The 72089-nt window shown below is 37.2% G+C and overlaps 1 protein-coding gene across 1 annotated transcript; it reads right to left on the reverse strand.

Moving 5' to 3' along the window:
• Positions 1-33612: 33612 nt before the first annotated feature.
• Positions 33613-51391, reverse strand: CLDN1 (claudin 1). The gene is made up of 4 exons (XM_056121623.1): positions 51110-51391; positions 41177-41341; positions 38238-38322; positions 33613-36295 (listed from the first exon to the last, which is right to left on the reverse strand). The coding sequence occupies exons 1-4, from the start codon at positions 51330-51332 to the stop codon at positions 36133-36135; spliced, it is 636 nt and encodes a 211-aa protein (XP_055977598.1). The 5' UTR covers positions 51333-51391; the 3' UTR covers positions 33613-36132.
• Positions 51392-72089: the final 20698 nt, after the last annotated feature.

Raw genomic sequence — 72089 nt, forward strand, 5'->3', positions numbered from 1 at the left:
GTCCCCAGAACTAACACAAATTTTCTTATTGGCTATCAAATCTATGTTAATTGTCCATTATGATTCCCCAAACACTTGGCAGATCTGTCCAGACACTTTTCTCACTACAAGAATCTAGTACAAATATACTAGCCTATGTTCTCCATAAATATAAGTGATGCCTTCTTTGATATCTTTGTTCATGCTACTCTTTTTCTTTCATAATTATCTTTATAATCTCTTCCACAGTATTTTTCTGTGTCCTCCCAGCTAGAGGTCATTTCTTACTGTCCTTTGCAACTCATAGCATATTTTATTGCTTTCTTTTTTTAATTATTGGACTTTATTTTAAGTTCTTTTTAAAAAATTAATTTTAATTTTATAAGGTTGTTCATAACGATTTATAACATTCAACATTCCTACACCAATACCATCCACATTACATCTTCCCACAACCATTTCCAGTTTTACCAACCACCCAAGTCTGCCCAAATTATAGGCCCTCAATAATTTATTTTGCATTGTTCATTATGAATAATTTGCTACAAGTGATAAAAAAATATTTTCTTGGAAGGAAGTTAAGCTTTGTATGTTAATCTTTTCTTAATCAAGAATGGTTGCCTTCTACTTTATATCTCATTCAATGTAGTGTACTACTCCTGGTACCATATCAGTAGTGTAGAGTATGAGATGCCACTAGGGTTCAGGAATTCTAAAATTTTAAATAGAGTGATAGAGGTTAATTTAAATTTCTAACTGCATTGTGACTTTTGGGTTCTGAAGCATCTCTGCAGCTTGCTGATCTCTTGATATGTATTTATGAATCTCTGATCACTGCCAGCTAACAAGCTTATATGGAGCCAGAGGCAATTTGTAGGTGAGACTGCAGGCTTCTGAAAGAATAGGGGAAGTGGGGGGGGGGGGGTTTGCCTATCCCCAAATCCATTAGAGCCTGGGGATTTCAGTCACAAAACCCCCATACCTGAGTTTTTCAACAGATTTATTCCTGGATGAGGCTTGTCCCAAGCCTATGAAATCGGCCGTGAGCATGGTTGAGATAGGGTTATGGAGGTTTTCGGCTGCTGGTGCTCTGTTTGGTCAAATGGTAGGCTTATCAGCCCCTCTCCAGGGTACCCTCAATGAGACTCAGCCTGGTGTGAGGTCTGGAGCCATCTATCATTTCTTTCTTGTGTAATGTTTATTAAGCAGTTGGACATCAATATTTGTGGAGATTTCTAATTTCCATCTTCTTAGGACTGTATGAGATCTTCAAAAATAGTAAGTTTTCTATTCTGATTTAAATTTATTGAAATTTCTGGAACTCAAGAGACGACATAAAAAGAATTGAAGATGAACTCTGGTTTAAGCTACCTATTACTAAACCTTGATTCTCACACAAATTTTCTTCACATTCTATTCAAAAGTAGAATGTTTATACAAAACCTTTCATATACCGAAATGGTGGGCCAGACTGATAGCATAGTGGTTAGGGCGTTTGCCTTGCACACCACCAACCTGGGATCAATTCTTCCTCCCCTTTCAGAGTGCCCAGCAAGCTACCGAAAGTATCCCGCCTGCGCGGCAAAGCCTGGCAAACTACCCATGACGTATTCAATATGTCAAAAACAGTAATATGTCTTAACAATGGAGATGTTACTGGTGCCCACTCGAGCAAATCGATGAACAATAGGAGGACAGTGACAGTGACAGATACTGAAATGGTATGCAATGAAGATGTGATAATAATTTGTATGGAAATAAAATCTGAACATTGTAATCTTTCAAATACTTTACCTAATCATGCCAAATAACAATTGGACATACCAATAATTCTAACATCTGCTAAAAGAATTATGTGATAAATGCACATATAGAAAGTTCCCCTAGAAAGTAGGCTGAAGGTGTTCAGTCTCTGTTGACAGTAGGGAAAAACAGATGCTGACTGTTGTTTGTACTTTTGCTCTTTGTAGTTACAAATTTCATAACAATTCATAAAGGTGAAATAGCCTCACATGAACTTTTAAAGAAATGAATACTTATATTTGTAAAATGAGGAGAATTAGTTAATTCCTACAGGAATTTTTATTTTTATTGTATAAAGAAGAAATTTATTTGCTATGGGGATAGATCTTTCTTACCATAATTACTAAAAATAAGAGACTTACTAAGAATAAAAGTAATTATGCAGCAAAAGATTCTATCACATTTTTTGGTTCAAATATTGTTTAAATATTTCATATAAATGTGCTATCAATTTCACAATAATTTTACTAGTCTTTGAAAGAGGATTTTCCAACAGTGTTCATGGGTTCATTTAGTCATTCCTAGTGATTCTCAACCAGTCAGCCAGTGGTTCAACTCAAGCACCTAGGCATGCAATGCTCTTCATCTCTGTGGTAGAGGACTCCAGGGTTACTTTCAGCAATGCCTGTCATGCCATTTGGTTCTAGAAATTGTCCTGGGCTCATGCTCATGCAAAATACATACTTTAATTTCTTTTTTATTTCCCCAGCCTATCATTATTTCTGCAGATGAGGAAATCAAGGCACTTTACTTTTAATTTACCAGAGTTTTCACAGCTAATTAGGACATATTGGAGCCAGGAATCAAATCCAGGTCCCTCACATAGAGCTCATGTTCTAAATCATTATGCCATTTCCATGCTAGTTTCATGCTGGAGACAACTAAGATTAATTTTTTTTTTTGGCTGAGGGAGTTTGGAATATACTGAGGATGCTCAGAGCTTACTCCTGGCAATAGTCTGAGGACCATATGAAGTGCTGAGAATTTATACCTGGGTCAACTGCATGCAAGGCAAGTGCTTTAGTTTTGGACTATCCCTCCAGCCAGGATTAATTAATTTTTACCCAGGAAAGTCATGATAACAGTACCTCTTAGAAAATCATTTTCTCTGGGAAAAGCTTCCTTTAAAATGTACTCTATAGTAAATGTAGTAATCTGAAAAGTGAAGAGTAAGTGTAGTTCTTAAGAAATTCAAAATGAGAAAAATGCAGAATGTTGATGTTTTGTTGTCTTAAAAAGTCTATACAGGAAAAACAATTAAAAATCACAGTGCTTTCCTCTAATAACCATAAAATTATAGACATTATGTGTAATTTATTTAAATACTGTTTGGAGTCTTGTTGCTTCTTTTGTGTTGGGCTGTACTGAATTTGCTGCAAAAAATAAAATATTTGCAGAGAAAAGACTTTAGGTTACCCAGAGTATTATTTTCAATCATACTTTTAATATAAATATTAAAAGTAGTGTGTTTTAAAAGTACCCATTGGTATTAAAGGGTTTGAACCCTACAGGGATTTTTGACCACCAGCATTGTGGAGAAACTGCCAAGACAGCAGAAGGGAAATTGTACTGCAGAGCAATCTGGCAATTAAAGATGAAGCCGGCAGTAACACTCCTTGCTCAGGAATTGTACAAACAATAGAACATAAAAGACTCTTCTCACTGGAGATTTTAGCAGCAGTTTGTATTGCTGCATCCGCATCTATCTTTATGCACTCTGTCTAGCCAGATGAGCATGTTACTAGCAATCATCATACTGAAAAAGAAAAAGTTAAGAAGTCAAAGGAAGTCCACATGATAAGCAATTGTTAGTGGTCTATGAGGCAGGTGAAAAATAGACTATTATCTTAGAGATTTTTGCTTCTAAATTATATCCTTATTTAGTTTCAGGCTGTGCTTCACAGTCTTAGCTATTGAAAAGAATTCTCATCAGTTAAGATATCCTAATACTTTGTAGATCATACCACTGAATTAGCCTCAGGCTTAAGAAATAGGCCGACTGTCTGGTTTCTAAAATTTCTTTTATAGCTGTCTAACTTCGTTCACTGACAGTTGCATTTTGGGGACTAGTGAAATGACAGATGACAGTTAATGAAGTGATTTTAATGCAACAGGTAAGGCCAATGTAACCCAGAGTTAGCAAGAGCTTATATAGATCAAGAAAGGAGGCAGAAAACAAGTCTCTGAAATTCAGTCTCTTCCAGCCAGGTTTGGAAACATGTCAAATGAGAGGTAGGGAAGATACTGAAAGAGTCAGAGATGCTTCCTTCCGGAACGAGGTAGTGGCTGATTTCTCCATCCTATATTCTCCAATTTCTTGCCAGTCTCTGGCAGAAAAAGCAGATAGATAACAGTTCGCAATTCCCAGGCTATAGGCTCAGGGTCCCTAAGAGGTAGCACATGGGGAGAGGGAAGGACTTGTCTGAGAGTAATAGATCAGGATTGGTAAAGGAAATGGAGATTGTCAAAGGGAAAAGTTTTCTAGCTTTGATCTTCTTTGACGTTGGTTTTCCTTCATTCAATCATGTAAAAAAACTAAGGCAACTGATCTGTTCTGAAGCTTTCTCAAGACAGACAATGGGTTAAAAAAATAATAAAGGTAGACAATGGGAGAATGACAGAAGAAAATACGTAGAGCATGAAGTAGGAAAGGAACTGAAAATAACTGCATTCTTTTTAAAAAATCATTGTTTGCAAAAATTGCAGCCCCTTAATTCCTCTATTTACGTTAAAATTTGAAATTGACTGATTATAAAGTTTTTAAAAAGTTTTTCTAAAGTTTTGTCTACTTTGTATTGATTTTTAAATACTTTTATAGTTAATGTAACTTTGGTTAATAACAAAATCAAAGAGAGATACAGAACTTTCCATAAACCTTGCTGACTTCAAATAAGCTCAGCTTTCCCCATTGTGAACAGAACTCACCAATTGTTTTTAAACAGGTTTTGCCTTTCCATATATATAAATATATAAAACAGTTGAAATGATAATGCCATCTTCTGAAAATATTTTCTTCACTTAATGAAATACATTTAATTTACATCCATACATTTTTATGGCTAGATTGTTATTTTCTTTTTAGTACTAAATAACATCCTACTCTTTGGATGCATCAAATTTATCCAATCACTTTCTGAAGGTTGTCGCAGAAATAGTGCATAAAGTTGCTATAAACATTTTTGTACAGGTTTTTATGTTGATAGAAGTTTTCAGCTCCTTCTGATAAACAGAAGGTAAATGACTGTTGAATCAATCAAACATGGAAAAGTATATTTGAGATGCTAGGAAATCACCAATTTGTACCATTTTGTTGTCTTGCATTATTTTGTGCCATCTTTCCTTTGGAAATCTATGAGTCTCTGTTGCTCCAAATTTTCACTGGCATTGTCAACATTTCTGCCTTTGATAATAATACTGGGTGTTTAGAGACATAAAAAAATTTAAATTACCATATTTTGTGGTACCACTCCACATATGCTTATTTACCAGACATATATTCTTCTTTGAAGAAATGTCTAAGGCTTTTTATTTTGTAATTAATTTTTTACTTGGTTTTAATTTAAGAGATATTTGCTAATTTTGGATTATAATTCTTTAATCATATTTATCTTTCATACATATTTCTCCCAGATTGTGACTTTGCATTATATTCTCTAGATATTATCCTTAATAAATATTTTATCATAGCTATATTTATATTACCAATTATCTTTTTGGATGACCATGTCTTGGATTTGTATGTCCCAAATAAGCATTGCTATGCCCACTTTTTCTTTGCTAACTTCTAGGAATTGTACATTTGTGTTTCACATTTAAGTTTACAATATCTCTTGTGTTAGTTTTGTGAAGAATATTAAAGCCTGTGTCTAGATTCTCTCTTTTTCTCCACCCTGCAACCCATCAGATGTTTAGTTACCTCAGTAGCATTTGTTGAAGAAATTATCTTTGTTTTCATTGTATTGCCTTTGTTCTTATTTAACAGAGCTCATAATTGTATATATAGGGGTCTATTTCTGGACTCTCTGTTCCATTGTTCTATTTATTGCCCGTTCTCTTCCTTACAACAAACTTTATAGATTACTCTAACTTTGTAGTGAGTAAGTCATAAAGTCAGATAACATTAGATATTTCATTATTTTCTCCTTAATATTTAGTTGACTATTCTGGGTCTTTTCTTTCCCTCTGAACTATATACTCACCTTTTTATAAACATAAATAACCCTGGAACATTGACTAGGAAAAGGTGACTTTTTGAAGAATATTGCAGAGGTTTCTATACTCAGAAATAAATTGAAATAGCAAGTGATGAAGGATGTAATGTGCCCAGAAAGGCATGAGAATGAAACAGAAAAAATTATGATGGTCATATAATCATTATGGATGCCAGTATGATTTCCCTCCTTACTAGAATCAAATGTCCCTGTTTCCTACAATGTAGATTTTCTTTTATATGAAATAGTCATGGGTCAGAGCAACAGCACATCATGTTGGGTGTTTGTCTTCCTTGCAGCCAACTAGGGTTTGGTTCCTGGTACTCCCAAGCATGGTCAGGAGTAATTTCTGAGCGCAGAGCCAGAATAACCCTTGAGCATCTCTGGGTGTGGTCCAAAAACATAAAAGAATAGAAAAGAAAAGAAAAGAAAAGAAAAGAAAAGAAAAGAAAAGAAGGAAGGAAGGAAGGAAGGAAGGAAGGAAGGAAGGAAGGAAGGAAGGAAGGAAGGAAGGAAGGAAGGAAGAGTGAAAACATTAATTAATACATAAAATGTCAGAATTCTCAAGGTAGTATGTTACTAGTTTGTAAGCTTAGAACTTAGAGCTTATTTCCCAAAATAAGATTCCTGAAATAAATACATTACATTTGGAAACAAAGAATAGTTTTTGAGATAAGGCATTAATTAAAGAGTTTTTAATGTGTGATTTTGGCGCCAGGATTTGGTCCCTGGCATTCCATAAGGTCCCAAAAGTACTGCTAGGAATAATTCCTGAAGGGTAGAGCCAGGAGTAACCCCTCAGTCTCTTTGGGTGTGAGCCAAAAAGTAAGATTATAAATATAATAGAATAAAATGGTTGTCTTTATTTTGTGGGTTGGAGTGAGGGAGTATTGGTCACATATGAAGTTGCTTGGGTCTCTGTCAAATATGTAATGTGCAAGGCAACTAACTTACTTTAAAATTTCTCTAGACATAAAAACATGTTTTTTTTTGGTAAGATATTATAGGTGATCAATAAAGTTTACCCCAGAGAATACTGGCTTTAAGATCATTATTGTGGCAGTGAAGCTGTGTATCATTCTTTGGTTAGGAGTTTGGCAATATAGATATTGCTGTATGATACTAAATAATCTTGTTTATTAAAATAAAAGAAAAATTAAAGAATAAACATCATGAAGACCATAATCGGGACTCCGCACCAGGCTGTTCTCATTTGGGGCATCCCAAAGCGGGGTAGGCGAGAGTCTTTCCCTCCCCAAAAGACCCAGCCCCTGCAGCTGACCTCCACTAACTAAATGTTGCCACGTTCCAGGTCTTTCCGGGCACATCATAAGACACTTCCTATCCATTTTCCATAATTACCACACCATATTTGATGAAGTTCAGACAGAAGGCAACAATATATATATATATATATATATATATATATATATATATATATATCTCAGAGAGCCCGCCAAGCTACTAAGAGTATTCTGCTCACACAGCAGAGCCTGGCAAGCTCCCCATGGCATATTCAATATACCAAAACCAGTAACTATAACAGGTCTCATTCCCCTGACCCTAAAAGAGCCTCCAGTCATTGGGAAAGACGAATAAGGAGAAGCTGCTAAAATCTCAGGGCTGGGATGAATAGAAACATTACTGGCACCCACTCGAGTAAATCGACATACAAAAGGATGACAGTGATACAGTGACAGTGAAGATCATCATCAATTGAAAATAAAAACAAGAAGAATGCATTATGTTGGGGAATAACTAAAATATGCCTTAGCTATGAGATAAAATCATGAGGTAATACAGTAATAAGTATAGAGATCAGATAGAACCATGGACAATATTAACACAAAAATGCTAAATGAGATCAATAAAACACTAAATTAACTAATACTAGCTTTTAATAATCAAAAACTTATTTCTTTGATCAAATACTGAAGGAAAATATGGAAAATATCTTATTTTTTGTTGGCTTTCTTTCTGCAAGAGTACTATGATCTTGCAATCTGGAGATGGGGCAATCCACCATTTATCTATCTCCTTAAATATTTCCTACCCATTAGAGGAGAAAATCAATACTTGATTGGTATGTATGGGAGAAAATATAGCCATTACTCTTTTGTATACCCTGGTGAGAGTTTTGGTTATAGGCATACATTTATTTGCTTAAATATCCTCCATTGAATATTGAGTACTTGTCACAAGACTTGCCCCTTCGGAGAACTATTATTTTTTGAATACTATACATATTGTACATACATAAATCCTATAAAGTAGGAATAGAATATTCTTTGGGGCTCAGATATTGATGATTTGTTGTTTTCTAAAAAAAATAGAATAAATTGTAAATAGAATAATTGTTACTTTTATTTATGCATGACGACTAAAGATATTATTACTCAATTTTTTTCCTGGGCAGAGTGAAAGTATTATTGTCACTTTCAACAAAAGCCCCACAAAATGAAATTAACATACAAGAAAAAAAATCTTTAGATAAATGCTAGGAAAACCATTTTAAAATCATGTTTCAATAATCATATACATTAACCAAGAGAATTATCCATGGCATGCAAAGAGGACATAATATAAACAAATGTGTTCAGTAACTTCTTTATAACTGTGTTAACCATATTAAAAGTATTAATTAAAAAAACTTACCACCATTTTAATAGAAGCAAAATAATAATTTGAAAAAAAGTTGCCTTATGATAAAAATTAACAACCTATATATGGAATGTACCTTTAGATAATAACTACCACATGTAACAATCTAAGCAATAAATTTATAATCAACTGTGAAATGTTAAAAACTTTCCCTAAGAAACAAGATGAGTACGACAACTCTTATTTTTTAAATTTTTTTATTGAGCCACTATGAGATACAGTTACAAAGTTTTCATGTTTGATATTCAGCTGTACAATGATTGGTTGCCCATCCCTCCACCAGTGCAAACTTTCCACTGCCAATATCCCCATTCTCTTCACTTCCATCCCAGTCCTTACCCTGCCTCTACATCAGACAATTGCTCAGATACTCTCTCTCTAGTTGTGGGCGTTATATTTTGCTTGGATATTCTGACCACCATTCAAGCAGGCCTACCAGGGGCAGATGCTAGATCAGTTATTTTTCATTGCTCACTTTGCATATCAGGAAAGGTCACATGGCTGCACACTTCAAAGAAATAATCCTGAATCCCACATACCGGAGCCATGTTTGTAGAAGCTCATGGTTGCTGGGATTCCATCTGGAGAAGGTGCGGCGAGAGGATGCCAACTCTTACCCTTACTGAGCAGACTACTATTCCCATGCAAAGAAATTATGCAAATAAAAGGCAACAAAAAAAAGCATTCAAAATAGAAAGGAGGAAGCAAAAGTGTCTCTTTTACCAGTCACAAAAACAAACTAAAAATAAATTCAAAACTTACATATAAAATATAAGCTCCAAAAACTTGGAAAAAAAACAGGTGGTAAAGTTTCTCAACAATGAACTTGGAAATGATGTATGGGGGGCAGGGTTATGACATCAAATACAAAGGCAAAATAAATATGTGAGATTGCATAAGACCAAAATCATCTGCAAAACAAAAGTAACAACAAATTTTTTAAAGAACCTTAGGAAATGGGAGAAAATATTTTTAAACGTTATATTTGATGTTAATACTAAAAATGCAAGAAACATCTATAGCCCAAAGGGAAAAAATCAAAGTCCAGTTATAAATTAGGGAATCTGAACAGGAATTTCTTCAAGGGGAAAAATGGGCAGTGGTCAGATGAAAAATCAGGATTAGAAAAGACAATTCTGCACAATTTACATGGTAGAGTGTTTATAATCACAATACAAGTAATAATATCTGCTGATAAAAAGTGTCAAAAATAAAGCTGTTAGTAGGAATAGTAAATTGGCAAAACATTTAAAAAATACCCTGGAGTTTGATCAAAAATATCAAAAAACAGCTATTTAAGGAATTAAAATCAGAATCTCAAAGAGATGGCTACACTATTACATCTAATGTCTCATCACTCATAATAGGAACAATTTACATGTCCATCAATAGAAAAAGTCATAGGTTATGAATGGAAATCTTGCACTTTAAATGTATTTTACCATCTGTGATTTTATAACATTATGCATTGATACTTTGTAAAATATTACTTCACTCACTGAGTTATGTATCACTTCCAAATGGATGGTACATACTCTATATTATTAACAAATCACTTTTATTATCACCAAAACCATAAAAAAATTTTAAATATTAGGAAAACTGTCAAGATCTTGGTAGCAGATACATAATTTACAAACTACAAATGATTGAACATTTTCACTGGAGAGTGTACATTTTACTTTTGGCAACTAATATTCTGGATTATTTTTCTTAAAGCAACAGACTCATTTTACTTACGTTCAAAAAATGTTTGACTGGTACCTAAGTTTGAAAATTCATTACTTGTCTTTTCTACATTCTTTCAAGTGATCATGTTTTTTTCATGAAAAAGCAACTGTTCCTTTCACAACTCAAATAATCATACCAGTATTTTTCATTGAGATGCTTATCACATTTCAAAAAAGCTTTATACATACTTTTAATTTTATCATACAAAAGGCAAAAAGTCAACAGTCAGGATTTTAAAAACTCATCAAAAACAACCCTCTATTTTATAAAGTACATACTTTGATGAATGAAATAAGGGTGGGTCAGTGAAGAATATTGAGACTGAATATAGTTTAATGTCAGTACCTTAATATGTGTTTAGATAACAGCAGTTTTGCCTGACCACTGCTTTATATGGTAGGTTGAAAAGTCACGTAATACCTGAATATGATTATTAAAAAACTTTGCATTCAAAATACCTCTGAACAAGTCTGAATCCTCTACATAATGAACATTAATCATTGAAAATAACTGTATTTTAGTAATTATGATGAAGAATTAGAAAAAAATGTTAAAATTTTTATGGTGTCATTTGTCACATTGTCAAAAGCCCAATCTCATTATATCTCATTATAGCTGATGGACTCAGAATTACCTTAGAGGGGAATGTTGATAACAGTACTAAATAAATGAATATCAATGGTAGTGATCAATTCATGTAGATAGAAAAATTTAAAATGATTGATTTATTATGATATAATTATTTTTAATTAGAAATTTTAACTCTTTATAACTGGGGTAATAAATTTGCTTCTGATTTTATAAAAATTCTATCTTAATTATCAATAGTTCAAAAAAATTACAATTCTGACAAATTTTATCTTTTAATTACATTTAAGTAAAAACTCAATGCAAATAATCTAGAAGATAAACCTATATTTCATTTTTTCTCAAATCACATCAAGAAAAGAATAACTAATAAGAATGTTTACAGAATGAGTTCTATGACCAGGAAGTATAATTATTTCTTTAGTAGTGACAACAACCCAATGAATTAGGTACTTAGCTCTAATTAAAGCTGAGGAAATTGAGGCTTAGTGAAGATTAATGATTTCATCAAGGTCCCAGAAGTAGTAAGTGGGATAAAACTTAATCATCAAACTAGTTAAGTGTGCGTGGAAATTCCAGTACTGGTTATAGAAAAAAATCAAAAAAGCTCATGACAAAGCCGGGGGTTTTCCATTCTTAGATTCCTTCGCACACACTAACAAACCACTCATAATCTAGCTTGGCTCTGGGAAAAGACAAAAGCGTCTCTCTTGGAAGGTTTTCAGATACTAGAGTGTGCTGAAGTCTGAACTAAACTATGGTTACAGACTGACAAAGCTGTCTCAAGATCTTGATGATGGGTGGAGACAGTATGTCTGATACTGTGATGAAGAAACTATGGCAGGGTGTATACCTGACCGGAATCAAGACGAATAGAAGCTCTGGGGGACTTGACAGAAAAAAATCTCTAGAGTGGAGAATTGTGTAATATGCTGAAGGTACTATAGAGAGTCAACTGCACTGCTAAATTTTTTTCTGACATCCAATCTGAAACCCTGCATTTTAGTGAGTTTCTTGTTTTTGGAGGAAAAGGGGATGACACTTGTCCAGGATGCCAGCCACAAAACAGCCTTGCCAACAGTGTAGCATTAGACCTCAAGGATTTATTTCTCATTCTTAGATAGAAGAGAATTTAGAAGAAAAAGACACTGCCTGCATCCTTACCATTTTTGTTTTCAACAGTCCTCTTCCTAATAATAAGTTTATTACTAGATTTCCAGAAATACGTAAATAAGTATGGTTCACCTTTTATTGTACTCCTCTGTTCCTTCACAATGAGACCTTCACAGAGCAGGAATACTACCAAAGACAGTGATATTACTGCCCTTTACAAAAGGTGTAGGAGGAAATAGAGATAAAGAATCCTTACCATCCTCCAAGGATGACTCAAAGACATGCCTTGTGAACATAAAATTTGAATTTCCATTTCTGGTGATGCTGACATGTGTTCGGTGTTGTACCAGAAACTGTGTTGAGTGGGTCACTGGTATGGTGACAGTATATGATTCCTGACATACCAAAGTCAGGCGTGTGCAAACACTGCAACTTTTGATCCTCTTGGCAAGCATCACACTAGAGACATGTGAATACTGTGGTTAGTTGTGTGACTCCCGATGAACATATGTGTGAGCACCACAGCTAAAAGTATGGGATCTACAGAGAGCAAAACAAGCAGGATGTGTGTGAGCACCATAAGAATGAGATGCCTAATGAGCACCAGAGTTAAGTATGAGAGCATCATAATCAGGCATGCATGTATCCTTACGTCTTCATGATTATGGCAGCAAGGGGGAAAATAACAAAATCATAATGTTCAAAATACATAAAAATATTTGCCACAGACCTTCTTTGATATAAGTAGATAAACAAACTATGTGACAGAATTTATGGAAAGCAAGAAAAGTTTGTCACTGTCCTCCCGTTGTTCATCGATTTGCTCGAGCAGGCAGCAGTAACATCTCACAACAAATTGTGAGACTTGTTGTTACTGTGTTTGGCATATTGAATACATAACGGGTAGCTTGCCAGGCTTTGCCTTGCGGGCGAGATACTCTCGGTAGCTTGCCGAGCTCTCTGAGAGGGCTGGAGGAATCGAACTCGGGTCGGCCGTGTTGGCCGCTTGCAAGGCAAACGCCCTACCTACTGTGCTATCGCTCCAGTTCAAAGTTATTTACTGATTAAATCAAAAAATTATTGAGTGCCTGTTCAGGGTCACATACAGCTGTGGCAATTCAAATGCAGATAACAGGAAGAACATAAAAGTGTCTTCTTTCATAGATTTTACCTGTAGAGGTGTCTATTAAATGACATAGACTAACAGATGTATAGTATTTTATGTATTTTAATTAAGTAAATAATTTTCTTTAATAAGTAAATAATAAATTATTTACTTATTAAATTATTTAATAATTAATAATTATTTACTTAATTTATTATTTTCTTAATAATAAAACTTAAAACATATTATGTAAATAATAAATTATGCACAATGCATAATTTAAAACTTTTTAAAATGTATTCAAAGTCATTAATAGTGAAAACAAGCTTTGATACACCATTTTTTTTTCTTTTTTTATTAGTGAAACACCATGAGGTACAGTTATAGGCTTACAAATTTTGTGCTTGGGTTTCAGTTATACAATGATCAAGTGCCCATCCCTCCACCAGTTCCTGTCATCCATCACCACGGGTCCCAGCATCCCCCCAACCCCCCATCCTCCCCGTCCCATCCTGCCTCTGTGGCAGGGTATTCCCCCTTGTTCTCTCTCTCTTCTTTTGGGTACTGTGTTTTGCAAGAGAGGCTTTGAGTGGCAATCATGTTTGACACACCATTTTAAAACAATTTTTGAACTAAAAAAGTAAATTTAAATTTAATGAATATCAGTTTCGTTTAGAGATCTTTTGTTTGGGGCCACACCCAATGATACTCAGGGCTTACCCCCGACTCTGTGCTCAGGTATGAGTCTGGAAGAGGTCAGGGGACCAAATGCTATTCCAGGGATAAAATCACGGTCAGCTATGTGCAGGAAAAATATCCTATCTGCTGCACTATCTCTCAGCCTCTTATCTTTAATTTTAATAGTCTCAAAAATCAATGTGAAGAATAACATTAGTTCATCTAGCTCTGCCCCCCCCACAAAAAACTGTTCATTCTGACATATTCAGGATTTCTTACATTATGTCTGCCATATTAAATAGATTAATAAAACCATAAGTCTTATTATAATTAAATATTAGAGTAGATATTTTTTGAACTCTTTAAATTTAATAAGAAAGTAACCATTTAAACAACTGAAGCATAAAATTGTGAGGAAGTTTCATATTTTCTCTTTTTTGTTTAGTAAAATAAAAATGTCGTGTATAGGCTTAAGTATTCTAATCAACTAATACATTAATAATACAAAACTCTAATAGAAGGTTTTATCTAAGACTCATAATTATAACAAGACACTCTTTTTAGCTTTATTTTAATGATCTTCAATACATTAAAAACATTAGTGCAATAAAAAGTGATTTCTCTGACTTTAAAAATTATAAAATCTAAGAAAAGTCCCTATAAACAGATATAATTGTGTACCAGACACACTTATGTTCATATTTAAGGACTAGAAAGTAGCCAATTCCTACTGTGCGCCAGTACTGGCATAGATACCTACTTCTAATTCTCTGACAATCTCCCGGTTGAGTTTGTGAGGGTTGTCGTGTCCACACGGACACAGAAACAATGGCTGAGTTACAATCAGCACAGTGTAGGGAATTAAAAGATTTATGACGTGCAACATCCCCAGGAGAAAACTCATGAATGTTACAAGTTTCCGAGGAAAATAAGTCTTTAAAAAATTCAATTTTCCTTCCTCTAGAAGGCCTATAATTAGACTGAGAGGATTAACTCTGTTATGTTCTTCAGAGATTTTGTTTCCTCTTTTCTTTCTGAGTTAGAAGATCACTCAGTGAGGTAGCAGTTTATATTTAAAATGATTAAAGAAGTCAAGGACTTAATTTCCTAGGAGTCCTGACCCAAGTGCTAGAATATTCTGTAAATGTGTAACACCTTGAGATCACTGAGCCAGAGAGTGGGGAAAGTCCTGGATTTGGACTTTCTCCAAAAGACTTGATCTTATTATAAATCTGAGTTTGATCAGTTTGTCCTCGTTTCTGGATCACGTTTTATTTATTTCATATAATGAGATTATATTCATCAAGACCTTCAAAAAGCAATGGAAATTGAAGCAAAAATGCTTTAAGGAGTCAAAAATTTTGCACAAAGCTAAAAGAATAGTGTTAACAAATTCAACTATAACTGGATCAACATACTCAGATAGCTGTTGAACTCAACTATCTGTAGTTCTGCCTTCCTGAGAATTAGATTTATCTTTGTGCTCGAGTGTGTGTATTTATGTTATTTTTTTTGTTTATCTTTATTTAGTAGCTTCTATGTAAAGATAATTTACTTCAGAATAAAATGAAGCCTCTCTGGTTCAATTTGTTTCGTATGATCTTCTTAAATGTCAAGTCTTCATTATTTAATCGTTTTTGAACTCCATTATGTAATTCAAATTACCATCGTAACAATTTTGGTGAAATAAAGAACACAAACAAATGTAAATCTTTTGCTTCATTGAGTACTCAATGAAATGGTCAGGCAATATAGTAGCAAAAATGTAAATATAGAATTGTTTGTCTTTCTCATCATGTTATAAGGAATGATCAAACAGCAAAAAATAGTGAGGAGGTTTTATTTTTAGATAAGGTTATCGGTAAAGTTATTTTTGATATGATTATGTTTGTAGTTATTCTGGGGGGAAAGGTGATACTGGAATTGTTATTATTATTTGTTTCTTAATTTGTTTTGGTGTCAAACTCAGTGATACCCAGGACTTATTCCTTGCTCTATTCTCAGGGATCACTCCTGGCCAGATAGGGGCCCATATTGTGTGCCAGGGATCTAACAGTTAGGTCATGTGCAAGTCATATACTTTAGCACTTTCATTTCATCACCCAATTTTGTGATGGGGTTAGATGTTTTCTTCTTGTGGAGGTCAACCAGTGCTATGTACATCCTTGATATCAATCCCTTATCAGATTGGTATTGGCTGAATATACTTTACCATTCTGTAGATTGTCTTTGTATTATGGTCACTGTATCTTTTGAGGTGCAAAAGCTTCTAAATTTAAGGTAGTCCCATTTGTTTATCTCTGTTTCCGCTTGGTTGGTCAATGGAGTGTCATCTATAAAGATTCTGTTAGCCTCAATATCATGGAGGGTTTTGCCGACCTTGACTTCAATGTACCTTATGGATTTTGGCGTGATGTTGAGATCTTTAATCCATTTCGATCTGACATTTGTGCGTGGTGTTAGGTTGAGGTCTAAGCCCATTTTCTTGCATGTGGTTGTCTAGTAATGCCAGCACCATTTGTTGAAGAGGCTTTCCTTGTTCCACTTCACATTTCTTACTCCCTTATTAAAGATTAGATGTTCATACATTTGGGGGGGTGTGTACGGATATTCCACCCTATTCCATTGGTCTGCAGCCCTACCTTTGTTCCAGTACCATGCTGTTTTAATTATTACCACTTTGTAGTAGAGTTTGAGGTTGGGGAGGGTAATGCCTCCCCATGTCTTTTTCCCAAGAATTGCTTTAGCTATTCATGGGCATTTGTTGTCCCACATAAATTTCAGGAGTGCTTGATCGATTAATTTGAAGAATTTCATGGGTATCCTTCTAGGAATAACATTGAATATGTATAATGCTTTGGGGAGTATTGCCATTTTAATCACTTCACTTAATCACTTAATCCCCCTTATTCATCGATTTACTCAAGCGGGTGCCAGTAACGTCTCCATTCATCCCGGTTGCGTGCTAGCGTAGCCCAATGGTATCTGTTCGTTCTAGGAATTTTTTGAAAAATGAAAAATGAAAAAATTGCCATTTTGACAATGTTAATTCATCCCATCCATGAGCAGGGAGCATAGAAGAAATCCGAATGACTAAAAGGCACATGAGAAAATGCTCTACATCACTGATCACCAGGGAAATGCAGATCAAAACAACAATGAGATATCATCTCACACCACAGAGACTGACTCACATCCAAAAGAAAAAAAGCAACCAGTGTTGGCGTGGATGTGGTGAGAAAGGGATTCTCCTTCACTGCTGGTGGGAATGCCTACTGGTTAAGCCCTTTTGGAAAACAGTATGAACGAGTCTCAAAAAATTAGAAATTGAGCTCCCATTTGACCCAGCAATACCACTCCTGGGAATATATCCCGGAGAGGCAAAAAAGTACAGTTGAAATGACAACTGCACTACTACTTTCATTGCTGCACTGTTCACAATAGCCAAAATCTGGAAAAAACCCAAGTGTCCGAGAACAGATGACTGGTTAAAGAAACTTTGGTATATCTACAAATGGAGTACTATGCAGCTGTTAGAAAAGATGAAGTGATGAAATTTACATACAAGTGGTACTACATGGAAAGTATCATGTTAAGTGAAATGAGTCAGAAAGAGAGGGACAGACATAGAAATATTGCATGCATCTGGGGCCCCTCTCGGAGAGCCCGGCAAGCTACCGAGAGTATCTCACCCGCACGGCAGAGCCTGGCAAGCTCCCCATGATGTATTCGATATGCCAAACACAGTAACAACAAAGTCTCCCATGGAGACGTTACTGGGCCCGCTCGAGCAAATCGATGATCAACGGGAGGGCCTTTACTTTTACTGGGGAATATAAAGTAACAAAATAGGAGACTATCCAAGAATAGTCGAGATAAGTACCAGGAGGTTCACTCCATGGATTGGAGGCCAACCGCACATGCTAGGGGAAAAGGCAGCTCAGAGAGAGAAGGGAGCACCAAGTAAAGGGTGTTGGGAGGATCCTTCCAGGATGAAAGACGCATGCTGAGAGTAGACTATAGACCGAACATAATTGCCACTCAATGTCTCTTTTGCAAACCACAGCACCCAAAAGGAGAGAGAGAGAGAACTAAAGGGAATGCCCTGCCATAGAGGCAGGGTGGGATGAGGGCTATGGGGGTGGGAGGAGTACTGGGATCAGTGGTTGTGGAAAATGAGCACTGGTGAAGGGATGGGTACACGATCATTGTATAATTGAAACCCAAGCACAAAAATCTGTAAGTCTACAACTGTACCTCATGGTGTTTCACTAATAAAAATTTTAAAAAATACTTTAGCATTTTACCACTCAGACCACACTGTTGGAATTCTTTTTATTTATTTATTTATTTATTTATTTATTTTTGCTTTTTGGATCACACCCAGCGTTGCACAGGGGTTACTCCTGGTTCTGCGTTTAGGAATTACTCCTGGCAGTGCTCAGGCAACCATATGGGATGCTGGGAATAGAAACCTGATTCGGACACGTGCAAGGCAAACGCCCTACCTGCTGTGCTATTGCTCTAGCCCCTGGTATTCTTTTTTAAAGAAAATTTTAACTTCATAAATCATGATGCTTCAATAAAATATTTTAAAAAGAAAATTTAAAATACTTTTGTTTTACAAGAATGGAGGCAAGAGTTTTTGGAGCAAACGCAAATGTATAATGTATAAGGTGGAAGGATACCTAATTCCAAATTTTGTTTTTAGTTATTATGAATTCAGAAGAATTGTCAACAGTAGAAAGAAAACATAATTCGTAGCATGGTCTCAAAGACACACTTCATTTGTTATCTGGATAATAGACTATAGAAGCAGATTTAGAAGCAAAGGATACTTTGGGAGGTTGTTCCATTGGTTTAGGTAGGAGGGGGTTGTGTTAAGAGTTTTAGTAGGTACAGAGAATTTTGAAGGAAATATTTTGAAACTAAAGCTGATAGAATTTTGGTATATTAAATACCATCATTCTAGATACATACCAAGAACCACAGGACACACAAAAATTCATCAGGTATAGTTAATTTCCAAGGGATAGAAAATAAATATAAAATTAATATTCAAGTCTAATAAAGTTTCAGCTACTTTTTCTCTAATATAAAATAATGCTTCTAAATATATTTAAGGTAGAAATATATATTTTTCCATATGTGTAGAATAGAATATGTATAGCTATATATCCATCTTGCAGAGTGAACGAAACTGAAAGCAGGAGATCTAGACCACAACATCCAAATCTGGAAAAGTGCCTGTCAAAGAAGCAGGCTGGGGGATGGGCATGGGGGAGAGAACACAGGCAGAGGGAAGTTCATACTGGTTCATACTGGGACTGGTGCTGGAACTTAACTATGCATGACTTTTTAAATCATGGTGTCTTAACAAAGTAAATTAATATTTAATTTTAAAAGAAATATGTAATATTTACACAGTTGGGGGTAAATGTTAGGATAAACTCTGAACTATACCTACTGAGAGTAATGTGGGGTTGTTCTCTGAAACAAACCATAACACTTAGTGAAGGGGAGATTTTGTTCTGGATATAAACACCCCACAGTCCAAAAAATTTCCCTGAGACTCAATACAAAATATTCTTAAACTTCTTTTAAGCACTAGAATTGGTATTATTATTCCTTTCCCATAAAAATAATTCCAATCATTGGAGATACTCAAATTTCTTAATTTGACATTTGAATCTTTGCATATATCTCATCTCCACCACACGTTCCTCTACCTGTGTTCCAAATATGCTGTTACCATAATGTAAACATTTTATAAGTTTGAACCCCATCAAAAAATGGGGAGAAGAAATGAACAGAAGTTTCCTCAGAAAAGAAATATAATTGGCCAAAAGGCACATGAAAAAAATGCTCCACATTGCTAGCCATCAGGGAGATGCAAATCAAAAGAATAATGAGATATTATCTCATACAACAGAGAGTGGCACACATTCAAAAGAACAAAAGTAACAAGTGCTGGAGTGGATGTGGGGAAAAAGGGACACTCTTTCACTGTTGGTGGGAATGCTCACTAGTCCAGCCTTTCTGAAAAAATATGGACAGTCCTTCAAAAACTAGAAATTGAGCTTCCATATGACCCCGTAATACCTCTTCTGAGAATATATCCCGAGGATGCAAAAAAGCACAATAGTAATGACATCTGTACCTATATGTTCTTTGCAGCACTGTTCACAATAATCAAAATCTGGAAACAACCCAAGTGCCCTGGAACAGATGACTGGTTAAAGAAACTTTGGTATATCTACACAATGGAATACTATACAGTTGTCAGGAGACATGAAATCATGAACTTTGCTTATAAATGGATAGATAAAGAGAGTGTCATGCTAAGTGAAATGAGTCAGAAAGAGAGGGACAGACATAGAAGGACTGCACTCATTTGTGGAGTATAAAAAAACACAATATGAGGTTGACTCCTAAGGATAGTAGATACACGGGACAGGAAGATTGCTCCATAGCTTGAAGCCTGCCTCATGAGCAAAAGGGTGAAGGCAACGGGGGTAGAGAAGGGATCACTAAGAAAATTATGACTTGAGTAACCGGTCAGGATGAAAGATGTGTGCTGAAAGTAGATTAAAGGACCAAAAATGATAACCTTTCAGTGTCTGTATTGCAAACTATAATACCCAAAAGTAGATAGAGAGTATGGGGAATATTGTCTGCCATGGAGGCAGGGGGAGGGTGGGAAAGGTGATTTGGGGGGGTATACCGGACATATTGGTGGTGGGGAATGTGCACTGGTGGAGGGATGGGTGTTTGATCATTGTGTGATTGTAACTTAAACATGAAAGCTTGTAACCATCTCATGGTGATTCAATAAAATAATAAAAAATAAAAAATAAAATAACCCCCATTTTTAAAGTTTGAAATACTTGACCCAGACATTTCCCTAGACCAAGCTTTCTGCAAGAATGCTTTTTTTTAGTCTATATGACAGATTACTAAAAATCTCTCTCTTTACTTTTTATACTATTTTTATCTATCAAAAATCTCCTGACATATTTTTTTCTGTTCTTCTGAATACCCGTTAGCAGTAATTTTATTTTTGTTTTTGACATTGGCTCTCTATAGTGGTTTATTGCTCACACTTATAAATTAGGAAGAATATAAATTTCCTTGTACCCTAGGGCTGGAGCGATAGCACAGCGGTAGGGCGTTTGCCTTGCACGCAGCCAACATGGCCGACCTGAGGTCGATTCCTCCACCCCTCCCGGAGAGCCCGGCAAGCTACCGAGAGTATCTCGCCCTCACGGCAGAGCCTGGCAAGCTCCCCGTGACGTATTCAATATGCCAGACACAGTAACAACAGTCTCCAATGGAGACGTTACTGGGCCCGCTCGGGCAAATCGATGATCAACGGGAGGGCCTTTACTTTACTTTACTAGAAAATAAGTAGTTTTTTTAAGATTTGAGATTTTCACTATTTGAGATTTTCGCAGAGACTGCACTGCTCTCGTCCGGGATCTGGATTTTATAGTCTCTGAGTGCAGTCTCTGCCCCCGCGCTTCGGTGTTCCTTCCCGGAGTCCCTTGGAGGGGAGCGGGTTGAGCTTTCCTCCCCGCCCCGGCCAGGGCTACGGCAGCCGGAGACCTCCAGGACCAGCCACCACCATGCTGAGACCACTCTCCGCACACCTGAAGGTACTGGCAGAGGGACAAAGCCACGCGGGTTCCGGGGCCGAGACCTCCAAGCCTACTCGAATTGGAGTCGAGCATCTTCCACCCAGATCCTCCAAATTCCAGTAGGCGGGGGTCACACCCACCACCTGGCCCCCTGGCGCCGTGTAATCCCATCAGCGGCCAAGACTCAGAGACTATAAAATCCAGATCCCGGACGAGAGCAGTGCAGTCTCTGCCCCCGCGCTTCGGTGTTCCTTCCCGGAGTCCCTTGGAGGGGAGCGGGTTGAGCTTTCCTCCCCGCCCCGGCCAGGGCTACGGCAGCCGGAGACCTCCAGGACCAGCCACCACCATGCTGAGACCACTCTCCGCACACCTGAAGGTACTGGCAGAGGGACAAAGCCACGCGGGTTCCGGGGCCGAGACCTCCAAGCCTACTCGAATTGGAGTCGAGCATCTTCCACCCAGATCCTCCAAATTCCAGTAGGCGGGGGTCACACCCACCACCTGGTCCCCTGGCGCCGTGTAATCCCATCAGCGGCCAAGACTCAGAGACTATAAAATCCAGATCCTGGAACCGCGCGGCCGCATTCGCGGCCGCGCGACATCTTATTATCTCATTCCTACTTTGGACAAACTTGCAGGCTGTCGAATGTAGCCTGCCCACAGGGCAGAGTCTGGCAAACTCCCCGTGGCCTACCAAATATGCCAAATACCAGTAACAATGATGGGTCTCATTCTCCTAAAGAGCCCTGAATATAATCTCAGGGCTAGGATGAAAGAGACGTTACTGGGGCCTGCTCGACGCAATCGACGATTAACAGGATGATGAAATGAAAAAAAAATGAAATGAGATTTTCGCTATTGTGAAGTATGAATATCTATCCTTACAATATAATTTAGCATAATATTAGAAGTTCTAGCCAGAACAATTAGATAAGAAAAATAAAAAATAACCCAAATTTGAAAAGAAGAGGTAAATCTAACAAATCTAACACTATTTTCAGAGATAGTATAGAGTACATAGAAATCCTGAAAACTATGTTGGAATCTCAGAAGTGGTACACAACTAAAGAGAAAAAAACGTTCCATGATATTGGCTGGAACAATTTACATATTTTAAATGACCATTTTATTTAGAACAATGTACCTATTTGTGCAGTCCCTATTAAAATTCCAATGACATTCTTAAGGAAATAGAACAAAAAGGAATGAAAATTTCATAGGATCACACACAGTCTCTCTCTTTCTCTCTCTCTCTCTTTTTCTTTCTGTGTGTATATGAGAGAGAGAGAGAAATAAGTGAAGCAATCCTGAAGGTTAATAGTGATGGAAATTTCAAACCAACCAAAAATATGGTATGATATTAGAATTTAAAGGGAAGATACATGAATCAACTGTAAAACACACATTTAAATATGCATATATAGAGTCAATGTAGGACAAAAATTCAAGGGCATAGACTTGAGAAATAAAAAAAAAACAAGTATGTTGAGAAAAATGGATAACCACATGCAAACATAAACTGGTTCACTATTTTATGTCATTTTAACTCAAAATGAAATTAGTCTTGGATGCTAGAACTGAAACCATAAAATATATCAAAGAAAACGTACACAAAATGATCCACCACATGGACTTTAATAAGTTTTAGGAGATTTGATTCCAACATCAAGAGAAACAAAAGCAAAAAAAAGGAAAAGTAATAGAATTCCATTAAACTAACATGCTTCTGAACAGAAAAGGAAAGGAAACTATCACTGAAATGAAGACACAGTCCTACTGAATGGGAGAAAAATATTCAAACATGATACATATGACAAGGAGCTAAGCTAATAACCAATATATCTTTTGAAAAATCTTCATAAATCTCAACAACAGTATAAATTAAATTCAAGCAATTTTACAAAAAAAAAGGAAGAGAATCTCAATAACTAAACTAGACATACAGATTAGCAAGCACAAGAAAAAAAATACATTATTCTTTATTTCCAGAGAAATGCAAATCAAAGCAATAATAAATTAGCAGTTTACCCCCCCCCCCCAAAAAAAGGGGAAAAGACTAGAAACAAGTGATGATGAGGGTACAAGTAAAGAAAACTTCATACATTGTGAAAATGCAAATTGGCCCAACCTCCATTTAAAACGTTAGAGAGATTTCAAAATAGAAAAATATGTCTTACCATATAATTTAGCATCCCACTGGTAGATGTTTATTTAATGGATGCAAAAACGTAAATTTAAAAAATATGTGTACGTGAGGCTGCAGAGAAAGTACAGCAAGTGGGTGTTTGCTTTGCATGCAGCCAATTGAAATTCAATCCCCAGCATCCCATTTATTTCCTTGGGCACTTCTAGGAGTAATTTCTGAGTGCAGAGCCAGGAGTGACACCTAAGCATTGCTGGGAGTGGCCCCCCAAATAACACACACATAACCCCCCCCAAATGTGTGCATACCTATGTTCATTGCAGCATTACTTGCAACAGCTATGTTATCGAAACAACCTAAATTCCCAATGATAGATGAGAGAATAAATAAAATGGAGAATGACATATACAATAGAATACCAAGTCATGAGAAAAGATAAAACTTTGCTTCCGTAGAAGTACTAATGGAACTAGACGGAGGTAATTTTAAGTGAAATAAGTCATAAAACAAAGACCAAATTGTTTTCTCCCACATGGAAGATTAAAGAAACAAGTCAGGAGAACAGGCAAAACTAAATTAAAATTCACCGTGCGTTCTGACTAGAAGTGAAATGACCAGAAGAGAAGTAAAGGAGGAGATCAAAGAGTGAAAGGGGTACAATGGCTGTGGCAGTGTGTGGGGGGGAGGTAGGATATTGGAATGTGGCTGAAGGGCGTAGAGGTGCAATGCTGCATTCCTACAACATGCATCATTGTAAGGCATTTCCTTAATTAAAAAAAAATATTTCACTAATATGACGGATGTAAAATTGTTTCCCCCTGATTATTTGGTTCTTCAAAACTTCACTTGATATTTATTTTTATTTTTCTCATAATGAATGTTTTGGGTTATATTTTGCATAGATTCCAGTGGAATTATAGGTCACCCTGAGAACGGTGCCATGAAATTATTGGAACAAGATGGCCTCCAGGCAGATCTTGTTTTACTCAATTCTGTACTAAATTGGTTTTGATTCGGAATTAGTCTCATCGTAAGTTCTATATAAATGCTCAACTAAAGATCTGATTATTTCACTGATAGGACTTCTCTGGTAACATTTGTTGCAACATTTCATGTGAAAGTAAAAGAGTAGGGCTGTATTTAGACAGTATTTTTGTCTCGTTATTTTGTTTTGTTCCCTTTAAGTCACTTCCTTGGGAAATATACTTGCCCACATTTTTTTCATGAATAACTTACTGGTCTCTCAATGCTGAATCCAATTTCATATATAATTTTGGAACATAGGTCCAGGATCATGCATAGAGTGTAGGGGATATGTCTTGTATGTGGTAGACTGGTAAACAAGGGTTCAATCCCTGGCACCCCAGATAGTCTCCCAATTTCTTCAGTATTTATCCCTGAATGTAGAGCCAGTACTAGCTCTGAGCATTGCCCAGTGTGTCCCAAACCCCAAGAAATAAAAATAAAGATAATATGGAAGATAGTCATGGAAGTCGATTGGCACCTGAAATCAGAAAATGGCCCATATCCAATTAAATTTATGCTTGAAAATGTCAAGATGTACTTAAACTTCACAAAAAACAACTCTTGGTAGCCCTATTCCTAGAAGTCTGTCGTATTTTTAGTTTACAAAAGACATGCATGCATTATTATGCTACTTGACTTCTGTTAAAACCTTGTGAATTGTATCAAATGCATATTGTGATTAAGATACAGAGATGTTGGTAATCTGGTCAGGGAAACACAGCTTTCCATCTTTAGTTTTAGCATCCTGATTCTAGAATATCTGACCTGATATATTTTATTGCTGCTGAATTAACTTATTAAAATGTATTCATAAAAATGTAGAACTAAGAAGGGAAGAATTGGGATTAAAATCAGTGCATGTCTATAACTTCCAGAGATCCAAATATCATTAGGGATGCTCTAAAAAATATAATGAACTTAAAATCTGAAATCAAATAAAATATCTAGCCATGCACTATTTTATTTACTCCCTTCTCTTGAAAATCATTTATTTATTCTAGTTCTCCATATCCGTTACATTTTCTTCTGTCTATTAGATATTAAATCTCAGTTGTATAATATATAGTTTTCTTTTTATATTTATATGCATTTTTCTTTTAATTTTATTAAGCCACCATGACATGAAGTTGTTCATAATAGAGTTATTTCAGGCATACAATGTGCCAACATCAATTTCACCACCAGTGTCCCCCTCCCGCTCCCAGCTTCATTGCCACTGTTGAGCCTGCCCCCAAACCAGGCACATAATAAATTTCAAATATGTATTTTATTTTTTTTAAATTTTTATTAATGAAACACCATGAGGTAAAGTTGTAGACTTACAAATTTTTGTGCTTGGGTTTCAGTTATACAATGATTGAGTACCTATCCCTCCACCAGTGCTCATTCTGTACCATCAATGATCCCAGTGTCCCTCCCACCCCCCATTCCACCCCGACTCTGTGGCAGGGCAATCCCTTTTGTTCTCTCTCTCCTTTTGGGTGTTGTGGTTTGCAAAAGAGGCATTGAGTGGCAATCATGTTTGGTCTATAGTCTACTTTCAGCATGCTTCTCCCATCCTGGGAGTCAAATATGTGTTTTAAACTTGCCCAAAATACATTGCCTGATTTTCTCTTTCAAACCCACTCTTACAAAAATGTTTCCTTTTTGTTTTTGATAGATTGGTCAATTCTTTAATTAAGGCAAAAATTCCTGGAATCATCTTCAGTCTTTTTTTATTCTCACACCACACATCTAAGTGAATCAATAAAATCTCTTGGATTTTCCTTCAAAATATTATTCAAATTCTAGAACCTGAGCAATAATATCGTGGTTAGGGTACTTGCCATGCACGCAGCCAATCCAGGTTTTATCTTCAGCATCCCATTTGGTCTTAGAACACTGCTAGGAATGAACCCTGAGCATTGAACCAGGTGTGGCCCCCAAAACACAATAAGTATTTAAATTCTAAAAAAATCTTAATATTCATGTCCATTATTAATCCATATCTTGTCTGAATATCACACAAACTCTTTTTTTCAATAGTCCATTTTTGACACAACAGGAAAAGTAACCTCATGCCTAAAACTTAGAGTAGCACTGTGGCACTGTCCTCCCCTGCTCATCGATTTGCTTGAGTGGGCACCAGTAAGGTCTCCTTTGTGAGACTTGTTGTTACTGCTTTTGGCATATCGAATATGCCATGGGGAGCTTGCCAGGCTCTGCTGTGTGGGCAGGATATTCTCAGTAGCTTGCTAGGTTCTCAGAGAGGGATGGAGGAATTGAACCTGGGTCGGTCTCATGCAAGGCAAACATCCTACCCACTGTGCTATTGCTCCACCTCTAAAACTTAAAGTATCTTTTCTTTATATGGAAAGACAAAGTTCTTAGAATGCTTCATCATGCTGAATACAATTAATGTCTCTCCTATAACTTTTTTTTTCTAGATTATCCAATTTTTTTCTGTTTGTTTTGGTCCGGGGCCACCTTTACAAGGTTTACTCCTGACTCTATGATAAGGAATTACTGTTGGTGGAGATCTAAGGAATCTTTTGAGGTGCTGGGGATCCACTGTGAACCAGACCAGCACCCTGACCATTTATTATTTATCTGGACCTCTAGCTTATTCCACTATAGTTATTCTCAGCTCCTTACTGTTGAAATATTTCGTACAGGAATCCAGTTTATGAATTAGACAACTTTATCAAGAATATTCTTTCTCTATGATAACTGTTTCTTCATCTCCTTTAGGTTGTTTCTTAAATATTATCTTCTTATTGATGACTTCCACAACCAAATTATTTTAAATCACTACCCTTTCCCAACCTTCTTGACTCTCTTGTCTACTTTATGTTTTATGTAAACAAATAGCACTCTTAAATGCACAGTGTATATGGCAGGTTTATTTCATTTATAATGAAGTTTCCCATCTGGGAGGTAAGTTTCTGGAGTGAAGGATATTTTGTTTATTTTATTTGTTATTGCTATGTTCCACAATTCTAGAAATGCCATTTCCATAAAGCAAAAAGCTCTTGACAAATATTAGATTAATATAACATATATGAGGGGTCAATAGTATAGGATTCAGGCGATTGCCTTGTATATAGTTGACATAGGTTTGATCCCTGACAAACAATTGGGTTCCTAAGGCTTGCCAGGAGTGATTTCTAAGCACAGATTCTGTAGTAACCCCTGAGCATAGCTGGGTAAGTTTATCCCTCGTACCCCATACCTACATATCATCTGAATGAACCCATAAATGTCTGCAGAATCTTCTTCCTAACTGAATATCATAAACATGAATGAAAAGCAAGGCAGAAAAAACATATTTTAAAAAAATTATACTACATAAACTATCAAAATTTAAAAAAAGCTACAGCAATATATACAACAATTATAATAAAAGAACAATTTCAAGAAAAAAACCAATAAAGTAAAAATGGCTAAAGAATACAACACTGAATTCTTAGTGGTTTTGCTTTAAGGTAATAATAACCATTACAATGTTTAAAATAATTATTTCCACTTTCCTACATTTTCTTGCTATAGCAAGCAGTACATTTAAATTTTTTGAAAAAAATGAATTGTGGTAAAATCAGTCTTCTGTACCAGGGCTCATTTATTTTTCTTATATTTCATGCTCATTTCGCAGCAATCATTCTCTACTATTCCTTACCCTCGATTCATATATCTACTATTTCTAACAAAGCATTGCTCTTTGATTTATTACAGTCTAGAAGTACTAACAAAGAGTTTGAAAACACACATTACCACCACTCTCCTGCCCAATGACAAGGATTCAGTCCAGGACCTCAAACAGCTACGACATGGGCTTTATCACTGAGCCATATCTCTTGCCAGAGGAAAACAAGTATTTCCAGGACTAATGTGTTCATCCAGATCAGCTTAATGCATGAACACATGCTCAGTCTTTATTTTCTGTGGGAGAAGGAGACTTAAAACAATAAAACATAGAAATGAGGGCATAAAATTACACAAGTGCTATTCAATAAAAGTATATGAATCAAATTTTATATTTGGTAAAGACCTTCCTGAAATTTTTATGTAGCAAAAAAAAAAAGCTCAGATTTCACTAAATTGTCATTTGTCATTTTGAACTAATATTATTTGTTAAACAGTTTGTTCCTTTTAGCTAAATAAATAGTTTCATTTGGAAAGAAATTTAGATAGAAGTGAGGAGAAAGAAAAAGGAAGAGAGAGTTAGAGTGTGTGAGAGAGAGACAGAGAGAGGGGGGTATTCAAAGGAGAACATTGACTTTAAAAGCATGCAAATAAGTCAACAGTTTATTCTTTAAAGTGGAACTTTTTATGCTAATGATTCTTCTTGAGGTTCAAGTTAAAAATAACAGAAAATTTATAAATACTTATGAAGAGCAACTCCCTTTAATTTTCCCCTCCTTTGCCAAACAAGATATTCCTGAAGTAGTGGGGAGAAGTAAGATTAAAAATATATGAATAAGATACATGCACACAAAACTAAGAAATCTGTTTCTTCAAAAACATTTCCAAGCAAGATTGTGTATATATATATATACATATATATACATACATATATATACAATAAATATTTGTTTTTGGCATTTGAATATGCTGGCAAGCTCCCCATGGCATATTCAAAATGCCAAAAATAGTAACAATAATGAGTCTCATTCCCCTAACCCTGAAAGAGCCTCCAATATAGCACCATTGGGATGGATGAGTAAGGAGAGGCTGCTAAAATCCCAGGGCTCGGACAGATGAAGACATTACTGGCGGCCGCTCGAGCAAATTGATGAACAATGGGATGACAGTGATACAGTGATGGTTTATTTAATGCTGTAGTGCTAGTATTTACAATTTAAAATAAATCCTCTAGTGGTGTTAAACTTTATAGTATTTCTATACCAGGTTACTAGTTATTGTACCTACCATCATCAAAGTGTCAATGAGAAGTCAAAGAGATAATACAGTGGTAAGGCTCCTGCCTTGCTCATGCCTGACCCAGGTTTAATACTACTGCCAGTTATAGTCCCCAGAGCCCCTTTAGGAGTTACTGAACACAGAACCAGGAGTAAGCCCTGAGAACTAGTGAGTGTGGACAAAAATCCTAAAAAACAAACAGACCAAAAAAAGAAATTGAAAGCAAAGATGGAAACAGGTAAACAACAGCAAAAACAACCCCAAAGTGTCCATGACCCACTACCACTGTCCCTATGTCACCTGTGGTTTGATTGTCATTCTTCTCCCACTTTTCCCTCACTGTTTGCTAATTAGTTTTCTAATCAAATGCCAAAACCTTATCATTTTCTACTGCTATTTGCTTGTTCTGTTTCTCTCAACTACTCAATTTGTGACATCATTTGGTATTTGAAATTCTCTCTCTGATTTCATTTCCTTATTATGTTACCTTACAGTGCCATTTACATTGTAGTAATATGCATGCTTTGATATTTTCTTATAACTGTATAATATTTCATTGTATGTGTATATACACATACATACACATATACATACATATATATTTGTGTGCATATATACAAATACATATTTTTGTATACATATAGGAATATATGAATATACATCATTTGTCATATATACACAAATACCACAACTTTTTGAGCCATTCATCCGTCATTTGGACATTTCGGTTGTTTCTATAATTTGACTACTGTATAAGTGTAGACATAAGTGTAGATATGTTTATATCATTTTGATTGAATATTTTTGAGTTTTGAGAATAGATTCCAAAAAGTGAAATTGCACAACAGTTAATTCAAAGTGGACTAAAGACCTAGAGATTAACCCAGAATCTACAAAATACATAAAGGAAAACCTTACATAGGCAAAATCTTCAGCACATGGATTTCAGGTGTCTTCAGTGATTTGATTCTAGTGACAAAAACAAAAATATTAAAAATAAACAAATGAAAATCGATCACATTGAAAAGTTCTTGTATGCAAAAAAAATAACATCAACATCTCAGACTAATTAAGAGATATTTCATTAAATGGTAGAAAATCTTTGCATCCCATATATCAGATAAAGGACTTAAGTATAACACATATAAAACACTAAGATATCCACAACAAAAATGTGATAACCGGCCATCTTTACAACACACAGCCACAGAGAAGAAAGGCCGTGGGGGGCTCCACAGCTCCCGGAGAATGCTCCAGGTCCCAAAGAGAGCTGAGATCACTGGGAAGTCCCAGATGGGGTAGGTGCCGCATCCCGCCTCCTCCAGATGGAACCCCGGCGACCATGAGCCTCTACAAGCACAGCTCGAGCATGTGGGAACAGGACTTTTACTCCAAACATCTCCTTATATATAAAGTGATCAATGGAAAGTAAATTATCCTACATTTCTCCCTGAAAATCAGGCTTAACTCTTTTACAGACCACAGCACCCAATAGGAAAGAGAGAACAAAAGGGAATGCCCTGCCACAGAGGCAAGGTGGGATGGGGGGAATGGGAAATGGGAGGGTTACTGGGATCTGTGCTGGTGGGAAATGGTTGCTGGTGGAGGGATGGGTATTCAAAATAAATAAATAAATTTTTTAAAAATGTGATAACCCCATCAAAAAGAGGGAGAGAAAATGGACAAATACTTCTCTAAAAAGGATATATGAACGGCCAGTAAGCATATAAGAAAATGTTTCATCACTCATCACTTGTTGTCAAGGAAATACAAATCAAAACAACAAGGAGACATCACCTTACACCAGTGAGAATGGCCTGGTTGTTTCCTTTTGTTGCTTTAGTGAAAAAGGGGCCTTTACTTACAGTTGGTGGGATTGTCTCTGATTCAGCCTCCATGGAAAATGGAATGTAGCTCAAAAAAGCGAAAATATTATAGTTCTAGGAGAAGACATAACTCAGTGTTTGGTACCTAAATGTGATTGAAATTCCTGGGTAAGCTCATTCCTGGGCTCTCTTTTGGGAGATTCTGCTTACCCTGATTTGAGGTAGTGGCTTGGCATTGAGAAACATTTTTAAGTTCTTTGGTGATTTCTGCACATTATTATGGATGCTGCCCACTCTGTGTGTCCAGGTACTTTGTTTTACAAATAAAAAAATATGAAACAAAACATATCCCCAAACTAAATGGAGAACTCTGAAGCTCACTTGTTGATCAACCAGAAGAGCAGTGTTAGATCCAGTTTTCTTCCTACTTAACACGTCTCTCTCTTAAGCCAAGAAAATTCTTACTCCTTTCCTACCTACTTTACCTTTGTATTCATGTAACAACACGGGGCATTTCCTAGAATTTCAGTAGATATTAATGAAATAAATTTATATCTTGTGTCAGGTTGCAAATACATGCTGGAAAAACCTGCCAGTGATAAATACACAACTGCCCTGTTTTCAGAAGTCTAGTGCATCAAATAAGTTCCTGGTGCTCTGCTTTGAATTCAGTAAATGCTCTCCACTTAACCCTAGAACCTATAATGACTCCTGTTGATTTTGAGCACAGCAGCTAATCATTGTAAAGATTTTAGCTCAGGCCAGGGGCACATAGGGTGTGTTGGATGGTAGGCATTCTGTACTAGAGCTACATGCAGAAAGAAATAGAAAAAAAATCTGTTAACAAATATTTATGGATTTAACACAGACTTTACAACATGAGAATATGGGGGTGGTACAGAGATTTCCCTGCAGCTGGGCATATGTCCAGAAAGTACAAAACTAGAAAAGAGGACATACGCCATAGTTTGTAGAACAATGAAGTCTAATAAAGAGGCACGTACATGAATGTGTAGACAAGATCTGATTTACAGTCCAAGTCTTCCCTTCATTCCTCATCAAGGCTGGCATATTTTGTTTTGTTTTTCTTTGCTTTTGCCAGAAGTATCTAGGAATTTTATTTCCTCTGAAACGCCATGTGCCTGGGCCCATGGAATTTAAATGTGTAGAAAGAGTGGAAATTCTGACTCATCATCTGCTTTACTCATGGAAAGTAAAATAGATTGTGTGCAATTTTAGTCTTATATCCAACATACTAATGGTCCAAGACTCCATGATCCTTGTTTTTAGGTCTGTCTTTTCACTATGAAAATTGTCTGGGGCTGGAGCGATAACACAGCGGGCAGGGTGTTTACCTTGCATGTGGTTGACCTGGGTTCGATTCCCAGCATCCCATATGGTCCCCTGAGCACCATCAGGGGTAATTCCTGAGTGCAGAGCCAGGAGTAACCCCTGTATATTGCCGATCACTGGGTGTGACCCAAAAGGGAAAAAGAAAGAGAGAGAGAAAAGAAAATTGTCCTAGGAGAGGCTCAGTTAAGACTTTATCAACATTGATACTTTCCTGTGTGTGGGTAGTGAGTTTGTTCTTGCTTTCTAACAGGTAGTTTTGATTATAATTATTATAAAAAGAAGAATGTTTACTCTTCTGTATTTTACTCTTTCATTTTGGAAGGAACAGAGCCTCTTATATGTGGAGTGTGTTTGGTAACCGGCTGTTCTATAATATAGTAAGTACTTCATTGTAACATACCTCCTTCTTATGGATAAGAAAACTTAAATGAATTTCTTTTTCTTTTATCCTTTGGGCCAAACCAGCCTTAATTAGACGAACTCCTGACTTTGCACTTAGAGATCACTCCTGGGTGGGCTCAGAGGACAATATGGGGTTGTAGGGATTGAACCTGGGTAGGCCACATGCAAAGCAAGTGCCCTATCCTCATATAATCATGCCAGCCCCTAAATGAGGGGTGTTTTATCTTTAAATTTTATATTCTGAACTATTACCAGTCTTGATGAGGAATCAGCTTCAGTTTGAAAAGCATAGAGCGTTCTCGTGGGTTGGGTCGCTGAACTAATTGAGACAGCTTGGAGGCACTGTAGTTTCTTCCCAGGAAAGAACAGTGAGTCAGATCCTATTGAAAACCATCTCCTCTCCGAAGCATAGCAATCTTTAAGTAAGTAATTAAAACAACAAGGCAGAGGGTTCTTTTTATTAAAAAATTTATTGAAAAAAGAGTAATGCTTTGTACAAATTCCCATTACAAAACCCCACGATCGCTATTGGTCTGTTTACAGGTATATGGCAGAGTACAAATATATCAAAATTCGGTTATAACAACTGTTTGCTGTTTGTGACTACAGATTTCTTTATGAATTTAGCAAGTAGTAAGAAGCATTTGTACTCAGATATCATTAAGATATAACTCCTTGACCATACCTTCTAGAAGCTTTGATTTTCATGTTTATAAAGCACATTAATAGGTTCTAGTTAAAGCTCTTGTATGATGCACTCCTTTGCATAACTTCCCTCATGTGGTTTCACGGTAAATGAGCCTGCCAAACCTCCTACCCTAGTGTCAGCTTGCAAATAATTGCAATAGTTCTGACAGTATCACTTAACAGATATACATCTTGTATAACCTTGCAAGTTCTAATTCAAAACTATCTCCTATCCTTTGTCTTTGTAAATATTTACACTTTTGTTTTATCCATTCCATTTGCAGACTTGTCCTAAGTCAACTCTTTTCCTGAAGGGAGAATTGCCACAGACAGCATGAATATAAACTGGTTAAAGAAGCAAAGACTTAGAAACCTTCTCATTGTGTAAACTGAAGTTTTCTTTCATGTTTCGTGGCTTGAGAAATCTGTTAAGAAACCTATATTTTTAAAGTGTCATTTTTTTGGAGTCATGTAAGCAATAATGCAACACCTGTGATCTGAAATCCTTAATGCCTTTCCATAGGACAGTATTTTCACCTTACTAAACCATATTTCCACGAGCCCATCTCACCTCTCACCTGATCCCCACAAAGGCTCTGTGAAGTAGGCAGGTCAAGAATTACAATGCAATCTCCAGCTGAAGCAATAAATCTAGGGCAGTCAAGTATCTTGCTCCGTCAGACAGTAATTGATAGCACCAAGACTCAAATCAGGTCTCCAGACACCAAAGCTAACACCCTTTCATTACATCATCTAGCTCAAGTGAAGTAGCATTTTCCACAGACTGGGAAACGAAGAGTAATTGTTAGAATGGAAAGGGAGCACCAGCAAAATGCTAGGTACTGTTGAAAGGAAACAGACTGGAGGGGGAAGAAAACTGCTGAATTATGTGAATATGTGTTTGCAGATTTGGTTTTATGACTTCTTAATAGCCAATTGAGAAAATAAAAACACTCGGGCATATTTCATGTTCAAAGAATGAGCATAATACCTACTAATTGATACTCGCACCACCTCTACCAGCTGGTTAAGTATCATTATCTCAATTTGACAAAGAGGAGAAAGATTAAGTGACATGCTTACAGCTACAAAAAGACTATTTGTCACCAGATTATCACTACAGAAAGTCTTGAACTTCATTCATGCAAACAGGCCACACCTTTCTGGGAAGAGGTAAACATTACGCTATTTACATATGAGAAAACTGTTGAGAAGATGCTGGGATTAGACTGCTCGTGGTTTGAGGGAATGGGTAACAGTGAATAAATAGCTCAAAATTTAATCAATAAAACTGTGTTACAACACCTGAGAAAGCAGAACACAGTACACACTGGGACAAATATTTCCCAAGCAGACAAATGTGTGAGAGGTCAGAGCACGTGAATCGTGTGCGAAGGTTATGGGAATATATCATTCTGAATTTACAGGAAGAATTGTTCCAACAGTCCCGATTTTGAAGAAGTCCTTGTTTAGATATGTTTTGTTTTTGTGGTGTTGGGGATTGAACCCAGGGCTTCACACATACAGTCAAGAGCTTTATGGCAGACCTATATTCCCAACCCTGGGTAAGAGGCTCCTTGACTTAAGAATTAAATTTTAAGCTCATGAAATGTGTTATCAAGAGTCAAGGGTCAAGACCAACCCCAGCACAAAGAAAAGGAATAAAGAATGACTGAGGACAAAGTAGGTGCTATCATATCATAATAATAAAAAAAATAGCAAGCACATGAAAAGGGCATAATAGCTAAAAGAATCCATACATTAGATTGATTAACACTTCTGTCAAAAACATTAAAAGCTGAAGAAGTACATTATATTAATTCTACTCTAATTAGATATTAGTCTACCTAGAGAAAGCACAGAAATATACCAAGTAAATGGTTACTGTAATCAACATAGAATTAAATATATTTTTCTCTCTTTAGATATATATTTAGGCATGTTTATACCAACATATATGAATAAGAGCTTTTGTTATCTAATTTTTTATAGAAAACCCTGTATATACATACTATATATATTTGAGAAGCACCCCCTCCCCCATATGAGGTTATCACTCAGTGGACTGCAATTATACAAATGGCAAAGGGTTCCATCCAGATTGAAGAAAAAAAGATAAAAGAAACCATTTTCTAGCAATGGATACTTTTAAAAAATATGGTTTTGTTTTGGTAATAACACAGTTCAGACTGCAAGAGTCAACAGTTTAAGGCCTTTTTAGTATCAGTGGTGGTATTTCAACGTCCACTTTTCTGCTTGTTCCAGCTTGGTTATGTCCTCTGTTTCAGTGTCACACATAGTCTTTCCCACTCGAAGGTGTAGGTTTAGGATAGGGCCTTGGTGTTGGGTAAGATGTTGTTTTTCTGGGACAGGAGCAGCAAAGTAGGGCACCTCCCAAAAGACAGAGAGAAGCAGCAGCCCAACCAGTGAATAGAGCCTGACCGAATTCATACCTAAAAAGAAAAGATAACACATTTGTTTAGTTAATGAAACACTGGAAACTTTCCTAGTGTAATTATTGAAAGAGAGTTTTATAAATAGTCCTCATGAACTCCCGTCACTCCCCGCTTCCCCTCCCACACATACACACAAACTGGAAAAAAAACATATAAATCCTAGGGATTTATCATTAGTGTTTATCATTAGTGTTTGTTAGCACACACACACACACACACACACCAATATTTTCATTAGAGTTGCTGACAATTTGCAATATTATATCAGGCAGGCAACATGTCATGGAACAGAAGGTTAATTACACAAATACTTCCAGAGAATTCTACAAGTGCAGACTTGCAAATGATGTGTATAGATTTATGAAGTCAGGTTTGGATAATGGGTCTAAGGTTAAAGCTTAATAAGTTATGCTCTCACCAAGTAGCAAAAATATCTATAAAGAAATCACTAGAATGTGATGAAAATTATTCAGATTTTAAATAGTCGATTTCATATAACAAAACAGGCTTTAATTTGTAACTCTACAATAAAGACTTCTAAACAGACAATGAACATTTCTAGACTTAGCTGATCCAGCCAGCTGTATTAAGACAGATATCTGGAATGAAGATCTACTACTAACTGTGGAAAATAAGGTATGAATATGAATCCTAATGCAAACTCTGAAATACTGCGCTAGAACCTTCATTTTCTACCTCATTTTCTGCATCTCTTAAAGTCAAATGATTTTTTCTAACACACTGAACTGCTTTTAGGAATAGTGCCCTAAGAGACAATGTACATAACAAGTGTAGAGTGCCAACTATTTATAAAGTGCTTTCACAGGCATTGCAGGTAAAATTTTAGCCTATCTGTCTGCAGGAGTTTTTGTTCTTCACTGTCAATCTTACGGGAAGGGTTCCAACATACTCATGGCAGAATGTTTTTCCATAGGTGGCTGATTATTATTACAAAGTATCACACCTTATCTCTTCAACCAATGTGATTTTTTCATCCATTCATCCTAGACTCAACAAACAATAATTATATCTTAACATCCTGACTCTGAATGTAGTTATTAAACTTTAAAGGTATGAACACAGACAAAGAGCTTTGTCCCTGATCAAAGAGTGTCATTACACTACAGCCAAGAATTAACTTTTTAATTCCCAAAACTTATAATATAAGAATGGTGACCTTTGTAAAAGTCAATTTTATAGCCGTGGTGGAGCATATAATTTGTAAGTGGTATCTCAACCTACTTTTCCCATAAATAATTCAACTGTACTTGCATTGGTAAGATGCTTGGGAATGAACGAGTATTCATCAACCTCTACAACAGTATAATTTTTACAATTAAAAATTTGTCTACTCAACACCAATAATAAAAATTAAGTGTCTAAATATAGAGAGCATAGAGGGAATTTCAAATACATAAAAGGTAAAGGTAAAGGCCCTCCCGTTGATCGTCGATTTGCTCGAGCGGGCCCAGTAACGTCTCCATTGGAGACTTTGTTGTTACTGTGTCTGGCATATCGAATACTCTCGGTAGCTTGCCAGGCTCTCCGAGAGGGGCGGAGGAATCGAACTCGGGTCGGCCATGTTGGCCGCTTGTAAGGCAAACGCCCTACCCGCTATGCTATCGCTCCAGCCCCCGAATACAAATACATAAACATCTCAATATAAAAATACAATTAATATGGTCCACATACAGTTGAAAACTATAGAACTTGAAACTTTTCTATTTTTAAGTACATATTTTGTCATCAATATCATGTATTGAGGAAGAAAGATCAAACTCATTTTAGCCTGAATCATGATCTATTCAAATTAACTTTTAGTTTAAAAATCAATGAAACACTGAAGAACAAATCTGAGAAGATAAAGAGCTAGCTGTTATTTACCAAACATAAAGAGAATTTTCTGAGAAAAAACTATTATACACATGAATAGCATTACCTTGCATTGACTGGTGTCATAGGGTCATAGAATTCTTGAACAATTCTATTTCCATACCATGCTGTGGCAACTAACAGAGCCAGACCTAGAGAAATTCAAAACCAAAGATTTAATCCTCATGGACCACTAAGCTTAAGTACATAGCATTAAATTTATAAAAATTTTACAAGGATTCAATATTATCAATAGTGCACCAATTTTTAATTTAGATAGTTTTAATTTATGCAGATTAGAGTTAATTTATTCAATTATTTAATAATACATACAAAATATTAGGTCATTGTTAGGCACAGTTCATCACAGTTATGCACTTTCTGCCATCTTGTTTTCCAATAATAATTCAAGATCACTGCCATTGGGAAACAATTCAATGATGTATGGTGTCCTAATATCTCTTTCAAGTATATTGCTACACATTAGCATATAGCTCTGTTTGATCAAACTAATGATCTTATTAGTATATGTAGAACCAGTTGTAAAGTGAATGATTAAAAAAATCCTTCTACACTCTTCTTGATCAGACTCAAATTTATATTTCTGCAGATTCAAATGTTCATCTGTATTAACATATCAGGGAAGAAGTGGACCAGCCAAGAATAAACCAAATCATCTAAATTCTTACTAGCTGTACAGATATACTAGGTATTATCAGGATACCTGCTGAGATGTCACATCATATCTGTTTAAGCAGCACACTTTCAACCTCACAGACACTGCATATTTCAAAAATACCAGAGATTCTACTCAGTCAAAAATAATTCAGTCCATCTTGCACACAATTATTTAATATTATGATCCTGCCGATACAAAATAAATTATTCTTACAATAATTCTAAAATATCACCAATATAGAGAAATTAAATCTTTATAGTAATGCTTCACTGTTCAACCCCAAAATGGTTCAGTCTAATTCGATCTCTAACACTTGTCAGAAAACACTCTTGCTTTGAGTTGTTCAGATAGATCATGGGAGTGACCTGAAACTTTCAACTCATACGCTAGAAGTCCCTGAAACTAAGTGGAAAAGATCTATTACTTAGGAGAATTATAAAGTGGGTTAGACAGTACAGAAAGTTGGATACTTGTCTTGCATGTTGTCAACTGGGATGACTCCCGGGCACCCTAGAGGATCTCCCAACGCCTGCTATCAGTGATCCTGAGCAAAAGAGCCAAGAGTAAACCACCAGTGGATGTGGCCCCAAAACTAACAAATAAAAGAAGCAAACAAAAAATAAAAGAGGGTAAAACAAGGGATGTGGTAATTATTTAATTATAAAATTTAATTATTTGAAATCAAACATCATCCATATTTTTGTTTGCTGTTTTTTGCTTGTTTTTGTTTTTGTTTTGTGTTTGGACCACAGTTAGTCGTGCTCAGAAATCACTCCTGGTGGGGATCAGGGGACCATAGTGAGTTTCAGGGATCTAACAAGCTCAGCCTTGACAAAGTCAAGCACCTTACCAAATGTTATCTTTCCAGGTCCCCCCATCTATATTTTTTCTGACAAGAACTGATCTGGGTATACAAAAAAACAAAAACAAAAACAAAAACAAAACTGATCACTGTAGCCAAAATGCTTCACAAAGCCCAGGCACACTTCAGGATAGACTAAATCCTTGCATTATACTGGGTAGACAATGAGTATCTTTTTGTCAGAGTCATTTCTAGCTTTTCCAAGTGGTAGTTTATATTACTAGTCTCATTTTCAAGCACAATAGATTTCTATGTAGATTATAAGTGGCTTGTATTAGTAGTTTTATTTCAAAAATCAAAGATTACCACATATACTCTTTGAAAATAAATATAAACCTACAGAAATATTTATGTTTGCATTTTATATACTATTTTATGCAAACACTTTCATTTCAAAAGTAAGCCTCATTATAGATCTTTATAGAACTGCCACATTTAATCCTGGTCCTCATTTTCTCAAACATCAAAAAACTAACTCATCATCATTCACTGTCATCACTGTCATCCCGTTGATCGTCGATTTACTTGAGCGGGCGCCAGTAACGTCTATTCTTCCCAGCCCTGAGATTTTAGCAGCCTCTTCTTACTTGTCTTTTCCCAACTATTAGAGACTCTTTCAGGGTCAGGGGAATGAGACCTGTTGTCACTACTGTGTTTGGCATATCAAATACACCATGGGGAGCTTGTCAGCCTCTGCTCTTGCCAGTGGGATACTCTTGGTAGCTTCCTGGGCTCTCCAAGAGGCATATATTTATATATTTCTCTCTCTGATTTTTTGTCACTCATCATCATTATTTGAATAAAATATCAAATACATTCAAATACTTATTTATTTTAGGTGAAAATATGAACTCCTTATTTTAAAAGGGTTATCTCCAAGGTTTTTTGTTAATTGCTTTTTAACTCATTTAGCCTAATTTCCCACCATTCCAACATCACAAGTGCACTTTTTTTGGTCTTCCTCTTCACTGAATTATGGGTGCATGCATTTTTTTAAGATGGAATGTTGCCCACATTTCTTTCTAATAATTCCAGTTACATCTATTCTTCAGATCTATTGATTTATTCTTTATATCATCTCTCACTACTTCCCATCTTTTCTATGTAGTAGCTGTGGGGTAAATAGAACAGAAAATTTCTAACTGAGACAGAATTGTTTCTTAGTGATTGCTAGATGAAAAATCTGTCTGTTCACTGAGTTGAAACTGGTTCTAATGAACCTCTAGCAACTGGAACCTCAGTGACCATACCTGTCACTGTGACCAGAGATATCAAATTTTTATCTCATTAAATTTCTATTAGTGAATGTAAAAATCTGGATTTAAAGCCAAATAAAAAAATCAAATAAACTCAAATAACATAAGTCAAGTGAAAAAAAAAAAACATAAACTAAGGAAAGTGAAACTAGATAGACTTCATACCAGAAAGATCTTCATAAGTTAAAGGTGAGTAGGACCTGTCTTACCTGCAATAAGAAATATCACACCCCCAACAACGGCCATCCGCATCTTCTGTACCTCATCATCTTCCAGACATTTCATACATTTCATGCCAACAGTGGCTACACAGATGGCTATTACTCCCAGGAGGATGCCAATCACCATCAAGGCACGAGTAGCTTGCAAAGTACCTAGGAGAAAACAGTTTGGAACAGTTGAAATATATGCAGAGATAATATGACAAGTATAAGAGAAAACCAAGTATATGTCAATTCTACATGAAGGAGGAAAAATTGCACCATGAGCCTGAAGACCCTGTTTGAGAAATGTTCCTGTCAGCAACCAATATGGTTTCTTCTCCAGAAAAACAAATATTGGACTGGATGATGAATGAGAAGCTCTCTAACTCTAACTTTTAAAGTTTTCAAAAATCTTTTAAAAATACAATTAATGATCTGGCTGAACAGGTTTAGTTGAGCTTTATATTATACATATTTAATCGTAATGCCGTATTTTAATTTTGAAATAACAATGATGTGTATTACTCTTAATGTTGAACAATTTATAATTATAATGGTATATAATATATCTTGGTAATTATCACCAGCTTTATACTCCAATCATCAAGCTTCATATAATCCAGGTGAATTTAGAAGATAAAAATAAATTTTTCATAATTTTCATTTCGTGACTGGATAAGCACCATTTATTTTGCCAATAACTAAACTGGGAGGTGATAAGATATGAATTTAATTTTTTGAAGCAAAATAACTTTTAGTTTGAAGCATAATGGATTCATAGTCACAGGTACCACCAATTTTATAAATGAAATTTCCATATATAAGTCAGCAGGAAGTAATGCAATATAATATTTCACAGATTCCACTAATTTTTTAATTTCTATATTTGGCATCAATGTAGTAGATCATGATAAAAAATCATCTGGGATCAGGTTTCTAAGTTTTAGGCAATAAATTTCTAAAAATCAAAATATGATACCCTCAGTTCAAGTCTATGATACACATTTTCTTTGGCTTTGTTTGTTTTTTGGTCACACCCAGCAGTTCTCAGGGATTACTCTGGGCTTTGTGCTCAGGGATCACTCCTGGTGGACCTTGGCAGACCATCTGGGTGCTGGGGATCAAACCATGGTTGGCAGTGTGCAAAGCAAACACCCTACCCATTGTAGTATTATTGCTCTGACCCCAGACATACACTTTTCTGAAAGAGCTGATATTCTATTCATTAGAAAGAACAGACTAAATTGTGGATTTATTTATTCATTCAAATAAGGATGACTGGGTTAGGATAGCTCAGTAGTAAAGTGCTTGCCTTGTGTATGTGAGCCCTGGATTCTATCACCAGCAACACAAAAACAAACACAGAAACACAATCATTCAAACAACAAATAAAGATCACTGTCTCCTTGATAGTTCTAATAAGCAACAAGAATATTTCATATGTACCTATTACAAATATATTTCGTATGTAAGTACTACAATATAACAAACCATGTTATCTAGGATAAATGACTTATTATCCCCTGGGACCGTGTTTCTATCACATAAAGTGTGACTGATGATACATCTCACTGTTTGGAATGATTGACTAATGATCTTCAGAAGTGGATAAGATGATGGGGACTTCATATCTCAGAGTTTATTTTTTTTAATATCTCACAAAATAGATCCAAATTTAGTCTCAGAATTTTTAGGGTTGTGAACAGAGGTAACTGATCATGATTAAAAGGAATGTTTTAAAACATCATTTAATTTTAATTTTCTGGGCTTTTCATCATTGTCATAATATATTCTGAGATAAAATCATACATATTTCAAATATATATGTATATATGAATATATTTACTCTACTGAGTGATGTTTTGAATGTGAAGATACATTTTTATTTCATTCAGAAATAAGAGATGCTTCCCACCTCTCTTTGTATATTCATCTCCTTATAAGGTATGTAGGAACATAAGCACCTTAACTTCACACTTAGCTTGTGATTCTTGGGTAGGACAGGAGCTAATAAATTAAATATATATTCCATTGACTATATAGTTATCAAAAAATATGATTGCAAAACTACTTCTATGGAAAGGAAAACCACACTGGTATGAAGAGGAAAGTACCAAGAACTCCAAAATGATGGCGTGGCCTTCCTTCTAATTTACCAATAGTGTTCCTGTTGACAGTCATTACTTAGAACAGGGCTGGGGAATGTTTTTACTGCCTCTGATCCATCTGGATATTTATAGCATCATTCTCAGTTCATACAATAGACGCAGACAGGTCTTGGGAAGCCAACATGAAACAAATTCTCTTCCCTGTCAAGTACAAGGTCAGGACCACATGATTTTTCAGACCTTAACATGGCCCAAAGTTTGAACAGCCCTCACTTCTAACTTAAAGGGCGAAAATGAACAACTAATCTTATCTAAAATGCAAATGTCATATTTAGTCATAAGAGCCCATTGATGAAAAAAGCACTTCAGTCTGTGGAATGCTGGACAAGAAGATGCTGAAAAAAATCACAGAGGTTATCCATATGCCAGGAGAACTGAGTGATGACCCACCCATTTGCCTAGAACAGCCTTGGTTTTAAAACAAATCCTGCTTCCAAAAACAGCCCTCAGTCCCAGGTATGTAATGATAGTTGGTCCCTCTATCAAAAGACTATAGAAAGTGAAATGAGTTGTTTTTTAGCAAGGGGGGCATAAGGCATTTATCATGCACAACTTTGCAAGCTAGAGAAAGGGATTTGGACTTTATTCTAAGTAATCAGAATTTATAGAGGGCCTTAAAGAAGGAGTCACAGGATTGTCCCCTAGCTACAGAGAACAGAATTAGTTAACATTCTTTCAGCGACAGCCCTTCAACTATGTGTAGTTTCTTAATCTCTAAACCACTGGCTTTGTTTTCTCCTAAATACTCAATTGTTCAACCCTTATTAATTACTTTTGCTGCTTTCTCTGATCTCTCTCCAAGTTTTCACTTTGAGTTTTAGGACTACAAACTGGACTCAGCTTCTATAACAATCATTCTGATCTGCACTTCACATAAAATCAGCAGGTCACCAGCCCAGCAGGTCTAGCGCTGGATCACAAGGTACACTTCATGAGTTTACAGGGTCTCAGTCTCATGAGTCAGTCTCTTATTAAGCCACCCAGGCAGGGAACAGAGAGATGTTATTGGAGAGTTCCATCTACATTCACCTAGACTTATCTACAGATTTATCAAACATCTACTATTTGCTTCTTTAATATTCTTCACCTTCCAATGATCATATTTGATGGATAGCTTACCCAGTTTACTCTTTCCTCTCCTTTTCAAAGTTTCTAAAGGACAAGGGGAGAGGGGATAGATACTTTGTTCTATGTTTGCCCAAAGCTCTAGTATGTTTCATTTCCTTTAAGAATAATGCATTGCTTATACAATGGACAGATAATAATGAATAAAATGGGAAAGTGCTTTCCACTCGTTCAGACCATTCAGAGGAAGAGCACGATGACGCACTTTTAAAAGTGTAATACATCAATAGTATTATTTTGCAAAGAAACATTTTTTTATTTACATCCTGACACCCATTGGTTTAGGAAACTTCTCTGTATTTTACAATACTGGATGGACGTCAAACACAAAAATCTCTCTTCGTTGGAGACAGCTGGAGGAATTCTTAACTACAGTGACATGTCAGCGGAAATGTAAACATAATTTTTTAAAGGCTAAAAATCATAGCATGATGAAAACTCACTAGCTGAGCTATGTAATGATATATTAGGTGTCAAAGTAAGTAAGTGCTATGGTACAAGTTATGAGGGTTTTATGTGCTGATAGAATCTAAATTGCATAGGTTTTAGCTGGAACCAGATGAATCCTTTAAATTAAGGTCTTATTGAAGTCTTTTAAGTCAGAGATTTAAAATACTTAATTGTGAACTCTTTGATGACTTGGGACGGGTATTTGTTCACAATTTCCATTTAAAGCACTAGGAATTGTACCTAGAGACGTACATGGATTTTATCTATGGTCATTGAATTTAAATTAGAATATGTCTTCATCTTCTCAAAAAGTTACTAAGATTATAGGTAATAAATACTCTCTGGTGCTTAGCTCAATCAGTAAAATAATACTAAGAAAAACCTCCCTAGGAAGACTATGTTAGATCTTCCATATAAACATACTTAATTTGATTTAGATTTTGTTAAACGTTAGGACTTCATATAAGGAAGACAAATCATGATTTTTGCTCAACTTGATCTACTTTTCATAATTTTTGTATTTTCATTCCTTAAGCTTTCCTTTTTTCCCCCTAGTGGAATAATTGTGGACAGGTCAGAGAAGCTGAGAGGTGACTGAAAGCTATCAAATAATATTGTGCTACAAGGAGATACAATATAGTCTTGGACATTTAACTTTGATATTTAACATTTAAAATAGTATAACTGGATCAAATCTGGAAACAATTGAATTCTTTTCTTGATCTCTTAAATTTTCAGATATGTCTACAATACTATTATTATTGAATAAAGTTGAACGAATTGGCTAGGGAACATTTAAGATATCACACTATGTTTTGCATCATTATTCATGAGCAAAGTGACAAGGCCTTCTTTTATTTACACTTAACTAGACTGATAATCCTGAGATTAACGATTTTCTAGTAGTTCTCACTACTTGTAACCCAAACACATAAATTTGAATAAATACTTTCAAACATCCTACTTAAAAACAAAAGGAAAAATCAGTTGGGAGTTACTGATCTATATTATGCACGTTAGTCTTCATAAACATAAAAAGCAAAATAGAGACAAGTGGAATATTTTTTTAAATATCCTTTTTGAAGTTTACTATGAAAATAGCATATTCTTCTGTAAATAGCTAACATTATTTATGTTTTTTACAACTATAACGCTTCCTTACAGAGCTTAAAAATAAATTAATTGTATTGGGGCTGAAGCGATAGCACAGAGGGTAGGGCATTTGCCTTGCACATGATTGACCCGGGTTCTATTCCCAGCATCCCATTTGGTCCCCTGAGCACCACCAGGAGTAATTCCTGATTGCAGAGCTAGGAGTAACCCCTGTGCATGGCCAGGTGTGACCCAAAAAGCTAAAAAAAAAAATAATTGTATCTTCATCCTCACATAGCCTCCTTTGCTTCAGTAGTTGCTCCATAAATGTTAGGGAAATGAACTGATAGTACAATTAGGACAAATCTGTGCTCCTCTTCTTAATAGTAAAATGGACCCATAACAGTCACAGACCTACATTCCCCTGGCTACTCCACTTATTAAATCTTCCACTTTTATTCATGTTCAATGTTTCTCATGACTCCTTATTAGCATTTCTGTTTTATGGCTATGTGTGCTGGTTCCCACTGGGAACCTCAGAGCAAACACTCCACCATCAGAACCTGAATTGGTCTGAGGTAAGGTAGCACTTATACTTTCAGAATTTTCATAGAAATTTTATTCCCCCCCTTTTTTTTTCAGAGAAATGTGACTGAGCCAGGCTTTTCTACTACTTCTGTTCTACTTATTCATTTCAGTCAAGGAAGTCTCCACCATTTGCCATTTTCCTGCAGTTTGCAACAAAGAATGTCGACACTGGAGGGAACCCACTTTGGATGGATTCAACCTTATAAATCAACTTATCTGCATCCTTAGAAGCAAGAATAAGGCCTGGCTCACACTTATTGAATGGATAAATGTATCATGCATTTATCTCCCTATATTTTCTCATTCCCCTGACCCTGAAAGCGCCTCCAGTCATTGGGAAAGACGAGTAAGAAGAGCCTGCTAAAATCTCAGGGCTGGGACAAATAGAGAAGTTACTGGCGCCTGTTCGAGTAAATTGACGAACAACGGGATGACAGTGATACAATGATACAGTGATATTTTCTTCCACTAGCTGTATTTTATGTGTGGACAAACTACAGTCTGGAAAGATCAAGTTGCTTATCATTATATATGTAGCTAGTTAGTTCAAAGTCACCATAAAAGACACTAAGAGCTAAGGTTCCTGGACTTAGGCCCAAATTTTCACCCAACTTCTATCTTCTATCATACAAATGCCAGGACTAATTCTTTTAGGAGATCTAAACACCAATTGCCCCTTGACCAAGTTGGTCTAGAAGGTACAGAGCAGAGTAGAAGGTTTAAGTGGGTGTCCTTTTCACTCTCTACGCTCCAAAGACTATTCAAGTCAGTGAGTTTTTTGTTTCTGTTTGAGCCTGACATCATGGTGAGAATGCGGGAAACCTCACTCACAACCAATGTTCATTAAACACTCCTACACGCCATGTGGATTCATGCAAAGCAAGTTCAACAGGCTGTAGGAGCTCACAAACAAATTACAGAATCCCAGTGTTGGAGGCGGATTTTAGAGAGAGTCTGGCATAACCTCCCATTTGTCTGCTGCGTGGATTTTCCCTACCACGTTCCCATAAAATGATCACTCGTTCTCTGCTTGCTCACCTCACACCAGCAGCCTACCTGGTAGCCCAGTGTCAACCAGCTGTTAAATATCAGAAAGAAGAAGCCATGAACTAAACACAAAACAAGGGCCAGCTGACCAAGTATTTGAGAACTGGGTCAAAAATAGGTAAAATGCACAGATAAATGGAGAAAAGGCCACTGTAAAAAGTCAGTATCCTTTGTGTATTCCACTGTTCAGCTACGGGAGTCATCAGCGTCAATAAACATTACATATTTTGAATGGAAATTGTCCCAGCCATAGTAAAACCACAACACAGTTTAACATCTGTTTCCCCAGGAAGTTTCTCAGTTACATTTTCATAAAATGCTTCGCAAGAACCACCTAAAAGAAACTCTTTTGTACCTCATTTCCTAGACAGTTTAAATATACTGCATCACGTTAATTACTTTATGAAGGTCATGTGATTTCTTTTTTATAGCTGGTACTCGTCAGAGCAAGAGAACACAGCTCTGTTTTGTTTTAAGACACGGTTTGTGCTGCAACCTTTTTAAAAAAAATCCCTGTATCTGGACACTAAAATGCCAAATGGGCGGTACTGGCAAAGAGAACAAAGTATAACTTCAGGAAGCATTCTGGAAACTTTTTCTCCTGAAAATAAAAATTACTCTTGAGATGAAGATAATCTCTTCTAGACAAAACTTTATCATCAGAAAATTCTTCCCAGCTCAAGATATCATAGAACTATACCAAAACCAGCCAATGAATCACTGTTCCAAGACTCTCCATCAGGTGGGCGGTGCAAGCAACACTGCCCAGATGAAGAAACTGAGAGAGGTTCTCTGTAATCCATCCAAAGGCATCCAGTGAGTCACTGGCAGGTTGTAGAGAGTATCTATGACTCAAGGATCCCTTCTCTGGGAATCAGTTTTGAGAGAAAGGCCTAGCTCCACCTTGGATAAACTCTGGCTTAACAACTACCAAAAACTAAAAAAAAATCTGAAAGATGGGTAGGTTTAATATAACTCTCCCACTGCTATTAAAACATAGAAATGGACATAATAACTTGGAATGTATGAAAATAAAATATTTTCATGTTATACTGATCAGGACTGATCTCTCTCCTTCTCTCTCTCTCTCTCTCTCTCTCTCTCTCTCTCTCTCTCTGTCCCTCTCTCTGTCTGTCTCTCTCTCTCTCTTTGCTTTATGGGTCACACCGAGCGATGCTCAGGGGTTACTCCTGGCTCTGCATTAAGGAATTACTCCTGGCTATGCTTGGAGGACCATATGGGATGCTGGAACTGAACCTGGGTTCGCCGTAATTAAGGCAAATGCCCTACCCCCTGTACTATCACTTCAGCCCCCAGCACACCAGGACAGATCTCTTTAACATGGCTCAATCTGATTCCATTTGGTTAAGGATGGAACACTATTTAAACATGATAAAATTAACATTTAAAAATAAAGTTATTTCTAGCTTTAATTTAGACTCTATGGTATACATTATTGTTAACGATATAGTTTTAGGTATACAATGTAATAACTGCAGTCTTGGTATAGTGGTGAACTTTGCTGCCTTCCAATATTCCACCCAAACAACAGTGTCTAGGTCCCCCCATCAATGTCTCAAATTTTCTTCTCACCCCCCAACCCCAGCGATTTGGCAAAATCACTTTAAAAATCAATGATAGTAGTTTGGGTTACATATTAACATCGTGTTAATGTGCACCATTCTCATATCTACAGAAAGTGAACTATTTTGATGAGAGCAATCAGAGATTTCACTGAAATCGCCCCAAAATCTTTTCTTCCAAAGCTTCAAATAATCAAATGCCTGCCACCATTTCACCGGTCATACTGATATTTTCATGTGCAGAATCAATGATTATTTTCGAATTATTCACCACAAAAGTACAAATATATTTTAAGAGCCAATGAACAATTACTAAACCTTTGATTAACTCTACACCTCCTGTTGGAATCAAGGAGTCCTAAAGTATGAACTTCAAAAGGTAAAATGATAACATTCAAAACACCTGGCATGTTGGAAAACCTTCTTTCATCAATGCTCATGGTGTTTAAATAGATCCAGAACAGAGTTAATAAGTCTAAACCGTCTGACTTTGGAAAGAAGAAAAAAAACAGTGAAGCAAATACAGGAGCTGGACAAAACTGCAGTGAACTTGAGCAACGACAATACAGCTTACCCTCCACATACAAAGTGAGCTGGTGGGCAGGCTTGTTTATCTAGGCAAAGGCTGAAGAAGCCGTTCTTCAAGTCAGTTTATGAAAGGGCCTAGCAGACATAGTGCAAGACAACTAATGCCATATTTCAGAGAAGATACTCCAGCCACGAATTGTTATTACCTAATTTAGTGGGAATGCGATATGTGCCTGACACGGCATCCAAAAGATTTTATTAAAAATTAAAAGGGTGAAAAGGGCATCCTCTCAAGGGCTTCCCACCATTCTTTGGAATACTTCTCTCAAGACAATGCTTTCTAACTGGAGAGAAGGAGCAAACATCTCTCCCCCACAAATGTCTTTGTGAAAGAAGGAAATGTTTTCTCTCACTACCTGCCTCTCCTGGTGACCTTTTCTTCATCAGCTGCATCTCTGTCCCACCATTTCCCCCATGGAAGGGCCCTCACTCTCCCCTTCACTTCAAAAGGGAAGTTATTTAGAACTTCTCTTTCTTGTCATTCCGTTTCCACCTGTCACCAACCTCCACTTTCCATTCTAACTAGACACAATCTGCCTATCCTGAAGACGCAGGTGTGAAAGCTAAACCATTTGGGGAAATCTAAAGAGACTCATTCAAACAGCTTTGATAGAAGAAGCAAAGGGGAGCTGTCACCCCTAAACATTCTTAAAAATCAAAAGAATCAAATGAATCGAACATAAAGGTGAGTGGAAAGCACGAAGTTGGATCACGCCACCTAAGCGAGTGACTTTCCTCTAGATTTTTAATAAAACAGATCTTTACTTTAAGATTTTTTTTCTAAAGTTGTATTTTACAGAGAACCTTCTGAGAAAGTTCCAAACTTCTCAAAGCACACCAGTTTTTTTTTCTTTTTTTTTGGTTTAAACTCCACCGTGCCACAAGTTTGCTTTGCACTTTTAGAGTGACCGGGAGGAAACCTAAGACCTCAAGTTCAAGCTTTGTCCTTCACCCTCTTCACCCAACATTCACTGGAATTTGGAGGGCCGCAGAGCGTCTCCTGGAGAGCTCCGGAAGCAAAGTGGAACTTGGGTTATCCAGCAATCTCCCAACCCAGGGTCATCTCCACTTCCTAGCATGGGGTGCAGCCCGTGATCAGCTAGCTGAGCTGCACGAGCTGAATTGAGTGGGCACCACTCCCCAGCGGCGTGAGCTGAAATGAGTGGGCACCACTCCCCAGCGGCGTGAGCTGAATTGAGCGGGCACCACTCCCCAATAAGAAGCCCCCTGAGCAGCAGGGGTCGGGGCGTGGGCAGGTCACTGCCGCAGCGGGGTGGGCAGGAGAGGAACGCACTCACTATTCAGGTTCAGCAAGGAGTCAAAGACTTTGCACTGGATCTGCCCGGTGCTCTGGGACACGCAGGACATCCACAGCCCCTCGTAGATGGCCTGGGCCGTGACGATGTTGTCGCCGGCATAGGAGTAGATCTTCCACTGGGGCAGCGCGGTGCTCACGATGGCCCCGATCCAGCCCAGGAAGGCCAGGATGAAGCCCAGCAGCTGCAGCCCCGCGTTGGCCATGGCTCGGCGGCAGGTGCAGCGACGGGGCGGCGGGCAGGAGCGCGGCCGGGACTCCCGGGAGTTGGCGGGGCTCGGCGGGCGGCGCCGCGGGACTGGGCTCCCGGGGGGTGGCTGGGGGGCTTCGACCTGGGGCCGAGGCGGGCGGCGGCGGCGGCGGCGGCGCTGGGCGAGCTGCGGGACTGAGGCGCACCCGCCCGGCGCCCACCTTTAAAGCAGCTCCGCCCCGGACCCGCCCCGTGCATGGAGCGCCCCCTGGCGCCGCGCGCCAGCTGCTCGGCCACAGCAGGGGAGGGATGGGATGGGATGGGATGGGATGGGATGGGATATGATGGAGTGGAGTGGGATGGGATGGGATTTATGGGATGGGATGGAATGGGATTGGATTTATGGGATGGGATTGATGGGATGAGATGCGATGGGATTGATGGGATGGGATTGATGGGATGGGATGGTATGGGATGGGATGAGATGTAATGGGATGGGATGGGATGGGATGGGATGGGATGGGATGGGATGGGATGGGATGGGATGGGATATGATGGAGTGGAGTGGGATGGGATGGGATTTATGGGATGGGATGGAATGGGATTGGATTTATGGGATGGGATTGATGGGATGGGATGGGATGGGATGGGATGGGATGGGATGGGATGGGATGGGGTGGGGTGGGGTGGGATGGGATTGATGGAATCGGATGGGACGGAATGGGATGAGATGGAATGGGATGGGATGGAGTGGGATGGGATGGGATGGGATGGGATGGGATTGATTGGATGGGATTGATGGGATGAGATGCGATGGGATTGATGGGATGGGATGGGATGGGATGGGATGGGATGGGGTGGGATTGATGGGATGGGATGGGATGGGATGGGATGGGATGGGATGGGATGGGATGGGATGGGATGTGCCTGAGCAGCCCTCTGCCCTACTCCTGCACTGCGTTCTTGGGCGGGAAGGTCTCAACGTCCCTCTCCGGATGCAGTTCCCAAGGAAGTCCCGGCACGCCTGGGCTCCCTGGCACGCTCCCTCCTTGCCCACTAGCTTCTTTGCCTCCTAGGAAGGGATGCTTGGCAGGTTCCTCCTAGAGGCCAGCCACGGTTGGCCCGCGTTTGATATGGATGTGTCTATGCGAAAATAAATAAACAAATAGCATGGAGATGAACATTAGCGCTCTTATGAAAACTACAGTTGTCTCTTTTTTAAAACTCTTCCCAGGAACTCCTTATCTAAACATTAGAGCTCTTATGAAACCCACCGTTGTTTTTTCAACTTTTCCCAGAAATTCCCTATTTGACTGCACCCTCCCTTACCTTTTTGTGTTCTTCCTGCTTCTCTCCCTTATGTTAGATTTCCCCCTCCCTTCTTCCCCCTCTCCTTTCCTTGCTTTGCCCCCTTTTCCCCTTAGTACGAACACCCAGGGTTTGGTTCTCAGCACGCTGGTTCTTGCTGGTGCATTTTCAACTTGACCAAAAATATATTTCCTTTCTGAAAATGATCCTTATAAAAGCTGGAGAGATAGTTCAGTGGGTAGGGTGCTTGCCTTCTACCTGAATGGCCAGGGTTCCTCCCAGCATCCCAGAGAGGGAGAGAGGAAGAGGAGAGAGGTTACAAGAGAGAGGAGAGAGAGTAGAGGAGAGAGGAGATAAGAAAAAGAAGAAAATTAGAAAATTACTCTTATAAAGTACTTCTACTTTCCAAGCTTGACACATACTTCTTTCCCCAATACACACACACACACACACACACACACACACACACACACACACACACTCTTAGCCATGCCCTACTGCCACTTATCTTACAACAAAGATAATTTTCAAAGGGATTTATCCAATGGGTCCCCACAGCCCTGTAAAGGTCATTTCAGTGATGATTTATCAGACACTTTTTGTCAAAAAGCCCAGGTCTTAAAATATTCTTTAGCAGAAGGAGAACTGGGCTGTGATTTAGGAAGTAGGGAATCTGGCTCTAGCCGCCCCTTCAGGTTCTGGTCTAGTCCAGCCTTGAACTTCCCTCTGTCTGTCTCTTAAGCTTCCTTCTTGGTAGTTACTCAGAACTGCTGATGCAGTTTGGCATCATTAAAATGTTTCCCTACTGCTTTTGGTGTGTGCAGGGAGCTCCTTTTGTGGTTTTTAGGAAAAGCACAAGCACTTTAGAAGCAGAAATAGATATGGGAAGGAGAAAATAAGAAATGTCCTACTAGTGACTATGGTGCTACACACCAGTGACACGTTTTCAAACCGAATGGGGGAATGCAATGGATGAAAATTTTTCTACCCCTTTGAGGATGCTGATGTTGAGCATCAGACTCTCGAGAGGTTTGAATAGGCACAAAGGGGATTTGGGGATCTCTGTATCTTATTCTTGGTTTTGCTGGGAACCTAAAACTTCCCTTTGAACCGAACTTGTTGGACCACAGATACGTGGTATATGGTATAGCACATGCTTTGCATGCCTAAATCTTTTGCACTGACTCCTTGTACTGCATAGCTCTCCCAGAAAGTATGGTCCATGGACAGGTGTAGCCCTGTTAGCATCTGAGTCCATACTATAGGTGGAAAGCAGGACCTTTCCCCAAGGATCTTACCAGAGTCCACTCCTACCCTCAGAAAATCCAGCAGGGCTGAAGAGGTAGTACAGTGGGTGACTGTTACCTTGCAAGGGACTGACCCAGGTTCAATCCTCGGCATCTCATAGAGTCTCCCAATCCTTGCCAGGTGTTATTCCTAAGCGCAAAGCTCAAGTCACACTTGAGTACCACTTGTGTGGCTCCAGACCCAAAGGACTAAAAAGAAAGAAAGAAAAACCTTAACAGCCAGATTATTAAAGCCTCCCCCCTTACCCAGCTCTACCATTGTTCCCTATAGGCCCCCAGAAAACCCTAATATCCAGTCGGTCTTATTAAAAATTGTGGGGGAAAAATCAGACTGTGTTGCCTCATCTTTCACTGCTATCTCAGATCTATTTTGAAACTTCCAGATCAGAAGACAGATCTACACATAATTTTGGAGAAGAGCAATAAAGAAGAGTAGCATGAGTGGATAAAAAGGCTCAATGTGGAATGAAACAAAGGATTTCTGTTATTCTTCTCATGCCCTCCCCAGAATCCAGGAAGGCCCTAAATAAGCTCTGGAGGGCAGGAGCTATGCAGGCTGAGTTCACAGAGTTTGACCTCCAAGCCAGTAATTCTTTCAAGGTCTAGATTGGATGGAAGGTCGGTGGGGACCTAGAGAAGTGGAAGAAAAGGTGTCAGTTACATTTTATTTATTTCCCAGGATTACTTAGCCCAGAATTTGCTGGATGACTCAGTACTGATTATGTGAATCACATAATCATATGTCTTTTTTTGTTTGTTAGTTTATTCAGAATTAAAGCCATTTTATTTGCTTATTTTATGTGTTGTTCGAATTGGATTAAAGGGAATAAAAAACATGAGTTTAATGAATTTACTTGTGTACAGGCCTTTTTAATTTATGTTAAGACTTGTTTCCGTCAAACCCCATTTTGCAGGCAATTGGAGGAATGAGTTCTGTGGTCAATATGGCTTCATGTTTGTTTGTTTTTTATTATTTCAGGTCTGTGTGGGGATGATGACTTCATTGCCCACAGCCCTGTTTGTGAGACTACACTAGATACTGTTTACTCCACTATGATCTGCGTTTATCTCTAGCATCCTTAATCCTATCTAATTTTCTGTCCTTCTCGCCAAGCAAATAAGTGAGATAATGGTTCAGCATAATTCCATTAACCCAAGAGAAGAAACAACTTATGAAAAAGCAGCCTTTCATATATTAAGAATAATACTATAGGTAGCAAGATGATAAGAATTTTCTAGAAGTCATAGCTATGTGCTTGGTAAGTAGGGGTATTAGCTGTTTGCATTTCAACAATAACTCAATTACTTTTTCTCTCTCCTTTTCTTCCTTTCTCTGTCTCTCTCCCTTTCTCTCTAGCTTTCTCTTTCTCTTCTTTTTTCCTCTCTATCTCTAAATTTCTTCAAAGGATCGACCCAGTTCTTACGACTTTAAGTTAGAAAATCTAACACTGTGGATATAGTATGTTGTCACCAAGTGTTAACCCATAATTTTATATTCACTCTCCTCTATGTGTCCAGAGATAGAGAGGTCAAATTTCTTCTATAGGATCATAGTTTTAAATGACTATGTTGGAATTCTAACCACACCTTGACCATGGAACATATGTTTTTAAGTACAGTCTTCTAGTAACCAACATTGCGAATCAAATCAGTGGAGGACTGTTAGCTTTTAAGACTTAGGCACCCTTATTAACTATTTCTAGCTTCATCACTTCTCAGCCTTTTGCAAGATCAAGAATAGATGTTTCTAGCTTCAGTGGAATGTTTCACATTTCCCTCCTGCTCTTCCTACTCCTCAAACTTTATTTTCTCACACTGAGATTTTATACCTCTAAGATACAGAATCATCTGTAAAAGGAGAATTGTTGCTGTTAAAATCATTCCTTTGTTAGTTTATTCCATGCTAATAAGTGACTGGCAGATGGGCAAGCCAAGATTCTTAGACCAGGACCAAATGCAAGAGATACAGATTGAGTTCAAAGTGAGACCAAAGGTGGCAGAAGACAATTTGTACAAATAAAGCATTTCCCAGAGATTTCCCATAGCAGATTTTCAGAATTTCTCAATGAGTGTGAGAAAGTCTTTAACGTTTTCCTTTTGTGTCAAAGTATATTAACCTTGAAGTTTTAGGGCTTCTCAGATGGCAAAAGAATGGATGCACAGCTTTTGAAGTCAATAAACGCCTGTCCTATAACTTTTTTAGGACTTGAGAATGGGATCAGAATAAAAATAAAATTTAACAAATTTTATTTTAAAATATATTGATGTACTGTGACTTATAATAGTATTGACAGTAATGTTTTAGTTTTACAGTGTTACTGCACAATACCCACTGCCAGAATGACAATATCCTTCCAAAACAATCCTTAGATCCCTCCTTGCCTAAACAAGGTGAAAGGTCCCTCCAACTCATAGCTGACAGTTGCAGCTTTGTTGATGGTATCTCAGGTTGACATACTTTTTCTATTAGAATCGGCAGGCTACTGTTACCAACAACTATTGATGCACACTTTTAAAAATTACTTGATAACGTCCATTTAAATTCCTTCACATTTTTGAGAGCTGGTAGATGTAATAGTTAAAAACAGGAGGCAGAATGTAGGAATAGGTGGAGTGGGGGGAGGAATACTGGGAACATTGGTGGTGGAGAATGGGCACTTGTGGAGGGATAGGTATTTGAACATTGTTTAACTGAAACTCAATCATGAACATTTGTAAGTCTGTAACTGTATCTCACGGTGATTCATTAAAAAATATGAAAAGAAAAAATAAGAAAAATAGTTAAAGACACAAACTTTTTGAATTCTAGTTCTTGCTCACTATAGTAAGTAATCTTACAAAATATGCCCACCCTACATGTGCCCACCCTACTGCCTTATTTCCCTTTGAGCATAAAAGAATTTCATCATGTTATGATTTTTAAACAGGCTAATACATGTGCATTACTTAGACAGAAATTGGCATATAGCAGGCACAGAAGGTAGTTATTATTTCAAGCTGAATAGACACGTTTTAGTTACTGGCCCTTGTGTTTACAAATGACCCTCACATTTGTTCAAAGAGACATTCTCTACTCTTAGCTTTACTAGAGAGATACTAACATTGTAGTTAAAAATTATGATGCCATGATTGTTAATGTTTCTAGAAGCAGATATCATTTTTAGTTTAGAAATGTATAGGTGGCAATGAAAAGGAAGAGGGCCTTCGATACAAATTGTTTGACCCTCCATCTACCTATGGATATTGGCTACTCCAAATCCTGTTTAGTTTTCGTGACTAAAACTAATGTCAAGGGGCATTTTTTGAATTAAGTAAGAAAAGGCAAGGGGAAAATGGGGATGTCATGTCAAATAATTCTGCTGATCAGCGAGTCTTTTGAGAGGATAACAGAAATAACTCTTAGTTTAAGATTTTTTTAAACCAAATAACTGCCTTATTTTAATCTCTACACAGGGATGCCCTTAAGTGTCTCCTCTTGAATCTTAGTTTGGTATGTCTGTCTCTTCCAAATAGGATCCGAGAAGGTAGAATTTCAGGTATAAAAAAAATATACAAAATTGGACTGGAGCGATAGCACAGCAGTAGGTAGGGCATTTGCCTTACAAGTGGCCGACCCAGGTTCGATTTCCAGCATCCCAAAGGGTCCCCTGAGCACCGCCAGGGGTGATTCCTGAGTGCATAGCCGGGAGTAATCTCTGTGCATCGACGGGTGTGACCCAAAAAGAATATATATATATATATATATATATTCTGAATTAAAAAAAATTATCTGAAGCGAGTTGGCACATTTTCTTTCTTTCTTCTGTGGCTTTGTTCTATTGAGGACGTTTCCTTTCACATATTTCAGAAGATAAAACCCTTCACTGAAGCCTGCGCCATAGTACAGCAGGTAGAGCACTTGTCTTGGAAGTGGCTCACCAAGGTTGGATCTCCAGCAGCCCATATAGTCCCATGAGCCCGAAAGGAACTAATTCCTGAGTGTAGAGGCAGGATTAACCTATGAGTACTGCTGAGTGTGTCTCCAAGGCAAATAGCAATGACAATACAACAACAAGGAAAGAACCACATTCTATTAAATCTAGGCTGCTAGTGAAATGGGAGGATTGAAATGAGTAAACATGGCTCTCCAGCAGGAGAGTATAAGCAGAAATCAGGTCCTAAATTGAATCAGGGGACAAGGTCTATTGCTAGAGATTCCCTAGCTGCAGGATGTATACCAGCCACTATTCCTGTGGGCAGACCTGACCAGGCAGGGAGAGGTGCCTAGACTGAAAAATAACAGTCTACGTTTCAGTCAGCACTAAAAGACAATGTTGCATACAGTATCCGAGGTTTGGGATCAAAGCAAAACAAAAGAAAATGAATTCCTGGTATTTTAGACTAGCAGCTGCAGGACCAGATGCCCCTCCTCCCTGCTCTGCATCCTCTCTTCCCCAAATAAGTAGCAGACAAAATTAGGGAATACTGCAGTCATCCAGCGACAGTCCAGAGGTAAGAGATGATGTAGACTATTTGCAGGAATAGTGGATGGAGAGGACACAGAGAAGGAGGCGCAGCACAGAGCTCTCTCTGGGCTATTTCCCTTCCACCCATCACTGACAGCTCACAGGTCAATTAGATGAGGTTATTATTAACCCCCACATTGCCATCACACTCCACCTCCCCATCATGGTCAAAGAAACAAAAGGTAATTCCACACTAAAACCACAGTACCGCTGGCAGAAAATTAAGAGTGACTACCCAGATGCATAAGCAGCAACGTTGTGCAGGCAACCGCTAAAAAAATAAAATGAAATTCTTGAAAGCAAGCCAGTATTCTCTAGGAGGAAAATTTAAGAATACAGAATTTGAGGAGATAATAGAGAAAGACAGTAGAAAAGTTATAATAACAAAACTTGGCAAAGAGAATCTCAATAACAACTGAGAAGCAAGCTCAAGATATTTTTTTTTAAAAAACTGCGTGAACACAATGAGCTTTACACAGAAGGGGATGAAGAAATTAATAATAAAATTCAAAAATTGATTCTGGGTATAAATAGACAGCTAATAAAATGCAATATAATATGGAAAGCATAAAAAGTAGACCCAATCTCATAGGTAAAATAATATCAGAAATAAGATGATGAGGATATCAAAAATATCTTCAATTATGAAGACAAAATCATACATAACTCAAATGATAAAGGAAACAGAAATAAAATTTAAGAAAAATAAGGAAGTTCTAGGGGAAAAAAAGAGAGTCCTTTAGAATGGTAAACATCAGAATTACGGGAACACCAGAAGGTAAAGAGAGAAAGAAAGACCTAGAAATTATATTCAAAGAATTAGTACTTAGCAACTTTGCAAAAATAAATAAAAGAAGTAACCAGGGATTTTCATGAAGCTGAGAGAATATCTGACACATCAAAAACAAAATGACTTGCAACAAAACACATCATTGTTAAATTGTCAAAGTTCCATGTCAGGGAAAAATAGCTGAAAGCTCCAAGTGAAAAGGAAAAAACTAACATATGAAAGCCATTTTACCAGGCTTTCCAAGACTTCTCAACAGAATTATACAAGTAAATAAGAACAGCATATTTGAAAAAAACTACAAAAAATATAGCCACAAATATATTATCCTTCAAAGTTATTAAAACAGATACATTAAAAACTGTTTAAAAGGAAAGCTAAAATAATTTAACACTGACCAACTACTCTATTGAGAAAAGTTTTGTTTTTATTTATCCAGGTCATCTGATTTTCAACACTGATAATGATGGTTTCCCATGCGCATAATTCCAACACCACACCTATCACCATCTGTACCCACCTTTCCCCCTCAAGGACCACTTTCTTAAACAATCCCTCCCCCACCAACTTCGTTGTGTTGACCCATTCTCCACTGTGTTTTTTTTTATTCTTTATTGCTACCTTGTGTGTATTTTTAAGCCCCATATATGAAAGAATTCTGCATCTATTCCTTTCCTTCTGACTGACTTCACTTACCACACCATCCTCAAGTTACATCCATGTTATTGATCCATTCTTTATCCATTCACATATAGTTGAACACTTGAGCTGTTTACATATCCTGGCTATTGAGATAATGTGCTGTGTTGAACATAGATGTGTCTATCACTTGATCACTTGATATCCCATTACTCATCGATTTGCTAGAGCGGGCACCAGTAACATCTTCATTCATTCCTGTTGCGTATTAGCGTAGCCCAATGACGTCTGCTCATTCTAGGAACACAAAGAGCCTCAAACTGATCGTTCAGGGTCTTGCCGAAGAAGTCTGACCATCTCGTAGGTGGGCTGCTATGCCATCTTTTGACGTCCTGTGGAATCCAGTCGGTAATGGCTCTAGTCCAGCGGTCATCTCTAAATATCATTACATGTGCAGCACATCTGATTTTCGATGCCTTGGCAAAGGAAACAGCATCCCTGATTCCTGAGCATTGACAGAGGTTGGAATTCTGGATTCTTTCTCTCATTTGAGTGAAGCGTGATACTCCAAGCACAGCTCTTTTGATTCCTCTTTGAGAGACCCGAATAGCATTTTCATCCTGTTTTGGTAGGGCCCAGGTCTCTGAGGTATATGTTAATGCAGGAAGAACAGTGGAATCAAAGAGATGTGCTCGGAGCTGGAGGTTCTTCATCCTCTTAGTTATTTCTTCGATGCTCTTGAAGGTGTTCCAAGCCGCTCTCTTCCTCCTGCACAATTCAGGTGCCAGGTCATTCATCATGTTGACTTCTTGACTTAGGTACACGTAACTGTTGCATTCGGAGATGGTCATTCTGTTGAGAGTGAATGGATCGTCAGGAACGAGGTCATTTCTCATGAACATTGTCTTTGTGAGATTCAGCTGTAATACGACCTTTCCACACTCACGGTCGAAGTTGGTCAGCATTTGTGGCCCTTGGCTAATGTTTGGTGTTATTAGAACAATGTCATCAGCAAAGCGGAGGTGGTGTAGTTGCCGACCATCTATCTTCACTCCCATTCCTTCCCATTTCAGTCGTCGCATGTTCTCGAGGGTGGCACTGAAGAGTTTCGGTGAAATAGTATCACCCTGCCGAACTCCTCTCTTGACATCAATGATCAAATGTTTTTGCATTTTGGGGATAGATGCCAAGAAATGGTATAATTAGGTTATGTTGGAGTTCTATTTCTATTTTGGAATAAGAGTTTCTTTCTCACCATGTCTCCACCAATACTATTTTCAGACTTTTTGGTCTATGCCATTCTCATAGGCATGAAATTGTATCCCATTGTTGTTTTGGTTTGTTTTCCCCTAAACATAAGTAATTATGAGGATAAGCTCATTTTTAATATGCCTATTGACCATCTGTACATCTTTTTCTTTTGGGTGGGGTGGAGAGGACACACCTGGCCAGGTTCAGGGCTTATTCCTAACTCTACACTCAGCAATCATTCCTGGTAGTGCTCCAGGGACCATGTAGGATGCTGGAGATTGAACTTGGGTTGGTTATATGCAAGGCAAGTGCCCTACTCACTGTGCTATCTATCAGGCTCTTATATCTCTCCATGGGAAATTTCAGATCTCTCCCATTTGTGGATGCTTTATAGGTTGTGGGCATTAGGACTTTATCTGATATATTTTGTGAAAATTACTTCCACCATTCAGTGGGGTGTCACCTTATTAGAGTCCAAGATTCTTTTGTTATGCAGAATTTTTTTGATTTGGTGTAGTCTCATTTATTAATTTTGGTTTTGTTGTCTTTGCCACTGTTGTCATTTCCTCAAAGACACCTCTGGAGTTAACTTTCTCAAAAAAGTGTTCTGCTGATGTTTTCTTCAAGCTTGCATTGGTCTGCAATTCTAATTTTATACAATTCCATACCATTTTTATTTGTATAGCTTTGCATGATAGTTAGAAGTTGGAAAATGATATGCCTTCCATCTTTTTTTCCTTTTCCGTTGTATTCACTACTTGATAAATTTTAATGTACCTTCCAAATTTAGAGAGTTTGTTTCAAGATTTTATAAAATGTCATTGGAATTTTAATGGATACTGCACTGGAGCGATAGCACAGCGGGTAGGGCATTCGCCTTACACGCGGCCAACATGGCCGACCCGAGTTCGATTCCTCCGCCCCTCTCGGAGAGCCCGGCAAGCTACCGAGAGTATTCGATATGCCAGACACAGTAACAACAAAGTCTCCAACGGAGACGTTACTGGGCCCGCTCGAGCAAATCGACGATCAACGGTAGGGCCTTTACCTTTACCTTTACTGCACTGAATCATAATAGTACTTTGTGTAGGACAGTCATTTTGATAACATTGATTCTTTCAATCCATGAACATTTCTATTTTTTGATGCCTTTTATTTGTCTTAACAGTAATTTATAGTTTTTACTGTATAAGTCTTTTACCTCCTTTATTGATTTGATTTCTAGGTATTTGATATTTGGTGGTACTATTTTAAAAAGGATATATTTTACATTTCTTTTTCTTCTAGTACATTATCTGGTATAGAAATGCCACGGTATTTTGTGTATTAATTCCGTAAGTTTCTACCTTACTGTATTAGATTACTATTGGTAAGAGTTTTTGTGAGGGTGGTTTTTGTGAAGTCTCTGGGCTTTCCATACACACTGTCACGTTGTTTGCAGATACTGATAATTTCATTTCTTTTCCATTTTGGATTGATTGGATGTCTTTTCCTTGTCTGATTGCTATGGTGAAGAATTCCAAAACTGTGAGAAATGTTGAAATGTATCCTAAATTAATAGAAGAAACACATTATCACAAGATGTTGAATAATAGAATCATAATATGGCATAACCAAAATGAAAAACAATGGTAATACGAGACAACATGTATAAAAATATACAAAGCAAAGAATACAGTTTGTAAAGTCAAAGGATGATAAGTCAAAATAGCAACACAAAAACTATTTGTCCTTAAGAAGTATGATACAACCAGTAGGTATTATATTTCTTAGAAGTATATAGACATCTAGATATAGACACTTAGAAACAAAAACTTTATAATGGAGAGAATTACCATATAGATCCATCCACGTGTAAAGACAGATAGAAACAAGGAAAGTGCCAGAAATAAAAATAACAAGAAAACTAAAGATAGACTGACATTATTCAGTCTCATTTATCAAGCATCACCCTAACTGTGAATAGACTGAACACATCAGTAGGTGTGTTCACTTTAGCTATGCATAAGCTCAGAGTAACAGGCAGAAAATATGATTCTCTCAAATCATATTTCAGAGAAAAGAACAATAACTATTATTCTTGTCTGATGAAAAAGACTCTCAGCTAAAAATGCAAGTAAAAAAATTAGGCCAGAGTAATACTGCAGGGGTTAAGGTCTTCCCTTGTATTTACTCACTCCTGTTCAATTCCTGACACCACATAAGGTCCTCTGAGCACTGCCAGCTGTGATCCCTGACCACCAGTTGTGGTTCAGAAACCAAAACACCAAGGATGAATGTTATGTATTTATTATGGGATCAATTTGGTAGAAGATATAACTTTCATTTATATGTATGCACCCCAAATGAACATATCCAAATGCACAAAATATACATAAAATTAATAACAAATATCAGGGAACACATTGGAAGCAATAGAACAATTGCAGCAACATAACCATAGACAAATGATACATAAAAAAAATTAGCTAAGACCACAGCTGCGAGCTTGTCAGAAGTGGTGAGGAAAGGGTAGCTATGATAAAGAAGGGACCACCATGACAAGGATAGTTGGAAATGATCACTCTGAGCAAGAACTGAGTGCTGAGAGTTGGTAAAGGGACAAATATGACAACCTTTCAGCAGTGTATTGCAACCATATTGCCCAAAAGAAAGAAAGAGAGACTGAGAGAGAGAGAGAGAGAGAGAGAGAGAGAGAGGAAAAGTACCTGCCAAGCTGTGGGAGAGGAGTGGTAGGGAAACTGGGGGCACTGGTGGTGGGAAATGTACACTAGTGAAGGGATGGGTAATTGGTGGTGAAACATTTATGACTGGAATCCAAACATGAACAACTTTGTAACTGTATCTCATGGTGATTGGAAGTAAAAAAGAATAAAAAGTTAAAATGGACTTCAAAAATTAGCTAAGAAATAATCAATAGAATTAAATTTAATATTAAAGAGATCATATATATATTAAGAATTTTCAATTCTAACAAAATAATCATACATTATTCTCAAATTCACATGGAAAATTTCTAAGACCACAAATTGTGAAAAAAAAAATAGCACTCTAGCACTGTAGTCCCATTGTTCATCGAGCTCCATTGTGAGACTTGTTGTTACTGTTTTTGGCATATTGTATACGCCATGGGCAGTTTTCCAGGCTCTGCCATGGATGGGATACTCTAGGTAGCTTGCCTGGCTCTCCGAGAGGGATGGAGGAATCAAACCCGGGTCAGCTGCGTGCAAGACAAACACCCTACCTGCTGTGAAAAAAAAAAAAAGAATTTGTGAAAATTGAAATCATTTAAACTTTTTTAAAATTCTGATTAAAATGATTAGAATTGATTAGAAATCAATGACAGGGGTCCAGAGAAATAATATATAGGTATCTATATATTGTACGCTGTTGACCCTAGTTGACCCTCAGCATAGCATTTGGAGCACTCCAGGAGTGACCCCTGTGCACAGAGCCAGTATGAGCTCTGAGTACACCAGGTGTAGCTCTAAAAAGCAAAGCAAAGCAAAATAAACAAGAGAATACTTTAGGCAAGGAAAATAATTTAGAGCAAAATATACAATAAAGTTTCGAACTAGCATTCTTCATCTCAGACTTGATCTGTTCTGTGCAACATTTTACTTGTACTGATTAGTAGTTCTGAAAGTTTACTTTTATGATTTAAAAAAATTGGAATGTTTTCCCTAAAATAATCCAAAACAACATTATAAAAGAATGGAAGTATTATGTAGCGCTGGATGGGTTCTTGTTGCCCATTTCTGCGGCTTCAGAGTCCCATTTCTTTCATACATATATTGCATCACTGGGTCCTATAGGTAGCACTGGAGCATTGCCCTCCCGTTGTTCACCGATTTGCTTGAGTGGGCCCAGCAACGTCTCCATTGTGAGACTTTGTTGTTACTGTGCTTGGGATATCAAATACATTACGGGTAGCTTTCCAGGTTTTGCCACGCCAGCGAGATACTCTCAGTAGCTTGCTGGGCTCTCCAAGAGGGGCGGAGGAATCAAACCTGGCTCTCCCGAGCCAACTGCATGCAAAGCAAATCCCCTACTGCTGTGCTATTGCTATAGGTATTTGATGTAAATGTATACATAGAAAGTACGTGTAGTATGTAGATGAGTTTACATAACTTTTGTCCAGCTGAATAAACTTTAACATATATTAGGCAGTAAGGGATAATTGCAGATTTCTCATTGATTGAAATAAACAGTAATAAACAGTGAATTACTATTTTAGATTTTTCAGCACACTTGAGAATATTTTTCTTTCTTATGGGTGGGAGTCGACAAAGCTGTGCTCAAGGTGGGGGATGGGGGCTCACTGATGATTTGTCTAAGTATTTGTCAGCTGGCTGGTGCAAGGGCCCTAAGATGTGATACTGCTCTATCCCTGTGGTGCTGGGGATTCCTGTGCCACCTTTCAGGTGCCAGAGGTTCTAGGGCTGCACTTGGGGAAACTTGGGGAACCACGTGGTGCTGCTAATGGAACCCAGGTTGGGTCCATTAGAGTGTGCCCTAACCACTACTCTATCTTTCCAACTTGGGCAGATACTTTTGTTTAGAAATATTTTTCTTGATTATATGAACAGATAATGCCAGCTTAATGGAAAGACGGGTGAAATAGTGTAGTTAGTTACTGAGACGGTTGGAAGAATTTTAAAGGAGATCTAGAGAAGAATTTCATTGAAATTCTTCAATTTCATTGGTGATCTAGAGAAGAGCTCAACTGCCAGAGATGGGTGGAACTGAACAGTGTGTGCCTGTACATGGCTTTAAATATTTATGCTAAGCCAAGAGTGATGAACTTTACAAATGTTCAGTGGCTGAGTCCATCCAGGATAGAGACATTGTGTCTGTCCCTGAGGGAGAGAATTGGATGGAAATTACAACTCTGGTTCTGTTTTGGCCACTACATGCCAGTCTTTTTTTTTTTTTTTTGGTTTTTGGGTTACACCCGCTGATGTACAGGGTCTACTCCTGGCGCATGCACTCAGGAATCACTCCTGGCGGTGCTCAGGGGACCATATAGGATGCTGGAAATCAAACCTGGTTTGGTTGCGTGCAAGGTAAATGTCCTACCCTCTGTGCTATTGCTTCAGCCCCCTATATGCCAGTCTTAATGTGGTTCCTATCTAAGAAAATTTCAAGTACAATTATACCACTCATCATTTTAGTCTGTAAAATACAATTTTGTATGGAGAAATCTTACAATTGGATGGTAGAAAGGAAGATGGATTTTAGAAATTATTTGTAAATAACATGTAATTGTGTTTTCTTTTTTGCACTTTTTTGGGGGGGACACATTTGTGCTCGTGAATGACTCCTAGCTGTCTCAAGTGTCTCATGGTCAATTCTAGCAGGGCTCAGGGACCATATGGGGTTCCAGGCAGCAAACCTAGGTCAGCTACATGCAAGGCAAGTGCCCTGTCTGATGTAATATTGCCCTGATTCCTAGAAGTAAGATGAATGATAAACTTTTCTTAGAAATAGTTACACTTAGCGTGAGGAATAGGATGGCCTTTTAAGATTGAAGTAGAAACAATACGTAATCAGGATTGTTTGATAATATTACTCTGAAATGAAGAACTAATTGTGAAGATGCATAGTGAAGGGGTAAAAACGCACATTCCATGAAAAGTATGAAACTATAGTCTAGGCAGAGACAGTAGACAGGACTGGAAGTTACAAATTGAGAGGAAAATGGGAATTACCAGTGTAAAAGTATGAGGAAGTTGGCCAATGGTTTACTGCAGACCAGTTAAAACCTTAACTAGGGTTCTACTGAAATAATTTTAAGACAGATATATCATATGCCCCCCTTATTTAATGTACACGTGATAGAATAAGTATGTTTAGCTCCCAGTGCATGAGTTGTCTACATTTTCTGATCCAATAATATAAATATGTAATAAACAGTTAATTACTAATCTTTTGATACTTCATCCTCTTTATCTTCAAAATATGGTTATTGGTACTATTACCATCATTAGCTGGTGTCTGTTGCATGTAACACATTTAAACATGGGTCTAAACCATGACATATATTCAAGGAATAACAATTATTATGATAATTACCATAGAATGAGCAGAATTTAAAAAGCACAACTGGTATGTAAGAGTGAAGATGAAGAATCAAATAGAAATATTTTACAATGAGGTAAACTGCACATCTGTGGAGCAAACTGAAGTATAAGTAAATACCAAAATTACAATCATACATAGAAATATATTGAAGAGTAATAGATTTATTTCCTAAAGTCTTTCATATGTGGATTTTTTCTTATTTTCAAATTACACTAAATTCTCCATATATCTGCCCCTGTTCTGGCCCTTTCATCTCTCCCAACCCCCATCTGGGAAAGCCTTAGAAAAGACTACCTGAGAATTGCACAAGGTAGAGGTTAAACCAGGTGGAACCAGAATCAATGAGTAAATATGAGAAATGGGAAGAGGCCAAAGTACACACCATTGCAAAAGATTCACAGTTAGGAATGAATTTGAAACCAATTTTCAGTTAATCTGACCTATCATAACAGACACATGTGGGCTCAGGGCCCCTCAATGAGAGCAGTTTTGCTGGTTGAATAAACCTTGCCTACATTTTACAGAGACCAAGTGAATTGGAATTTGACTACAAAAATAACTGGTCTCTTCTCCTTAGTAACTGTCATCCTCTACTTTCCCATGAAAATGGTGACTGCCATCACATTCCCTCAAGCCTTGTTAAATATTTACCAACTACATAGTTGTAAAAACATGATTCCAGGACTTACAATGCACAAAACCTCATTTCTGATTTTCTATAGTCTTGTTTTTTGATGAATAGTCTTGCATTCCCTTGGTAGGATCAAAAGGAAGGGCATTTAATTATAATCCAGATGCTAACTTAATTTTTCAGGCAGATGTGCTGCTTAATTGGGTAGCCTCTTGTCACATGTGACTGTCTGAATTTTAATAAACTAAAGTTAAAATTTAAAAAGTCAGTTTCTCTGTTATACTTGCCAGATTTCACTATAGTAAGTTTCTACATACCAGACAATGCAACTGAGGATAGGCAGGCAGGACAGAGGCCCCTGGACAGTATTCCTAGGGAGTCATAAAAAACAAGGACTGTTTGGAGAGACAAGTTAGAGTCCAAAAAGGAGTCCAAAAAGGAGTCATCATGCTGTCAGCTGAAGGCCAAATCCAAAACCTTCCAGAAGAGACCACCAGAGCACAGGACTCTTAGCCAGTTCCCTCCCAACTACCCTTCGCTGAAACAGAGGCAATTTAAGAACAAAAGCAAACAAAAGTTGTATTTTTCCTCCCCAAAGCAGTTCTGGGCACTCCACCTCAGGGTGTGTAATTTCTCTTCCTTTTGCTTTTTGACACTCCACTCTGGACTTGTCTGTGCCTTGCCTGTGCCTTGTTTGTTCTGCAAAATTTTCTTTAATTTAGGACTCCCCCCCCCCCACTCTCTGAAGACTTCCCTATCCTCAGAATAATTAGCTTCTCTTAATAGAAGAATTTTACTTCACTATTGTCCTTCTCAGAAATTCTGTTGTGTAAAGACCAAGAGACTGAAGCGTGATGAAGTTTAGGACCGATTTCTCTTCTTACTGTGTAGAGCTTCATCTTCATAGGAGCCTGAAAGCCAGGGCGTCCTGGAAGTCCAGCTCTCACACTCTCAAGATCTAGTGGAGCTCAGGGACCACTTCTTGGTCACTTTCAAGACACTGACAAGACACTAGCATCCATGGCATGCAAGAGTTTGTGCAGACTTAATCAGTTCTGACCTTCCTGGACACGTTTTTCACTGGCAACACAGAAAGACACCATTCTATTATCTCTGATGAATCCACTGTTCAACCCTGTACTAGAGTATTCTGTTCAATAATTAATGTGCTCCGAAATATAGGTTCTCCTTTTTTCCTTTTATAAACTTACTCTAAAAACGAGCTTATTTTGTCTTCACAAATGTTGTAACAAATAACTCCGTTTTGTAACTTAAAACTCTCATTTATTATACTGCAATTCTCTTTTCACAGTTCTTAATGGGTCGCCGTGCTAAAATTGTTAGCAGGAATTCATACCTTTCTAGAGACGAGGTTTCTTTACTTTGGAGCTTCTAGAGGCCACCCACATTCCTTTTCCTTGACTCTTGGCTCTCTTCCTCCATCTTCAAGGTCAGCATCTTCCGCTTAAGTCATTGTCTCCCTGGTTTTTTCACTTTGCTTCCCTCTTCCACTTTTACTGACACACCAACATTGGACCCAGTGGGATAATTCAAGATAATCTCTGCATCTCAAGGTCAGTTGATTAGTACCCTTAATTCCACCTGCAACCTTAATTACCTTTTATATGTAATAGAGACCCAAGTTTAAGGATTTAAGACAGGTAGGTATCTTTGAGCTGGGTTATTACGGTACCTTGATAACTAAATGTTTTATAAATTTGAGTGATTCTCCTTGAAGAGAGAAACTATGCAAATATTTTACAGATAGCTATTAATTTGTTTCTGATTCAACAAAAGTCTGATAACATGTAGTAAAATAATTTAAGTGGATTAATTATAGAAAGGATATAGTATTAATAATTTATGCTTAACATTAACATTTGCAGGAAAGTGAGATGGAAATTTCTTAGTTTATATGTATGAACTCATAAATGAATGAAAAGAGATTTGAGTGGAATCTTAAGTAGTAGAGTGAGTAGAATGAAGGAGACTTGGGGCATATTAATTGGAAAAATAATATTCTCTTACTAGCATATTCCCATTAATTTTTAAAGTTTATCTGGACTTAAGTTTTTCATGTAGATAACAGTGGAACAGACAAAATTTCTTTTTAAGTTCCTTCCAGCTCTTAAATTTTTCCTTTATAAGTTAAGTTTGAATAAAAAGAAAATTGATAAATTGTTCTTAAATAATTTTACAGAATTGTTCCATATTACCTTAAGCCACACAGAAAATTAGAGAGATGATGTAATCAAATTAAAGAAAATATATTTTTATTTTTGTTTTAAGGTACAATATGCTATGACTGAAGAGATTAAGCAATTAGTTGCATATTGTCAATTTGAAGCTAGGAACTTTGAATACAATGCTTCATTGTGGATCAGGATTAGAAGAAAACCAAGAGAACACTCATGTTTCTGCTTGCACTAAGTATTTCAATAACATTTTATTTCCTTATTTTATTAAGTTAGGTGCTCTAAAATGATTTAATATCATTGCTGTTAGAAAGGCAATGGTATTAAAATTCTGTCCAGAGCTATCAGACTGCACAAATAAACCTTTGTACTTAACAAAGTTTATAAACAACTGAGACTCTGTACTGTGGGCATTGACAGTTGCATTTTGCAGCAATCCATTGGGAGACCACCGAAAGAATGAAGTGAAGACTATTTCTCATAACAATCTGCTTAGAGGAGATTTTTATTTTTAGCATAACTGTGGGTCTGTGAATTCTGAAAAGTGGCAGCTCTTAGAGCAAAAGTTTTTAAAAATAACTTCATATTACTATTCTAGGAACAAAAGAGATACTACAGCAGGGAAAGTGCTTTAAAGATATTTTAAAATCACTTGATAGTACTATTCTAGGGGTCAGAGAGATTATACGGCAGGTAAAGCACTTCCCTGGTATATAGCCCACGTCACTTTGATCCCCAGCACCTCGATGGTTCCCCAACAACTGCCAGGAGTGATCACTGAGCTCAGAGCCAGGAGTGATTCCAAAACACAGGCAGTGTGGCCCAACTCACCCTTTAAACAAATAGAGCACTATTCTAAAAATCAGTCATATTCTTTAAATCTTTAGGCCAGTGATTTCCTAAATATGTTAGCAATTTAGCAATATTGAGTCATTTAAAACACAGTAGCTTAAATATACCCTTGCTCAAAGTTTATAGTATAATTGTATGCACTATTAACTGAAAATTTTCCTTTATAGGATTACAAAATAATTAGACAGCATATCTCTATATAATTTTTTCTGTCTTTGTATAATTTATTTAAATTTTATCTAAGAAATTCTATCAAATATTCATCAGTCTGCTGAATATGTCACATTTATTATTATTCTACTATTACTTAAAATTTTCCTCAAATTATAAAGATTGAAACATGGTTTTACTTCTGTAAATTTTATACATTTTTCTCTGTGAATTACACTATTAATTCACTCTATCATTTAAAAATTTAACTCTCATATTCTTCAAAAATATTATTGCTAAGCACTGGAAATAAAATGATGAGCAAATTTCAGTGGATGGGTGACAGATTCCTGACCAATCTGTGGTAAAACTTTATGGAAATTTCTATTAAAATTTTACTTAAGTCCTGATGAAATCAGAATAGATGGATGTCTAAAATTTGAGAAAGGAAGGAAAGGTAAGAGTTGACATCAAAAAAAGATGTTATTGAAACTACATCTTGATGAATATAAATGAGTCATTGATTGCCTTTTTCATTCACTCATTTATTGCTATATTGTGCCAAGTGTAAAAATATAATTCATCTCTTTTCAAGTAATTAAAACTTTGTTTGAGAAATAGAGACAGGCTGGGTTTTTTTCGATAAATCTCTGTGTGAACTGTGTGTATTAGACACAGCATAGATAAGTTGTGGTAAGGTAGTAGGAAATATACAGAGAATACAGAGGATATACAGGGCAAGAAAAGAAAGTGTTTTAAAAATAGTATTGTGGAAAATGATCAATGTACACAGAAAGCATTGGGCAAGGGCATCAGCCAGGTAAGGAAGAGAAACTGAAGATCCTAAAACACTGAGAACTTTGGGCTTTGTATCTTTTAGGTAATTTGACAAGCCGGAATAATTAAATGTGGAACCATTGTACTTTCTTTGTGTACTCTCCCACATGCAGTCTACACGGTTTTCACAGTTTCAAGAGGTATCTCTGTGACCAAAGAAAAGCAGAGGAAAGGGAGAGAGCAGGTCTGGCCAATATTACTGATGCCCTTTTCTAGCCTCTTTGGAT

Source organism: Sorex fumeus, unplaced genomic scaffold (assembly GCF_029834395.1).
Source record: "Sorex fumeus unplaced genomic scaffold, SorFum_2.1 ptg000044l, whole genome shotgun sequence".
Lineage (NCBI taxonomy): Eukaryota > Metazoa > Chordata > Mammalia > Eulipotyphla > Soricidae > Sorex > Sorex fumeus.

Bases quoted from the DNA above. Each gene is read 5' to 3' on its own strand.
- CLDN1 (XM_056121623.1), bottom strand. From the start codon at position 51,332: ATGGCCAACGCGGGGCTGCAGCTGCTGGGCTTCATCCTGGCCTTCCTG. The intron at 41,342-51,109 runs GTGAGTGCGTTC...GTTTTCTCCTAG, and splicing joins CTCCTTGCTGAACCTGAATA to GTACTTTGCAAGCTACTCGT. The intron at 36,296-38,237 runs GTAATGCTATTC...TTTTCTTTTTAG, and splicing joins ATGACACCAGTCAATGCAAG to GTATGAATTCGGTCAGGCTC.